The 56,353-nt window shown below is 40.9% G+C and overlaps 1 protein-coding gene across 1 annotated transcript; it reads left to right on the top strand.

Annotated features, from left to right (window-relative positions):
* The first annotated feature begins 568 nt into the window (after positions 1-568).
* Positions 569-26,765, top strand: TMEM212 (transmembrane protein 212). Its single transcript, XM_027111784.1, is given in 4 exon segments — positions 569-3,823; positions 11,174-11,233; positions 12,432-12,755; positions 20,304-26,765. Coding segments are annotated over 4 exon segments (564 nt in total). The 5' UTR covers positions 569-3,664; the 3' UTR covers positions 20,325-26,765.
* The last annotated feature ends 29,588 nt before the right edge of the window (positions 26,766-56,353 follow it).

The following is a 56,353-nucleotide window of genomic DNA, read 5'->3' as shown; positions in this document are numbered from 1 at the left end:
AATATAGTTCCCTGTGCTGTATAGTAGGACCTTGTTGTTTATCCATCCTATATATAATAGTTTGCATCTGCTAATCCCAAACCATGCCTCCCCCACCTCCTCTCCCCCTTGGCAACCACAAGTCTGTTCTCTATGTCTGTGTGTCTGTTTCTGTTTCATCCATATGTTCATTTGTGTTGTATTTTAGATTCCACATATAAATGATATCATATGGTATTTGTCTTTCTCTTTCTGGCTTACTTCACTTAGTATGATAATCTCTAGGTCCATCTATGTTGCTGCAAATGGCATTATTTTATTCTTTTTTTATAGCTGAGTAATATTTCATTGTATATATGTACCACATCTTCTTTATCCATTCCTCTGTCGATGGACACTTAGGTTGTTTCCGAGTCTTGGCTATTGTAAATAGTGCTGCTATGAACATAGGGGTGCATGTATCTTTTCAAACTATAGCTTTGCCTGGGTATATGTCCAGGAGTGGGATTGCTGGATCATATGGCAACTCTATTTTTAGTTTTTTGAGGAACCTCCACACTGTTTTGCAAAGTGGCTGCACCAGTTTACAGTCCCACTGACAGTGTAAGAGGCTGGAACCCAGGTCTCTCTGATGCCAAAGCCCATGCTCTTTCTGCTAGAGGAGCTCCCTCTCTAATGTGTAAACAAATGAAGGTAGTCACCTGAAGCTCCTGGGGAGATAAAGCATTTTCTTTCCATCTCTTGTCTAGAGCTCCATTTTCTTTTATCTTGGCAAAATGGAACCCCTTCTGTGGCTTTGAAACTTACTTTTAAAAACCCTAAGACTTGAGCACACACAGAGCTGTTATTCCTAGGGCTCACGTGTGAAGGAGTGTATCTAGAGAGGTGGAGAATGTCCAAATCAGCTTCTCCCTCTCAGCATCACTGACGTTATCCCATCTATCTGGGGGTCCAGATTACATTTCCTTTTCTTTCTTTTTTTGCAGGGAGTGGGTGGGTGAGTGTTGGAATCAAAATGTCAGTTTGTTGGGGACTTTTTGGGTTTTTTTTCCAGTGGCAAAGCTGGATTGAAGAGTTTGGTAGAACTTCTACCATTCTTCCCTGTGCCAAGATGGTGAGGGGGAAGGAGGGATCTGCAAAGCAGCCTGCAAAGACCTTGACAAACACCACCTCCACCAGGGATTACAGACTGGCCTGCCAGTAAGTTAGTGCCAAATGGGAGGGAGGGGCCCTGGAGGGGCAGGGACCCTGTGAGCCTCCCTGGCTGCCAGACACTGGGAACAGGAGATGTGGCCGAGCTGAGAGGAAGCCCGGGCCAGGGGCAGAATTACATTTTCTCTTCTTTGCCGGTAGCTGCCCTTCCTGAAAGTCTTCTTGCGTTAATGAAATCAGTGTGGAAAGATTTCCTACAGCAGGGAAAACACACAGAGAAATTCCTAGTTCTCCCTCTGTCCCTTCTTTTATTATAATAAGTGGCGACGACTTTCCTAATCACTAATAAATTCAGGTTTACAGGTCACAGTGACAGAGTCAGGGTTAGTGTTACAGTGTCACAAACACCAAAAAATCCCCCCCAGATTAAAACAAAACATATTCCCTTTGTTTGACATCTTTGTACTGTTTAACATGAGTATTTCAACAGTCTTTATTTTCCAAACATGCAAACGGGAGAGAGTGATCTGACCCGCAGTATATTGACATACCATGTAGCTATAACCTTGAGATAAAAAGTAAAGGAAAAAGTCAAAACAGCTCAAACCAAATACTAACACAAGCACGTCTTTCTTCAGTCCAGAAGGCTTGCCTCTGTAACAAGGGAACACACTGACATTAGTACACACTGACCGTGGTGCCCACGCACAGATCCAGATGGCTAACCCATGGGGCCCCAAATGCGAAGCTGGGAAGTTGAATGTATTCGTTAATTAATTTGACAAGTGTGTCCTAAGTATCTACTTTGGGCTAGACATGTTTCTAGGTGTTGGACGTGTCATACATCAAGGGGATTTATAAGACGTACAAGCCCTCTGCGCTTGTGGAACTTACCTAGTGGCATTGGGGGAAAAAAAATATCAGAGACTACACTCCCACAATGTTAAGAGGAGATGGAAAATAACAACTATAGCAGAAAGCCCGAGCTGGTTTCCTGAATTCTGTATATCCAGGAATGCAACTTCTTCAAAATCTGGGTCACACTGTGGAAAGGTGATTAAAGACAGTAAGACAGAGAGGAAATGGCGGAGAGTCAGAGAGAAGCTTCACTCCTCACCGTACATGGGAGGGTCCTTTGGAAGCTTTTACCAGCTTTTACCAAACCTAATGTCTATAAGACGACGGATAAGAGAAACAGTGAAGACTGTGCCTTTGTCCCATACTGAAAGAACTCCAAAGATGCAATGTCCCAGCGAAATAACAGGTAGCTTCCCAAGCATCTTTGCTATTCGGAGCCCAGCGCTAAGGATTTTACATGTATTGGCTCATTTAATGCTAACAGTCACCACCTGGTGACATAAACACTAACTTTATTCCCATCTCCCATATGAAGAAACAGCCCTAGAAAAGCTAAGCAACTTGCCTTTGCCCAAGGACACATACCTGGTAGAGAGTGGAACCAGAACAGGATCCTAGCTGTGTCTGACTCCAAAATCCATGTTCTAAACCACTACCTTTCCATCCATAAAATTATTTTTCTTAATTTTATTTAAGGGGAAAAAAGGTATTAATATTGCATAGAAATTTAATCAGATCGCTTCAGAAAGTTGTCTGTGTTTTCCAGATGTTATCTTGGAAGGACAGTCAAACATGTCCTCTGAGTCAAAAGCAAATACACACCACTTTCTCAAATGCATGAGAAACTAAGAGATGAACTTCTGCGATTGCTTCAGTGTACGTGAGCCCACCATCTAAATTTTGAATTACGATTCTAGAATGGAGATCAGTATTTTAGTCAACTAATGAATGATTCCTCAAAGTTTATTTTACAACTGCATACATTTCCATCTTTGCCCTTTACTCGATAATTGAATTAATAATAAATTAACTGAGCTGAAGCTGGTTTAGTGAAAACAATGCAGAAGTCCATAATGAAGCTTGTGCCTATTTGGGGATAAATCTGTATCAAAAATTTAAAAATAATTGTAGTAGAATTGAACTTTGAAGCGGGGAAGAGGTCTTGCTTTTGCTTTAAATCATTGAAATTAAATGTAACGAAAAGTGATCAGAGTGCTTATTTTTACTTTGTTTTGTGGGAAATTGTGCTGGGAATGTAGGTCTATTGTGCACAAAGGATGTTGGCTTTATGCTGGAACCACCAGGCAGGTTGAGTTGAGAAACAATTAGCTCAGTCAGCAAGCCTTTGAATCTGATTAAGCCAGGAAGTGGTCACTCCCCAAGACAGAGCAGAATGAAGGGAATGAAGGCGGTAGCCCAACACGAGGAATGATTTCTCTCTCTGAGAAAAACTAGTATTATAATTTATTATGTCAAATTTATGTCAAGGATTATATCACTACATTTTGTTATTATTTCACTGAAAACAAATATAATCTTGTTTCCGAGTAGATCAACAGTCCACATGTGTCATGGCTACTGTCTCTAAGAAACTTCTGTTTATTGAGGCTTGACATACTCTCATGTTTTGGTAACAAAACATCTTTGAGACCTAGGACCCAAGTCACAGAGGAAAATGCAAGACTTATACAAGACTGCTGGCCGGATTCTCATTACTCTGGGGGCTCTCAGTGTATTCTCTGGAGTTATTGCTTTCTTCCCAGTCTTTTCCTACAAGCTTTGGTTCACAGGATGGAGTGTCTGGATTGCTTGTCCCATCTGGAATGGAGCTTTGGTAAGAAAATATTTTTATTACATATGTTGAGAGAATAAAGGAAAGAGGGAGGGAAGGAGGGACCAGAATAACGTGTCCCTTTAAAGTTTTCCAACAATATGAAGACATCAAAATTCTACAGAAAATCAGATTTTACCTTAGAACATTGATTTCTATTAGTTATATTTTAAATATAAGGTTTTCTTAATATCATTTAATCATATCTACAACATATCAGGTATACCATAGTGAAAATGCTGTTCGAGAAATTCTTCAAAAATTATTTTATTTTAATCTTCTTTACCTGGACGTTCTGAGAAATCGGAATCTATCTTTCGAAATTTGAATGTAGAAAAAAATGTGAACCATGAAAAATAATTTTTAAATGAAGAACAAAGTAAAATAATTTTCAGACTAATGCATTTATTAGAAACACCGAGGCGTGTTTATGTGACCGAAAGGTTTACAAGCCCCAAATCTTAGTTCTCCCATCTTTTTCTTTGAACACAACTGCTTAAACTGAAAATAATTGAAGAAGTTGAGTGATGGGCTTTACTAACTTCACATGTTGCCAAATTTGCATGTGTCAAATACACGTGGGTACTAAGTAACTGCTCAATGTCTGCCCGTTGAATGGTCACCACAGGTGAATGATGACACTGGTACCTCAGCTCCCTGGGTCAAAGAAACCAACACATGTAGCCTTGGGAGTAGGTGGCTGCCACGGAGGCATGATCGAAGAGGGGTTACAAAGGCCCAAACATCCAACAAATCCTTCTGTCATTGTTTCCTGGGATGCCTGACATTCACTATTGGAGACTAGACAATTTGATTTTGAAGCTTTTTGATCGTGTGGAGTTTTCTCTTAAAATGTAGCCACTCTCAGGAGGGGCAATATTTTACGTTTTTAAAAAAATCAAACTTAACAGAGATGTCATCTAAATGCAAGACCCTAGGAAATATAATTTTAATTTACTTAATAAATAAATATGTATTGGTAGCCTACTACATGCTTGAGTTACAATGGAGAATAAAACAAGATCTCGATATTAAAGGAATTTGGTCTAGTGGGGTTTAATGATGGTGTGCAGATGGAGGAAAGTGGGATGGTGGGAGCATGGAACTGAACATGGAAACGATTTGATGGTATTTTTCTTTTTTTTATTTATGTTTTCTTTTACACCGCCACCCAAGTCTTGAACTTTTCCTCTTTCCCCCAACAACTACCCCAAACCACACATTCAAGGAAATGTTTATTAAACACCTACTAGAATGCAGGGATGGCATTTATATAAATGACTACCAAACTTTTTTGTTAGTGACCCAGAGTAAGAAAAATATTTTACATCAGGACCTGGAATGTATATAAATACATCTATATATTTCTCTCAAGGTAAAAAGAGAGATACTGAAATATACATGTAACTAGATTTATATAACATATGTTTCGCAAAACAATACTTAACCTTCTATGTGAAGTTAATTCTGATATTTTCTATTCTAGTTAACTTTGTAAAAATCCTGACTTTACAACTGGCCCAAACTTTAACAAAACCATGGTTATAGCTCAATCCTGTGTCCCTTTCTTATAATTCTTTGCCTATCCCTGCAGGGTCTATCATAATATAGTCAAGAGATATTGGTGATTTCATTAGGTTCACAGATTACTGAGTATATGCTTATTCTACACCAAACATCTGCTTGACCAATCAGACCCAGAGAAATGACATGACAAATCTCTAGCACATAGCTAATTGGTGGCTTTTTCATTTTTTGAGGGTGAAGCACGGGGAAGTAGAGTCAGAGAGTTAGGATTTGGAGAGGTGAGCCTCTGTTCAAATCCTGACTTGAACATTCTTGGTATGTAGTCAAGAGCAGGGCCCTCATTCAACCAATTCCTCATTGCCTTTACCTGTAGAATGGGGAATTTCACAGGTAAAGAGAGCCCATGTGAAACTGTCTAACCATAAGAGGCTCAAAGAGAATGAACACAATTTGCTCAAAGACTGCATAATAAAGAGCTTTGCCAATTTTAAAGCCCTACACAAATGCTAGTTAATACGATGCCTTTCATTTATGCCCTACTCTCTGTCCAAACCCTTTGTTCCTAATCCCTTGCCACCTGCCTCACTCTTCCATTCTGTTCCCTGATGACCTGCTGAGTTCCGTATCATATTACATCCTGACCTCATCTCCAACCACTCTACCCTTAGCTCTTTTCTTTCCCATCACACTGGCTCCTTGTTTTCAAACATGGCCAGGTATGTTTCTGTCTCAGGGCCTTTGCACTGCCAGTTCTCTGCCTGAAGCCTTTTCTCACATACAGCTTGTTCCCTAACTTTCTTCAATTCTTGGATCAAATGTCACTTTCTCACTGATGCCTTCCCTCATTACCCGATTTAAAATTGCAGACCTCCCCCGCAAATGGCATTCTCAATCTCTCATCCCCTACTCTACTTCCCCCCCACCCCCCGTAACACCATCTAATATACAACATAATTGACTGACTTATTATCTGTTTGTTTGTCCTTTCCCCCCAAATGTAGATTGTACAAAGGCAGGATTTTTTTTTTCTATTTTGTTCATTGCTATATCTCCAGCACTTGAAAGGGAGTAAGTGACATGCTAGGTATTCGTGCTAAATATTGCTTGATACAAATTGTCGAATGAGTGGTGAATGCCATGCTCTCCATTCTGACAGTACAGAATTCCTTATACAGTTGAGCTCTAATTAGGTGGCAAAGAATAAAGGTCAAGCTGGTATTTACACTAAAGCAGGAAAAAATCCTCACCAGAAGGAAAGCAATAAGAATGCTCCCTCTTTCAATAATGTCTAAATTTGGAACAACGTGATTTTTTTCCTAGTCAGTTTGGTAGTGAACCACAGCTCTGTCTGATTAGGGTCGACTTCAAAGGTCTCTGACCCATCCCACAACCTTCCCTGCCAATCACTTCTCAACTTGCCTGCAAAGTGTATCTTCCTCTGGTAGAAAGATAATATGTACATTTCAAACATATTTCCTTTTGAAAATGACTCGGTATCTCTTTTGAGATTGGAAGAGATAGATTTTAGAAGTGACCCATACTTTGTGTTTGTCCGGTGCCTTTCTTTCAAAGCTTTTTCTAAATTCTTCACAAATATTCCTCCTCAGACTCTCCTAGCTCAATTCTTACAGACACATGAGAAGCTGTTTTCCTAGAAATCTGAACCAGGTTATTGAAAGTCATCAGCTGCTAGAAAGTATGTAGCAAGGAGATCACTGAGACTTAAGGACTGAGCTCTACTTTAATCCTGGAAAACCTGGCCTGTAGATCAAGCTCTGATGAACAGACTGAAGTGCACTGAGTTAAAAAACGGGACTAGGATCCAGGGACTTGGCCAACGGTGAGCAGCAGTGCTGTACCCAGAACCCTGCCTGGAGACAGGAACTTAGGAGAAAGGTAGGGCTGGACTCACCCATGCAAGCTCCAGTTTCCTCGTTTATTAGAGAAGGGACATGATTGCACCAATGCTCAAGTCTCTTATAGCATCAACAGTCCTGCTATTTCCAATCAGCTGATGGTCCATTTTCCACTCAGATATCCTAAGCTTCTTGAAGCTTAACTGGTCCAAAAATGTAATCATCTTACCACCAAAAGCAATTATGACTTCTCCTGACTTCCCAGTCTTTGAACCCAATTTCAAACCCTGGAGTGACTTTTGGCTCAATCCTTTCCTCTAAACTAGTGTTTCTCAAACTGAAATGTGCATATAAATCACCTGGGCATCTTAAAATGCAGGCTCTGATTCAGTGAGTCTAGGGTGAAGCTGAGATTCTACATGTCTGACAGGTTCCCAAGGGAGGAGATGCTACTGGTCCTTAGGACAGTGCTTAGGGCAGCAATGCCCAAAACCAGCCCATTTCAGCCCCACTCCCGCCCCACCACATCCAATCCATTGCCAACTTTTATTTTTCCTACGAGGCAAATCCCTATGCATTTTTTCTTCTTCGTTCTCACTATGCAACCCCTGCCCACCTCCTTACCACTTCCTGCCCCACTCAGGTTTTATGCCTTGAAACTTTTAGAACCAACCTGTGGGGATCTATACATTAATGGGTTATAAAATCAACCTGTTGGGTAGCTAGCATTTAAACATATAGAATATGAATAGAATAGAACAGAATAGGATGGGACAGAATGGAACGGAGTATAATAGAGAATTCTACAGTGTATCACACATAATAAAGTTATTGTTATTTTGGTTAGATGTAAAAATATTCGTAACTTGGCCGTGTTACAAAATATATTTCTTACTATGGGTAAAGGTTAAAAAAAAAAAAGCTTGAAGACCAAGGTCCTACAGAGATCTCTAGGCCAATGCAGCAAGCATGCAATAACAGGCCCATCTTTCTAAACCTCTGCTGTACCGGTCTAGCCCCGTCTTCAAAAATCTTTAGTGTTGCTTCATTGTCCAAACCGAGTTCAGATATATTAGCCTGGATTTTGAGGCCCTCCACACCCTGACCTCACGTGGCTTTCAAGCCTGATTTCCTACTCCTCTCTTCCAGGAACCAACTCTCCCATGGCTGCCCAGACTGCCCTTCCCTCTGCATCTCTCACTGACGTCACATCCATCCTTCAAACCTGCTTTGAGTCATATTTCCCCCACAGTGCCTTCAGTCCTTTCACACCTGGACTATAGATTCCGTTGAGAGTTGGGGCCATTATTTGTATAATTATTGCTTGGTGAGCTTGCTTACCTTATTCGGCTTCTCTGTGCCTCATTTTAAAAATAGGAGATGATCTACATCCTAGGGTCATTCATTATGAAGATTAAATGAATTAACACATGTAAAGCATTTGCTAGAGTGCCCGGCATAGAATAAGTGCTCAATAAATGTTAAACATTATTATCATTATTCCATCGGCATCGTGCCTATCACATCCCTTGTTCCCAGTAGACCCAAAATAGATGTCCGTAAGTGAATAAATGAGCCCATGTTATAATGATTTCTCTAAAAGTTTCTATTTCTGTTGTGAAGCTCTCTGCTTCCTTCAATTCATCTGCTTCTGGGAACTGCATCCTTACTGGGGCCATTTAAAGATTTAGTGGGAGGGGTCACAATTAGCATGCAGAATGTTAGCAGCAACTTTTGCAAAACCCAAGTAATGTCCTTGGAACTGTCCCCACAGAGCAAGTCCACAGCCTGTCAAGAAGAGCTGAGGGTGGAGAGGGCAGGGCTGGGCCTCCAGCTGCACTCCCACCCTCCCCAGGCATGGCCTCCTTTCCGCCCTTCCTCACAACCTGACCGCCCCTTTCTACCCAGCTCTTCACCTCTCAGACCTTCCCACATTTCCTTTTCCCACCTGACTTCTCTTCCCTCAGATCTCTTCCCTTTTTTTAAAATCTTTTGGCTGCGTGGCACAGCATGTGGGATCTTAGTTCCCCGACCAGGGATCAAACCCATGCCCCCTGCACTGGAAGCGCAGAGCCTTAACCACTGGACCACCAGACAAGTCCCAAATCTCTTCCTTTTTTATTCTATTCCCCTTCCCTGTCTAAAAATAAATTTTTTAAAACAATGGAAAGAAGAAAAAGGAAAGCCTGTGACTCTTGGGGGAATACCCGCACTCCACCTCCCACGCACGGCCGGGCACCAGGAAAGATGGGTGTGCTTGGCTCCTGAGCCGCCGTCCTCAGGGTGGATTTAACAAGTTACTGAACGGCATGCATACACCAGCTTCCCCCATGAAAGATCTTTTTCAAAGTTTTGTGTAAACAAAGCAAAATTGAAGCTGGCAGCTACAACAGAAATAACAGGCAACTGCAATTCGGCAGGATTTGTCAACTTTTGAAAGGAAAGAAACCGTTTGTGCCAAAGTAGTTAAGGCAGCCTGGACTCTAAGCATCTGATAATGTCAGCTATCTACTTGGACTTCAACCAGCAGAGACATCTCCTTTGCTTTTTATCTCGTTTGCTATAGTGTTTCTCTCACACAGAGGAGTGACGTGTCAATTGAGCGCTTTGCCTCTGAAAGCAGACTAGCCCCAGGCTTAGCATCAGTGCTACAGTTGCTGTTAATAATTCTCCTGTTTTGTTGTACTGTTTATGCTGGCTCAACCTCCATAGGGTCCCTTGGAAACTTTCCTCTTGCAGAATCAAGGCAACCTCTTTCGATTGCAGATGGTTCTGTTTTTATCCATGGGAGTTTTATGGTATGGCGATGCCAAAGTCTGGAACGTCAGGCTTAGCTACACGAGTTTTGTGTGAGTGTACATGTACGTGCTTTTTTCCCCTCGCTCTCAGATTCTCTAAATCCAATATTCAAAATAGAATATGCCAGGAAAATGAAAAGCTAGGTCTCAAAACAATAAATATGCCAGACCTGGAGCTACAAAAAGCAACATCCCACAAAACCATATTGGTTAAAGCTCCGATTTTTTTCCCCTCTTGATACTATACATACAGTCATGTTTATTTCTCTGTCAAAACCCTAAATTGTAACTCTTTTTAAACCTGTCCTCATTCTATATCTTACTTCAGGCACATCTCTTCCTGGTTTTCTCTCCCAACCTCAAAACATTCCTTGACCAGGAACAAATGATTTATGGGCTGGGAATAAGCAATTTCCAGACACTGATTACATAGGTCTCCATCAGACCCGGTGCCAAAGCGAAGATGAGCCCAGAATTTTTTTCTCCTTATCTATTGCTCAGTTCTGGTGACACCATTCCCTCCTTTGTGGAACTATTTTCATTCTTCATTTGGGGGCTTTTTCTTCAACGGAGACTATGAAGAACTCTCTTTTGAAAAGCTGGACACCACTGCCCCCAGAACAATAAATGCCCCATCATGCATTCATTCTAATGATAATCTTTGTTATTTGAGAGACAGGGATCGCTGGCAGGCTAAGGCCGCAGAATCTCAAAAAAAGCAAAGAGTAAAAGATATACCGCCGCCGGGAGGGTTTGAGGGTGGGTGCGGTTCTGTGACACGTTTCCTTTTCAGTTCCTCCCATTTGTAAATTTAGCAATTTGGAAAAAGATGAACAATAGACAATTAACCAAAATAAAACAGACGGCAAGGGTTTTAAAGCCAAGCTTTCATTGCAGTGACATCTTAACAGTAGCAAAGGTTATAATTGTGATGGCAACGGCAACATAGAAAATCAAAAAAATGAGCTTGTGTGAATCATGTCTCTGTGACACTGATGGCTTCTTTTCCTCATTGTCATCACGGATGAGGAGGTGATCAGAGCCATAAATCCATTTAGCCATTTGCTATTCCTTCTGGTTTATGATAAAGTCGTCAAACCGTGAAGCAAACTGAACTCTTTCCAGAGGTACCTTCTCTCACAGGATGTTGTTTTTCCATTTTCCTTTCACAGGCCATCATGACTGGTATACTCCTACTGTTGGCTCACAAAGAGTGGACCGAGAGACACCTGGTAAATGTATAGACATCGAGTAGGTTGGCAGAGAAAGTTTGAAGGTCAAATCTCTACTAGTTCAGGATGGAACACAGAGAATGATTTCTGATTATAATTGAATCCTATCTAATAGATGCCTTACTATGGTGGATTTCAGTCATAAACGTTGTTTTAAATGCATAAGTTTTATCTGATACCTGCTCCAAACATTTTCTACCAGTTCCCGTGATTATTGTATTTAAGTAGTGTAGTTTGGGGAGGACAGAATCCGTGTTAGTCTTCCTGAATTTCATTCTGAAAAAGTGGATCTATAGGATCCTCTGTTTTTAATCATGTATTTTCAAGTCTCAATTTGGTATCTCCTTCCAATCTCCCTGTTACCTCTTCCCCTAAAAAAGGATGAAAAGGGGCTTCCCTGGTGGCGCAGTGGTTGAGAGTCCGCCTGCCGATGCAGGGGACACGGGTTCGTGCCCCGGTCCGGGAAGATTCCACATGCCGCGCAGCGGCTGGGCCCGTGAGCCATGGCCGCTGAGCCTGCGCGTCCGGAGCCTTGCTCCGCAACGGGAGAGGCCACAGCAGTGAGAGGCCCGCGTACCGCAAAAAAAAAAAAAAAAAAAGAATGAAAAGTCTGTGATATCTTGCATTTCAACAGTGTAGAGCCAAGTAAATCCCAAGGTACAGAAAGACTACCTTGATTTGATTATAGCTCCTCTTCCCGTGGCTACAGCAGGGCTGCTCAAACTTTAATATATGTGTGAATCACCCGGGGATCTGGTTAAAATGAAGATTTTGATTCAGTAGATCTGAGTGAAGCCTGAGATTCTACATCTCTAATAAGTTCCCAGGGGATATTTAGTGCTCCTGGACCATAGACCACACTCTGAATAACAAGGTCCTAGGGTAAGGCAGGGGTTCTGTTCACTCATCTTTGTCTTCCCACCCGGACTGGTTCTCAACACATGATAGGAGGTAAGTCAATAAATGTGTTGAGTGGAATTGATTTCATTTTTGCTCCAGTGGGTTGATATGTTATTCTCCCATAGTGAAAGTTCAAGAGGAAGGCAAAAGGGCCTAAAGAGACGGTTGTAACCCACTTCTCCTTCATTTCCCAGTAGGAAAGGTTAATAGCCAGCATCTCTTTCTTTCCACATATTGCTAAGAAGCTTCTGAAAAATCTAGTTCCCCAAGTAACAATTTGTTTCTGCTTTATTTTCAGTGAGAAGCTAGTTTCACCTTTGTGGTTCTGAGCATCCTGGGATGTCCACTTCATTTTACTGTAGCCTTGGCATCTGCTCTCCTTGGCCCGTATTGCTTCTACTCATTTTGGGGGATTGCAGGGACCAATTACCTTGGTTATGCAGTTGCCTTTCCTTTTCCATATGCAAAATTCCCATCAGTTTGTGTAGACCCACCACACTATGAAGAGTACCACCTGACACTTCAAGCCTTAGACCTGTGCCTGAGCTTTGCCATGCTCTGTGTGTCGCTGACAGTGTTCATCACACTTTCTGCAAGACTTATCCGGAATGGACATATAAATGTAAGTTTCCAGAGAGGGGGAGCCAGTTCCTGTTCCATCCTAAATGCTAAAACGGAAAGTTTGGTACATTAATACTTAATCTGTCTCTCTTTTTTACCCCTGTATCTTGTATAGCCAAAATTCTCCCACTCTTTCTACTTCTACTCCAGCTAAGAGGCTGATATATAATACATCAACATCAGATTTAGCTTTCTAACATTTTCCGAAAGGGCTGATAATAATTTTAATATGATAATAATAGAATTATGAACTGAATATTTAGTATGTGTCAGTGTACTTCCCATTTCACAGATAGTAAACAGAGGCTAAAGAGTTTGTATAACTTGCCCAAGGTCACACAGCTTAATGACTAGTAGGACCAGATTCAGAACCCAGAGCTATTTCTCTTCATCAGGCCAGATTTGTCCTGGGCTCCCTCATCCCCCTCCTTGCATCCTCTGCTCCTCTGCCAGACCATTAAGATGCAAGGCTCTGGCCTCCAGGAGGGTTAGAGCGGGGTCACTGGGAAAACAGCACAAGTGATTTCTGATTCCAAATTCCTACGGTTGATACTGGGTCCCTCCTCTGTGGGTTGAACAACCTCCCTCTGAAAAGAGGTATTTCTCACTGCAAACTCTTATACTGGCTTTATGATTCAAGTTAGGATTATATCAGGGTCAAGTGAATTTGGGTTATGTTAGCCAATTTTTTTCCAGTTTCATCCTATCAGCACCAACCAGTAAAGCTGGAAGACAGGAATTTGGCACTCTCAATGCTTTTTGTGGTCAGTCTTGTCCTCTTCAACTTCTTCATAAATCTGCAAAGGAAATCCTGTACATTCTTAGGAACGGAGTTGATTTTACAAGGAACTTGCCGAGAAACAAGGCAAGCAGACCAAAATCACTGCCCCCGCTGTACTGCCAGGACATGTAGAAGTTTAGTATTTGAGAATTCTCCCTTGTGGCAAATGTCCTGACTTTCTAGACTATTTACTAAGGAACATATGCATAGGAGAACCACACATTAAAAGTTGACAGTCATAACCCCTTAGCATGCATAGCTAATCAGACATCTGGCTGTCATTTTAAGCATGACCCTCACAACATTGAGGTTTAACGTAGGGTGGAGAATAGGGAGAAAAGAATGAAAAAAATATACGCCGAGCTTTGTAAGCCAACAGCGCCTTACCGTGGAAACCCAACAGTGAGACCACCTAAAGTGCCTGGAGAGAGAGAAAATTAATTGAAAGCAGAGCAAAGTTCTGTGACTTCAGGGTTTTGCTTTTGCCCATCTTGCTCAGAACAGTTTCTTGCTGTGTGGTTTCTGAGCTACGTATGGGACCCAATGCAACTACAACACGTTCCTCAAAGGGAATCAATGACATCAGAAGCGCCCGGGGTTTTTGTGAAACTAGATTTCTGCATCCCTTCCAGGTCCATTCCCACTATGTCAGAAATTCTGGGGTTGGAGGCAGGAAACATGCGGTTTTAACACATGCCCCCAAGAGATCCTGATGAAAATTCTCTTCCTAGCACACAATGCACTAAGTATCAATTCAGGACAGAATCTCAGTTTTCCCATTTACATAAAATGCAGCACTAGTTTGGGTGAGAGTTCTAGATAAATTTAATAAGCATGTCTTTGGTGAACATTCTTGGATGACTTGACCCCACTTAATCCATAGGGGGGGCAGATCACGTTTCGTTAGCGAGGATGAATGGCTGACTTAATGGGATATGATGTCCTGTATTAATAAATATACCACTGTTGCCCCAAGACCAAAAGGAGCTCATGAAGCCTGAACAAACCTTTGTTACCATGCAGAAATCTCAGCTACATTAGGCACAATTTCTAGCAGTGAAATAAATGCATTGTTTATCAAAATTCTAGAAAACACATAACTTTGTTAGAAAGAAAGGTGGATCGTTCGCTGGGATACAGAATTCTACATAGTGATTCTACTTTTAATGAACCTCTGTGTAGTTATGTTGTTAGATTCCCTACAGTGCTGAAAGAGATAAGTAATATTTTTAAATTTTTATTTAAAACTATTAATAAACACTGTGAAATATGCTGCTGATTCACACTTTTTTCATATAAACAGAACACTGAAAATGTTTTTAAAACCTGCCCACTTTTAAGTGTCTGCCTGAAAAGTAAAATTCTTTTATGTAAATATAGTACATAGCAGGAAACTCAAGAGCTATGAAAATTTGTAAAAAAGAAAAAAGCGATGGTTTGAAGGAGGATTTGGGGAAAATTGTGGTTGTACTGTAAAACGAAATCAATTTTTTCAGATCTATATGTAACAGTCAATATTATGATGAAAAATATTCCCTCGTAAGGGTTTGTTTGTGCAAGTTTAAAAACATGTTTTCAAAAATGAATCAAGCACCCCTTTAGGAATCACCACATTCATTATTTCTTCCTTCCTGTGCCTTTTCAGTTTAGTAGAATTGAAGTCATCTTGTGTCCCAGTCAGCTCAAGCTGCTATTAAAAAATGCCGTAGACTGGGTGGCTCGACCAACACACATTTATTTCTCACAGTTCCAGAGACTGGAAGTCCAAGATCAAAGTGCCACCATGGTTGGTTTTTGGCCTGTCTTCCTGGCTTGTGGATGGCTGCCTGCTCACTGTGTGCTCTCAAGGCCTTTCCTGGGCTTGCTCCTAGAGAGAGGAGCAATCTCTCTGTCCCCTATATTTTACAGACACTAATCTCATCATGGGGACCCCACACTTATGACCTCATCTAAACTTAATTACCTCCCAAATGACTTACTTTCAAATACCATCACAGTGGGGATTGGGATTTCAACATATGGATTTAGGAGGGGACATAAACAGTTGATTGCATCTTACTGAAGGTAACACAGTGACAGTGTATGAGCATGCAGTCAACTGGTACCCAACTAAAACCAGATGTCTAATGCTTGAAAGAGGCATGAAGGGTTTGATGATTTTGACAAACACTCACAAAAGCATGGTGTGAGTGCTACAGACTGAATGTTTGTGTCACCCCCAAAATCTACATTGAAGCACTAACCCCCACTGTGATGGCGGTAATTAGATTTGGATGAGGTCATGAGGGCAGAGCCCCCATGATGGGGTTAGTGCCCTTATAAGAAAATGAAGAGACCAGCGTGCTCTGTCTCTCTCCACCGTGATAGTATACAGCAAGAAGGGGACCGTTTACAAACTAGGAAGTGGGCTTCCACCAGACACTGAATCTTCTGACACCTTGATCTTGGACTTCCAGCCTCCAGAACCGTGAGAAATGTCTGTTGTTTAAGCCATCCAGTCTATGGTAGTGTGCTGTAGCAGCCCAGGCTGACTAAGACAGTGAGTCCTTCCAAATTTCAAGGGCCTCGTGGGAAGGGGTGGAGCTGGGAGAGGACTAAGAGACCCCTGTTTGTGTGGTTCCATGCAACACACTGAAGTGACCCTGTGGGCTTAGGACTCAGTGCAGAAGGCAAATGAGCACCACACAGAATTAAGTTGAAAAACTAAAATGCATAACAACCGTAGCTGAAATTGTCTACATTCTTGGTCCAGTAAGTAATAAAGTGATGAGAAAGGAAAGAATTGGGACGCCAGACGCGCTGCAGCTGTCCCCTGCAGCTACTCTGCCCCTCCTCCATGGAATGGAATGGCTTCGTTTGTTTTCCTTTCATTATTCATTGTTATGTTTGGGGTTGGTTTTTTTTTAATGAAAGGGGGAAAGAAAATATTTTCTCCTTCTCATGTGATACAATGGTTGTGTTTTTTTTTTCAATGAACTGAGAAATATTTGCCATAAAAGATGTAGGTAAACCCTCTAAATGCGGTTTAAAAGATGGGGACAGATTATTTATCAGTGGAGGACAAACAAAAGGCAAATTAACAGCAATATACTGGTTCCAAATCTTTCAGCAGACGTACTCTGCATCATTAGCAATAGAAATGTGTTTTGAAAGAAATTCTTCCATGACTCTTATCCTAAAATTCTGAGGTCCCACATTGGGCTATATAGCAAGGTGTTTCTGGTGCTTCTGGGAAATAACCCCCTCGGGTAGATCCAGTAAAACTCAAGCAGTACCGTGCAACTGTAAGAATCCACTGTATTTCTTCCTCACAAATTCTATTATGTGGTCACCTCAAAGTGGTCAGTCGAAAAATCAGAATCTAGAAAAATAATTGCAATTCAGGGCATTACTATTCCTTCTATCTCATAATTTTCTCTGGAATAATAATAATGGTGACATAAAACTGGGTGATAGGGCTTCCCTGGTGGCGCAGTGGTTGAGAGTCTGCCTGCCGCTGCAGCGGACGCGGGTTCGTGCCCGGGTCCGGGAAGATCCCACGTGCCGCGGAGCGGCTGGGCCCGTGAGCCATGGCCGCTGAGCCTGCGCGTCCGGAGCCTGTGCTCCGCAACGGGAGAGGCTGCAACAGTGAGAGGCCCGCGTACCGCAAAAAAAGAAAAAAGACAAATATGAGATCACTTATATGTGGGATCTAAACAATAATACAAATGAATCTATACACGAAACAGAAACAGACTCACATACATAGAAAACAAACTTATGGTTACCTAAGAGGAAAGGTGAGGGAGGGGTAAATTAGGAGTATGGGATTAATAGATACAAACTACTACACGTAAAATAGATAAGCAACAAGGATTTACTGTCTAACACAGGGAACAATATTGCATACCTTGTAATAATCTATAATGGAAAATAATCTGAAAAAATATATATACATATAACTGAATCACTTTTCTGTACACCTAAAACTAACACAATATTGTAAGTCAAGTACACTTAAATTTTAAAAATTAAAAAAAAAAAACAAAAAACTTAGCATTATATAATTGATTAAGTAAGAAGCTTATGACTCTACTTTATTTTATTTGCAAAAAGATGGTTCTTAAATTTTATTTATTCTCTTATATCATATGATTAACTTAGAGTCCTGGATGAAACAGAAAGCTCCTTGTTAAAGCAATAGAATTACTAGGTTCTGGACAGTAATTAGTACCTATTGGACAAGAGGAGTATCTTCTGTTCACCAGAAATGACTTCTCTCTTGTCACATATCAAGAATTATGAACCTAAAGCCCTAAATACAATATTCATTATTTATCCTTGCTCCTCAACATTTATTGAGCATGTACTATGAGCCAGATATCATGCTAAAGCACAGAAAAATGAGCAAAACACATTCTGGTGCTCCATTGACTTATAAGGACTGAGGGGAAATGAGACTTGGGCCAGGAGGATCAAGAGTCCAGATAAGGAATAACAAGACCTGAGTTAGGTAGTGATAGTGGGCATGAGAAGAGGTGGTACATTTGAGAGATATTTAGGAAGTAGAATCAATGGACTTCATAACAAGTAGCATGTGGGACAAAGGAGGAGTCCAGGAAGATGCAAAGGGGTTCTGGACCATGAGAGACAAGACAAAGTGATTGGATTTAATGTGTGAGTCCCACTCTTGTCACTTAAGGTAAATATTCAGTTTCACATCTCATCATTAAAAAAAAAAATTATTGTAAGAACTTAATAGAAGAAATCAGAGGACTTCTACCTGGGATTCTAGCCAATGAAGTACTAAAATTTGCCATTGGACACTCCATCAAGTTGTTTGCATACCAAAAATCAATTATGCCTTGCTTTGAGTTTATAATAAGCCTAGTGCAGAAGGGCATGGGCTATAAGACAGTTTCAATCTAGGCTGAATTAATTTAACAATGTATCTCTTCTTTTCTTCTACTGAATCTCCCATGGCAAAGATTGGCCGTGAATGACCTATAGATAGCCAAGCCCAATGGTCTCTTTTCAATCCACCTCTTCTTTGACTGCTTTCTTCATGAAATTATCTCCCTTGACTTCCACACACCATTCTCTTTGGTTCTCTTCCTTCTCCATGGCTTCTCCTCCTCAGTCTCCTCCGAAAGGTCCTCTGCTCTGCTCACCACTTAAAGACTGGTACCCTCACTTACCACTTTGGGGCTGGTGCCTCACACATCCACATCTGTAGCCCAGTCCCTTCTCCTGCTCTAATGAGCTCTACGTCTGACTGTTTTCTAGACACTCTTTTGGTGTCCCTCAGATACGTCAAACTCCAGGTGTTCATCGTGGAGTGCATCATCTCTTTGCCCTCAATACCTGCTCCTCTTCCTGTATCTGCAGCTCAGCTGCCAACACTCATGATACTCAGGACGAGCCTGAGACCTGGAGTCATCCTTGACTCCTTACACCTGAGTCCATCACCGTATCCTGACAACTGTACCTCTCAAGTATTTCTCTAATGTGTCCTCCATTCTCTGTACCAACGGTGACAACCCTGGTTTGGCTCCCATATTCTCTCACTCAGACTGCTTTGCTTCCAGTCTGTCTTTCTTAAAAAGTATCCTCCACACAGGCTCTAGAAGGAGCTCTCAGGTTCAAATTTGTGCTTATCATTCCCCTGCTTTAAATCCTTCTGCAGCTCTCCTTCACTCTCAGGATATAGCCAAGCTCCTTTGTTTGACATCATGTGTGCTCAGCTCCTCTCTGAGCATGTGAGTTCCTCGAGGACAGGGACTGTCTAAGGTAAGCAAGAAAGGTGGGACTGCGAGTGTGAGAATCAAAAGAGGAAAAGAGAAGCAGGTTGCGATACTAGATGTCATTTTTATGTCTTCCTAGCCATAGCTAAAATCTTACCTAAACCTACAGCAGGAATATTTTAAATTTAAAGACAGTTCACATGTCATGGGGAAATTTACTATGGTCATGGAATCCAAAAAGAATCTCCAGAAAGGGATACATAGAAAAAGTAGATTTGAATTTCCATACCAAGGAGCAGTGGTTTAATGAAGAATTGCTTTCAGCATTATAAAACATAGAGAAGCTGATATGGTACTTTTGAAATCAGACAGTTTGAGGGGTAATTGCTTCTTCTGTCGCTTACTATCTGAGTAGCCTCGAGCAAATGAATACTGAATCTCTCCGAGCCTAAGGTCCTTGTTGGTAAAATGGAGATAACACCTACCTCACATGTTGCAAAATGAAATGATAGAATTACTATTAAGAGCCTTTACACTGAGCATGGTACCTGATAGGCCTCAAGAAATGTTTGCTATCTTCCCCTCACTGCTAATCAAATTTAAATTCTTGACTCAGTCAAAGATTTCAGAAAGTGCCCTTTAGCCTTCTGTAAGTTTTGAAAAACCCCAAACCAGTCCAAACCAGACAAAACAAACAGCAAACCACCAAAAGAGATAGTCAACAGAGACTCCCTACTCTTTAGGCAGCCCCTGTCCACAAAAGTAATGGTTCTTCTGGACCGTTTCATGCTTATGCCAGATATTTTATTACACATATATTTCTTTTTCTATATCTCTCTGCCATCCCCCTCCACCAGTATCACCAATTTTGTTCTCTCTGGTGATTCCTCTTAAATCCTTAAGAGGTACCATGATGCTGTTACTTGAGTCATTCTTCATTGGGCTCCTGTGACATAAAAAAGGCTAAATTAAATGTCAGAAATGACACTCTATTTTCTTTGATAAATTGTAGAAATAAACACTATTGTATTTTTTTCCTTCCTAGGGTCAAAAGAATGGACAGTAAGTTTGAAGCAATGTTCCTCTTAAATGTGTCATCTCTGTGACCATTATTTTGAAATATTTCTAAAATAATTTTGATCTTTAAACATTTTTCCTCTATGTTCTTATAAAATAAAAAATTGAAGTAAAAAAAAATTGAAGTAGTTGTACACTTTAGCCCTTTTTGATGGTTAACCTTGTTCTTTCTGATTTACATGCTATGATACAAAAATTGAAATTATGTCATTGTTGTCATAGAATTTAAAAATCTGAAATATAAATTGGAAGTGAATGAATGTTTCCTTTAAATTCCTCTTGTTTCCTGTGTGATGTTTCATTGAACTGTAACTTCATATTACCCAAATTAAGGAAACCCTTTCACACGCTTTCTTCATTGCCATTACCAAAGTGACTCTAAATCTTCAAAACACAATTAAAACTTTGAATTGTGGGGATAATGAGAAGGCTCTCCTGCAGGGGGACTGTGGTCCTCCCTCCTGACCTCTCTATAGCTTGTCTTTGGCACTTAAGACAAACTACTTAATTAATTGGAAGAGACCTTATTAGAGGCACTTTAGGCTAATTTTTCATCAAATGTCCCAAGATTCACATGCCCCTGACAGCTCAGCCATTCCTAAGTGGCAACTCCAGTCAGCTGCTGAGTGGTTCTAAATGTAAAATGTCTTTCTCGTCTTGGCTAGAGACCTGCTTCTTATAACCACTGTGTCTTGGTCCTGCATCTGTAGTCCCTGAGAGCACAGTACAGTGGTTCTCAAATGTGGTTCCAAGGTCAGAAGCATCAGCATCATCTGGGAACTTGTAAGAACTCGACACTCTGGGGTTGGGCCCACCAATCTGCTTTCGGAAGCCCTCCTCCAGGTGAGGGCTAAAGTTTGAGACGCACTGGTGTTGTGTAGCACAAAGTGGGTGCAACTTTGGAATGAAAAATACCTGGATTCAGACTCACTGGTGTAGTGTAGCAGAAAGTGGGTGCAATTTTGGAATGAAAGATACCTGGATTCAGAACCTGGCCCTCTGTCATTTTAGGCAATAGCCTCCGTTTCCTCTCTGATCAAATGGAGCTGATGGGCATAGCTAATTCCCAGACTTGCTGAGAGAATTCACTGATACTATATGGGTCAAACACACAGCAGAAAGTCTAACACACCCTTAGCGCTCAAAGTTACTGTCTAGTGATATTGGCTCATTCAACACATTTATTAGATGCCTTTGATATGAGTCTATATAAAGCCCTCTCTTTTGAAAATGGAGAAGTACAGAAAATTTTAGACATGACAGCTTAGACATAATAGTATTTAATACCTTCATTTTACAAATGGAAAGTATAACATTCAGAGAGGCGAAGTGACATGTTCAAGGACACACAGCTCAATTGCTGGTGTATGGAAGCCCTTTAGGTGCCTCCCAGCGCTCAGCTCTTCAATCAACACATGTTTATCTGTCACTTAATACAGCAATAAGATATGTATTCCCGGGCCTGATGATTACACAAGTAGGGACTTCAAGTTTATCAGTATACTGTCTGAATTAATTTTAATATTGAGCATTCCCAGCTAGAATTGGGCACCATGGTTACTTACATTTTGCTTTCTTACGTATATCTTATTCTGTTCCAAAAGGATTTAAGGTGACTCTTGGGCATTTTATCAATGGTTGGAGTTCCAGCCACTACAGCACTAACTGTTGAACCAGTGAATTCCAATAGTTGCTTCCTGGAGCTTTTGCAAGAGGCTCTCAGCAAAATGTGCACAATTCTGAGGATCCCAAATGGATACATAAGAGAAGTAGACCAATACCAAGTGCTTTAGGTTAACTGGAATCCCTTGTATAAATTGTTAATCAGATATCAAGGAACATGTGTGGTTATGTCTTGGTCTCGCATGTACAAAGACACGGGCAGACATTTTGCTACGCCCTTGGCTGGGGAAACTAAATGGTTAATACTCACCATCACACGCCCAGAAAAAGTCCGATTTACCGACTGGAAGGAATAAGGCACTTTTACGTTATACAGCCTGTTCTCAGTTTTGTGGGGCTGTTGATATTACTGGGCTAATGACAGACGCCAAGGCGGCAAAATAGGCTGGGTTACTTATAATTCTTTGAATGTGGACACATCAGCTTGTGGGAAGGAAACTATTTAAAATGGGGCTTAGGGAAAGCAAAAAAAAATCCCCTTTCCCCATATGAGATTCTTCCACAGTGTTGTCATGGAATCTTGAAAACCTCTATACAGCGGATCACTCTCGTTGGATATATGCAAATTTTCTGAGAGCCAGCGGTTTCCTGCCAGGGAAAAACTTATAATAACAGAGCAAGAATGCAATCCGAGCCCTTGCTCTCTGAAACCCTGAAAGAACAGAGTCGTTCTTGACAGGGCAATTTCAACCCTTGACATTCCAGGAAATAGCTTAATAATGTCATTTAGTCTGGGGTTGTAACCAGTCCTAAGACATGGAGACACAAATGCAGTGTAAAATTTTAAATATCAGTTCGGGGACCATTACTCATTTTCACACAGAGCTTAACAGCAAAGACCACCACCACAAAGCAAAAACTAAGCAAGCCTTCCTAATTAAATTTAACATTGTCCCCACTAATTAAACACAATATAGGAAAGGTTTCTGCCAAGAAATTACAGACACATCCTGAAGACTATTTACTTTCCTGGGTCCTGGGCCCGTGCCATATCCAGGACGTGACCCCCAAACAAAACTGTGCTTTGATCATTAATATATATGCAGAAGTTACCCCCATCCTGGAGCCTCGGAGGCCTTCATGAGACACACTGGCCTTTACATTCAATGTGTTTCATTTTTTCTGGGTACGGTGCAGCTGAAAAAGGTTACAAGACTCAGGTTAAAAGTCAGGAAATGGATCAGGACCCCACGCTATGACATCATTTTCTTGCAATGCAATGAAGCAATGACATTTCCTGCAGGAAAACTGATTAGAGCTGACAAGCTGCCTTAGTTAGCTGCAGTGTTTGCCATGGAAGGTGTCAGGCCTGCCTCGTTCCAGCTCCTGCCACCCTCCCTCCTGTTCCTTGGCTGGAGCTTCCCAGGGGTCAGTGAGAGGGAGTGAAAGAGACCCAGTCCTGATATATTTAAGATAAAGATGTGCTAAAACATTGTTACAAAACTTGTGGAATTTTTTAGTTATTAGAGCATTTAGTACTTTAGACAAAATATATATATATATGTATATATATAAAATTTTGCCACTTGCAGAGTGATTTCCAGATTATTTTTAAAACTGACATATAGGCAGAGCCACCAGGGGTGATTGTGCAGGTTGGCCAAAGGCAGAGTGGGATTCAAAGCCAGCTCACTCTCCGATTATTAAACCATGGTTGCTGGTTCAGGACTAGATCTGCCTTTTTCGGATTCACACAGACGTCTCACAGCCAGTGAGAGATGGTCTTACAATGGGACACAGTTTGAAGGTGAATGATGAACCAGTCTTCTCCTTTCAATCCTGGGTGTCTCTGTAACTGTAGGCATAACATCTTGGGGCGTATCTCTAGAAGTGTGAATTCGAGGACCTGCCTAACTGTGAGTTCTGGGCCAAATCTGCCTCCTGGTTGGGTCACCTCAGCAATAGGGAGTCCTTTGGGGATTTATGAGCAGGTGCTTCCAATATGCCAACACAGGGGGTGTGAGGCACCTAGCTTGGCGAGTACGAGCTCTGGGCTAGGTTTCAGCCTGGCCAGGTGCTCTCGTGCGCAAATCGCATAACTATAGTGGCCCTACTCTTCCCCAGATGGTAGAACCTGCTCTGGACTCCACATGCAGACAGACCTGCTCCAGTCCTTCAGACCAATTTAGAGACACGACTGAGGCAAGAATTATTTAAGAGCTGGGGCCAACCCCCTGTGACGCCACATCAAATCGCCCTTGCTTGTCCATGTGTGGCCTTGTGACTTGGTTCAATAACTGGGTTTCTGCCTTGGACACGGGATCCAGTGGCTGAGTAGCTGGTGAGTACTGCCTGGGAACAAGTGTCTATTCCCTCGACTTATCGTTACCATGCCCCTTCTGGAAACGACAGGTGTGCTCGTAAACAGCGAAGGGAGGGCTCCAGCCTTATCATCTTCTGTCATTTTTCTTCTCTTTATCTTCCTTCTGGATCCTCCTGGGAGGTAGTGGAATCTACCAAGCAAAGACTGCAGATATGGCAGAAAAAAACAGCTTCCTGATGCTTCTTTTGTCCATTTCAAAACAGAATTTATACTAACTCACTTGTATGTCAGTGGAGGAGAGTGGTCAGGAGTGACAAGTTTCTACTACCAAAAAATCAAACACTTATCATCTCAGAAACGAAAAGTCCTAGAACCAGGATGGATTTCTACATTAGAAGCAATGTTTCTAGGTACTATGCTAGGTTTGCCAAACAGATTGAAGCTCTCTACAGCAGTTGAGTGGGTAGATGTCAGAGATGCTCTGAGACACAGTTTACACAGCATTTACATCTATAAATCATTACATAGTAACTGGATGGAACTTGTAGTGACAAATATGTTATCTCTGGAAAAATGTGCAAATATCTGAAGGGCTTATACATTTCCCCAGGATGAGTCAAAAGAAGCATAGTTGTCACACCTTTCTTTCATTATCCTGTGGGTGTTCTCTCAAATGTGTGGGTCTTCATAAATGAGTCACTGTTTCCAAGGTCTGTCAAAAGTACCAGTGGTCACAAGCCTAGGAAGCATACCAAGCCTAAAAAAAGGAAAGAACTTTCAATCATGGGCAATAATGTAAAATGTCTGAAATTACTGGGGTTTTATTGCTCTGCCAAATTTGCAGTCTTATACTATCTAATCACTCCCTTTTGAGGACTCACTATTTCCTATAGTTAAACCTATGAGGAATAAAAAGGAATTTATTTTACATTTGGTGTGTTTGTATAGTCACCAGGTCTAGAGCCGGTACTTTTTGCCATTTGAGTAACCCTTCTGCTTGCTTGCCCATACATGTTGAAACTGTCATTTAACTTAAATACACAGATCAGACTTGTTTAAGACTCTACCCTTTCACCTTGCTCTAGGCAGGGAAAAAGATCAAAGCTTCCTGTGTTTTTTAAGGATGACCCCTTCTCTGTTCTGAACACGTCTCACATCTCCTATTTGTAGAAGCTTATGCACAGGCTGAATTGTTTTTCTTTTCTCTAAATCTACTTATCATAAACAAGACCCTCATTGCCCACTTGGCACCCTCAGAAAGGGAATTTACTCATCCGATAGGTTGTTTACCTAATAATGATGGCTTTTTAAATTCATGGTATTAAAACAGATATTTTTAGTACAAAGTGTTGTCAGAATTGATAAGTGAAAAAAGGTGTTTGTAATTAATATGCTATAATGATGAGACTGATGTAGAACAGTGAAAAAACTCACCTGTTATCAGTTCTGCCTTGAAATAACCAAATGATAAAGCTTTTACATATTTTATTTTTACTTTAATGTGACCCTAATTTATTTATTAATGCATTAGTTCTTTTCAGGTTGAAGTAAAATATAAATAAATGATGATGATATCATTTCACTTAGTTCATGAATTTATTATCGATTAAGAATATGCAGGGTACTGGCCAGAGGACAAGGTGCAAAGAATTGGAAAATGAAATCTCTTAGTCCACAAAACAGAGAGGATACAGAAAATAAACACCACAAAGAAGTTTTCATGGGTTCAATACTTACCAGGCCAAGGACTGAAAAGAAAATCATTTCATCTTTTGGGGTCTCCTAAGTTTTCTCATCTATAAGACCAAGGAGGCAAAATTAATTGTTGGGTCCATTGAGCCCCTAAATTCTGGGACTGAAAGAAATATGTGCCGGGGCTAAAAATGAATTTAAAGTTGCAAACCCTCACATGCTTTGTTTGGCAAATATCATAAAGAGGATAAGCTCAAAGGTGAATTATGACTGCAGATAGCGAGGTGGACGCTATTATGGAGATAGTGAACAACACGAGGCAAAATATGGAGCTTGGCTGTACACAGGAGAAAATATCTAAGTGGAATGGACAGACTGAGTGGGAGGGAGCAGAGAGCTGTAAAGCAAAACTGGGCTGAGTGCACTGCAAGTCTCAGATCAATCAATCAACGAGGATTTTATTCTGCTCAGGTTACTTTATTTGTTAAGGGATTCTTAAGGGGGCGCCTGAGATAACATGGTCAAGGATTATAAGCCGTACTAAGTATAGTACTGTGAAAATACCCTAGCGTCCAGGTCCACAAGACTAGTGTAAGAAGGGCATCTGCAAGCAGAGAGGGCTTAGAAAGTATTTTAAGAATGCTCTGAGGTTCAGCTTCAAACAGTAGGTCCTGGCTGACGATTGTGAAGAACCAGCAGTTACAGGCAGCCAGGGGATGGTAACCAAAACGGAGTTACTCTCTCTTTTTTTTTTTCTATTTTTATTTATTTATTATTATTATTTTCTTTTGCGGTACGCGGGCCTGTCCCTGCTGTGGCCTCTCCCGTTGCGGAGCACAGGCTGCCGACGCGCAGGCTCAGCGGCCATGGCTCACGGGCCCAGCGGCTCCGCGGCATGCGGGATCTTCCCGGACCGGGGCACGAACCTGCGTCCCCCGCATCGGCAGGTGGACTCTCAACCACTGCGCCACCAGGGAAGCCCTGGAGTTACTCTCTTTAAGCAGAGACTTTGGACGACCACCACGTGGGAGGAGAATTACCAAACTGTTGCCAAAAAAATCACTTTGGCTGCAAACCAAAGAAGGATTTTCACATTTCCTCAAGACATAAATGACACTTCGGTGTAGTAGAAAGATTTCTCACACGACATTTTTCCCAAGAGATAGGGAAGTGAGGAAAACTTAATGCTCTGGAGTGACTTATTCTTTTCCACTATAAGAACTAGGTGAAGCCCACTGCATTGCCATTTTGCCTTGATTGTCAGTCAACTGGAAACAAAATTTAGATTTAATTTCAGGACTTACACTTAAATATCTGACCCCCTATTTAAAAAATTTTAACTTCTCACTTGATCTTTTGCTCATAATTTTGCCAAATTCATTTCTTTCATTACATGCCACCTCATTCATTCACTCATTTATTTTAGATATTTATTAAGCATTTACTATGTGCTGGGCACATCAAGTTCTTTGGAGGCAGGTAGAATGTGGCTCTGGCCTGGCAGGCAGGAGACTCTGTCTCTGGCTTGTGTTTTGTTTAGGTCTTAGGGCTTGATGTTTATATATGGGTTACAGTTCAAGCATTTTCCAGATGAACAAGGGTTCAGGGGTATATAGCTGGTTTTCCTAATAACTCATCCCATCTCCATCTCGGTTAGAGTGGATTTTTCCCTTGAGGGTCTTTGATCCTACAGCCGCAGACATTCTGGCACCAGGGAGGCTTAAAGGTCAAGGCTCCGAGACACACAGAGGTCGATGAAATCAGGGGACATCTTAGCAACTGCTGAGAAGCCGTGGGGGTGAGCACTATGGCTTCCAGGATGGATGGATGATGTCATTTGTGGTATAAATAAGTGTGTGCTTCCTAAGCTCTGACTGGGATCCAACAGGTGTGTTCTGGAACAGTGCTGTTTGGATGAGACCATCGAGAAAAAGCAGTCAGTAAACTTTTTGCTTCCTTTAATCTGTGAAGTCCCCTTTTTTAACTCCTGACTCCCCAAAGTTGAGCATCGTGGGATACAAAGGCAAGAGTGTGAACTTGAACCTCAGTTGCTTCTCCCATAGAATAAAGGAGCTGGACCCACTAGTCTTCTAGCCCCTTCTAGCTCTAATCATCTGTCACTTTATGACCATCAATTCTACTTCCAGCTTTTTGGCTTCACAACTCCACACAGATAGTTATCATTTTCATCCTCTTCAAATACAATGAAAAACAATATGTGAGCAAGTACAGCGGCAACATGTGTATAATGGCAATACTGAAGGACAAGATTGAGACCTAGTTAAGGATTATTGAGTTATTATAGCAAAGACTTACTAGAAGTGGTTATAACTTTTCAGGATAGATTACTTCCTTCATAGCATATCCAAATCCATGGCAAACTGTGTTTACCCAGAGTTCTAATATCTATGTATATATACACCCATATTCGCACATTGCTTAGCAGAGTGATGTGTATATAATAAACATGAAAACTATCTGAATAACTTGTGAACTTAAGAAATGGTTTATAAACTCTTATATTTCATATCAGTGATTTGTATATAAAACAATATCTTAGAGTATAAAATACACAGATATAGAGAAGACACAACTCCTATCTCAAAGAATTTATAATTTAGTGTTAAGTGCTTAAAGATGTATTCAGGTTTGTGTGCAAAACATTTTAATAGATTCAGTGGTTTTTAAAATATGTACATATGGAAGCTCTAAGTTTATTTACGTGAAATATCAATATTGGGTACCATCTACTATGCTAAATGCTGAATGTACAAAAAGGTAGCAAAAGTCCCTGCACATTGTATCCCTATAACCTGATCAAAATGACGCAGATTCGTTCATTCATTCTGCAATTATTGAATGCTTGCCTTGGGGAAAGTACTGTGATAGGCTTTTTCAAGGGCAGAGGCATGATTTCTTAATGGTTCCTGTCTTTAAGGATCTTAAAATTTAATGGAGTCAGAAAAGAGCTAATAAAGCAGAATGGAAAAGAAGTATTAGTAAAGAGCTATAGAGAACACTTAGAGGATAGAGTAACTATGCCCAGAGGTTAGGAAAGTCTTCATAATGGAGATGGCCCTAGAGCAAGACATGGCAAGATGAATAGTAGTTTAATGGTGGAGACAAGGGGGGAAGTTCACCTCAGAAAGAGACCAGTGAGAACAAAAGCACAGAGGCATGAAAATTAATGCATGCTCTGGGAATAGCAAGTAGGCTGGTATGGCTGGAGCACAGGATACAAAAACAGCAGGGGGAGATGAGGCCAGGAAGTTAGGTTGGAGCCAGCACGTGGAGGGCCTCCAATGCCATATTAAATCTACTAATTCTATCCAGCTAATAGTAGGGAGCCAGGAGAGGTTCTGGGGACAAGAACAAATAAGACCTTGGGTACATATTCAATTTCAAACATGTAACTTCTGAAATAAACTACTGCTAAGAAGCAGTCAAGTAGGGTAGAAAGAAAGGATCTTCTGAGTTAGGAGACCAAGATTAAGGGGCAACATGGCAACAAGAGGAAGTCTTGTGTGATGAGGTATTTATACCCGTCACATAGCCAACTCCCACACATTCTTTAGATCTCAAAGTGAACATTCTTTCCTCAGGGGAGCCTTCCAGCACCTTGACTGTACCAGTCTCTCTGTTGTGGAACCACAGAGATCCTTGTATCTTACCTTTGCAGCACGTAGCAGAGTTTGTAATTATGTACTTACCTGCATTCTATTAATGTGTGTGCCCCTCATTGGACTGTAAGCTCCGTAAGGGCAGAAATCACCTTTCTGTTTTGCTCTTCAATTTTACTGTAGGCTACCCAATATGTCTGACCCAGAGTAGGGACTAATATATGTGATGAATGAATTTTTAAAATATGGGAATGGAGACACTGTTGGAGGAGAATAATGAAAAATAATATTTGGGACTGTATAAGTAGGTGTGGTGGTTTTAAAATATAGCTGCCATATTCTTTGACCTTGCTCTCATCAAAAGGTAGGATCTATATCCTTTGCTCTTAAATCTGGGCAGCCTTGTGATAATTAGGATGCAGTGAAGATGAGGGTGTGTCATTTCCATGGCTAGTTGGAACTACGTGGTTCTCTTATTAAGCTCATTCTGGGAGAAGCCAGCTACCATGTAAGAAGTTTGACCACCCTGAGACCACCAGGCCAGAGAAGTGACCATGCTGGACAAGCCATGTGCAGCTGTTCCAGTCTACAGATTGAGCTCATCTCTACCAAGAAATGTGAGTGAGGTTGTCTTGAGTCTTCAAGACTATCTCATCTGGCAGCTGAGCACCTTTGAGTGACCTCAGTAATTGCCTTGAAAAGCAAAAGAATTGCCCACCTGAGCGTTGCCTGAATATCTGACCCAAACGGTCTGTTTGTACAATAAAATGGTTGTTGATTTAGGCCAGTCAGTTTGGGATAATTTGTTACATAGCAATAGTAACTAAGACATCAACCAATGTCTCAATAGAATACTCCCCAATAACCCCTTGTTAACAGCTGGGAAAACTGAGATCCAGAGAGATTAATGGATTTGTCCATGGTTCCAAATTGGTAACAGTAAAGCGGGGCCTAGGAATCAGTCTTCTGACCCACAGCCATTGTCATTTTCTTTCTCATATATAATAATGCATTAAGAAAATTTCTGTATAATTATATGCAGGGTTCAAACAACCACTCTTTGTCATGCCATAGTTTTATCCTCACTGATGCTTTATTCCCACTGATAATTAAATGGATTAGTCAAACTCCTTGACATATAAACAAAAAGAAAACTGTGGTCTTCAGTGTGTGGAGCTTACAAGTGCTGCAGATGATTTGGACATTTGAATGCAACTACCTCCCAATTAGAGGAAGAAGCATGTTCAAGTATATAAAACACAATAACATTTCTCCCTAAATTTATGGCATTCAAAATCTCAGCTGACTAGGTCTTCAATGCTGTCAGTTCCAAATTCACTGAAAGATCGTTTCTGCTGAAAGAAAAATGCCGCCTCTATTAATATCAACATTTTCCTCCTCAGAACACTTTCTTGCTGGTGATTTATTGTGGACAAGCTGCTTCCTGCTCCTTTTGAAAGTTAGATTTTTTTTTTTTTTTTAATTCTGCAGGTGGAGGAGGAATTCCTCATCTCTTGTCCCCAGGGCAATTTAGTTTAGGCTAATCTTCAGGAGAGAGTGTGGGTATTTGCAACTCACAAACTGATGCTGCCTGATGCCACACAAAAGAGAAAAGGGTCTTGCAGCTGTGTCTGATGTCACTTGGGAACTAATCCAAAAACAAATAAGGAAGACCAGCTCATGCAGTGTGTGTAGGGAAAGAGTCTTTTTAGATTTTTGAACCTTGAGGTTGCATCATAGAGATGGAAAGTTTTTCCTTAAAAATGATCAAAGATATTACCTTTTTGTTACTGGCAATGCCATTTTTTTTTAAAGATTTCATTTGAGGAAAACAACAACTTAGTAATCTAATGCATATGCATTCCATAACTATATCTCAAAGAAAACTATGTACACTGATGACTCAAAAGTTAATGTTTATCTCGTTACATTCTTCCTATTCCTACAGTGAAACTCATCAACAATCTAAGGAAAGACAAATGTTAAATTCAGTTCTATTCAGAAGTTCTCATAATCACAGCTGCACAGATTTTAACAGATGTTAATTTCTGTAATGTGGAAGTTACCTGTGGAGAGTGTGTGTACCTAGCTTTTGGTGATGTTGTACTATATTAGGACTTTCTCAGTTGCAATAGCAGAATACCCAATACAAATTAGTTTTAACAAAAAGTGAGGTTAAGTGGCTTACATACCAGAAAAGTACAGACATAGAACAGGCACAGCTAAAAGGGGGGCACACTGGGGCCAGGCTTCTATCTCTGACTCTGTCTCTCTGTCTTTCTCACTCTGTTTTCCTCAGTGTTGGCACTTTCTCAGGCAGGCTCAACCCATGTAATGGAAAAGATGGCCATTGGCCGTGCTCAGCTTACATTCGGCCAGCTTCCAAACCCAGCAGAAGAATTTCTGGATCACTCCAGACACAGTCCTTGGGTTCATTCTGTCTGGTCCCTCTTGAGTCACATGCCCACCCTTGTGGAATTCTCCTTGGCCACACCTATAAAGTACTGATGATGTATTTTAGAATTTACCAAGAATTATAGTTAGAGTTTTAGCATAACTTATTTTTAACTAAAACCTTTGCCCTAAAGAAAGTATATAGGATGGCATGCCAAGATATACAGTTAAGCTTTCCAGAAACTCTGCCTTTCTCCTAAGCTTTCCCACACATAACTCACCTTCTTTTTAGTTCCAAAGTTACACAAAGTATAATCTATATTTGCTTATTCCCCCTTCTTGCTCTAACCCTCCTGCCATCTAATCCCACTTCTCTATAAATGGCTTTCCCAGCGTCACTCATCACCTCTCAACAGCCACATCCAATGGCATCTTTGTTGGTGCTCCTCTTGTGTGTCCTCTGGGCAGTATCAGACACTGTGAGTCATTCCCCTTTTGCTCAGCTCTCTCTATTCCCGCAGCTTGTGCTCCTTCTTTGTGTGATAGGTTCTTCTTGGCTTTCTTTACTAACGTCTGTTATATTCATCATACTCCCTGAATGTAGACGTGCCTCCAAGTTCAGTCTTCTCTTCTAACTTCACAGTCTCTCTTTGGGCAACCTCATCCAGTGCCCTGGCCTCAACATCTCCTATCTGATGTTGACTTTAGAATTTATAAGTCCCGTCTTCTTTCTTTTTTTATGTGCTAGACAATAGTTTTTGAGTGTTTCTCTGCATGTGGATGTCTGTCTTAATCCATTCAGGCTGCTATAACAGAATACCATAGATTTGGTGGCTTAGAAACAACAGTTCTGGACGATGGACTGGTACATGGTACCGAAAAACCCAAACGAACTTTTCAGCCCACCCAATATGATGTATGTACCTAGGAGTGAAATAATTTGGCATAGGATATACATACTTTCTACTTTAGGAGATACTGCCAAGCTGTGGTCTAGAGTGATTGTACCAACTTACATTCCCACCAGCAGTGTGTTACTCTATGTCTTTGCCAGCTCTTAGTATTTTCAGTCCTTCTAATTTTAGTCATTCTGGTAAATGCATAGTGGAATTACATTTGTAGTTCCCTGAAGGTTAATAATATTTATAGGCCATTTGAGTATCTTCTTTTGTGACATCTCTGTTTCAGACTTTTGCACATTTTTCTACTTGATTGTCTGGTTTACTTCTTATTGATTAATAGTTGCTCTTTAAATATGTTGGCTATGAGTCATTTGTGAGTTCTATGCGTTGCAGATATATTCTTCTATTTTGTGGTGTGCCTTTTTGTTCACTTAATGGTGTCTTTTGATAACAGAAGCTCTTAATTTTATCCACGTCCAATATGCCAATCTTTTCTTTTATTGTTAGTATTTTCTGCCTTGTTTAAGAAACATTTTTCTACTCCAAAGTCACAAAGGTATTTTCCTATGTTATTTCCTAGAATCTTTACTGTTTTTCCTTTCACATTTAGTTCTATAATCCATCTGGAATTTCTTTTTTAGTATGGTGTGAGGTAAGGGGGTTAAGATTCCTTTTTCACACGTATATATCCAATATATGTATGTCCATTGATTCTCAGTGTAATTTGATCCATTAAACACATGAATTATTTCTCCAATCCCAACTTCCCTAAGATTATTATATTATTCTTGAGGTTCCTAAATCACTGACTATCAGATGGCAGGCTTTGTTAAAAACTCTTCCTGGTTTCCTGAAATCATTTTACTGGTAGTGGGTGAGGAGAGACCATCACACCCCCTTATCGCTAATCCTGGAGATTGGCAGGCTGGCACTTCCTCCCTAACCAGCAATTTCAAGGCTTTGAGGAAATAACAATAATTTTTGTCCACCAAAATAAAGTACCTCTGTCCTTCTCTTTTGGTCCTTTCAGCCCATCAGCATACATATATTCTTTATCATAAATTAAGTTTCATTCTCTTCCACAGTATTGTGTGGACATAATACTTTCTTAAGTTCATGTGTTTTGGTACTCAACATAGAGCAACAGAGAGCCTATTAGCTACGGGAAGATGTTCCTCTACTTCTCCAGGTGCCGACCCACAAAAAGCAGCTAGATGCAGCTCTTGGAAGGGCCAAGGACATGGCTGTGAATAAAACTGCCCAGATTCTTGTTCCATTTTTATTTCCCATGAGCAGTGTGACCACATGCAATTCCCTTAACCATCCTAAGCTCAGTCTCATCCATCTTCTCACTCAGGATAATAATACCCTAGTATTACTTTGTATTAGTTATTATCATAGGATTGTTGTGTAAAGTGTTACACACAAAGTGGTTGTCTCACTGCCTCTCACATAGCACCTAATAAACATCATCTATTATTATTTTCTGCTATTAATGCAGAAGCTCAACTAAGGCTTATCCTAGGAGTTCTCCATAAAAAGGGAGTTTTAAAAAACTGATACAAGGAGGTGAAAATGCTGACTTTATTAGGGTACACATACCCAAATACTCCACCATAAGTTCCCATGTTTCTTCTTCACAGTCCAAAGACATACTTAGAAAAAAGGAAAAATATCTTTAATGTCAAGCTTTTTTCCAGAGATAGATAGAATGAAATAAATTGGTAATAAACATGCCAACAGTGAAATGGAAAAGATATATATTCTATGGTTAAATTCTCCTTGGATTATCATAGCGACATTGCTTCAGAGTGTTTACTGCCAAAATGACTTATTCATTTAACTCCAAATCTCCTGGGGCAGGAAAGCCCTGCCCTTAATGATATGTAGGGAGGTGGGGGGCGGGGGAGGAAAGAATAATTATGGTCATCAAAAAATAAGTCAATATTAACACTATAAAGACTTTCAGACTTTAACTGATATATTAACAGGGGCTGAAGGCCATATTTCTAAAGACTTGGCTTTATGTAGGCATAAGACGATTGTAGCTATCAGAGGGGCTGAAGATGACTCCTTTTACTTCTCCTTCCATGAAAATTCTAAGAATTACTGTGAACTAAGGTAGCCAAGAAGTTTTCTCTCAGAGAATGAAGGAGATTGGCTACTTCAAATAAGAGCACTTTTCTCTTCCTTAGAAGTAACTTTTGAATGACTTTGTGGTTTGCTTGCTTTGATCTTTTTTTTCTCCGAATATATCAGGGTTCCTCATCTCTATTTGATGAGCAGTTTCAAAGATGAGGCCAAGTCGGCTTCCCTGGTGGCGCAGTGGTTGGGAGTCCGCCTGCCAATGCAGGGGACACGCGTTCATGCCACGGTCCAGGAGGATCCCGCATGCCGCGGAGCGGCTGGGCCCGTGAGCCATGGCTGCTGAGCCTGCGCGTCCGGAGCCTGTGCTCCGCAACGGGAGAGGCCACAGCCGTGAGAGGCCCGCGTACTGCAAAAAAAAAAAAAAAGATGAGGCCAAGAATATCTGAGCTGTGGAGACCTTCCTAGGTATGCAAATCTCTCTTCCTTCTAAAGCATTTCTTGAGACACAGAGAAGCAGAGGGAGGATACGAGTTACTCTCCATTGAGATTTTTCAGAGCCCCACCAAAGAGGGCATTCTTTTGAAGCCTGGTCAAGGTGATTCCCAGCTAGTGGGCCTAAAAAGAGGTGGATTCCTTAGCTCTGTACTTAAATACCGACAGAAGCTTGATATATCGCTTCATCAATGATGTTTGAGTTAGAAGCATATAGCTCTGCTCCACATGCAGGTGAGCAACAAACTGAAAAACATGCATATATGAGCAGACGTAGCAATTAACTCGGGTAAAAATATATATTATTAACAGTTGCACCTCTGCATTTGCAGTCCATCTCCCAAGAGGAAAACTAATCACAACCCAAGAGGCCTACTCAGAACAAAACAGCATCCCCAAATGGCGTTCTTTGGTTGTATGCAAAGAAGTGTCTATGATTCACCTAGATGGATCTAGCGAAGAAAAAAAGTCTAAGGCGCCAGGTCATTCCAGGTCACTCACTGAATTCAGGAATGATAAGTCAATAGGATGGGGTCTTGGTGTAGGCCTCTAGAAACTGATGTCAAGGGAGAGCCAGCCACCATCAACAATTACCTCCACGCCATGACAGCAGTCTGACCTCATCCTCCTTCTCTCAATGCAAAAAATTATCTCAAATAAAATAGAAAGAAAATTTTAAATGTTTAGTAAAGGAGAATTTTACTGTTAGCATTTAGCTTGAGCTTTTAACTATTTGGCTACCAAAGTAAAAAAAAAAAAGTCCTATATAGCTTTTTTCTTTTCTTTTTTTTTTTTCAGTACGCGGGCCTCTCACTGTTGTGGCCTCTCCCGTTGCGGAGCACAGGCTCCGGACGCGCAGGCTCAGCGGCCATGGCTCACGGGCCCAGCCGCTCCGCGGCATGTGGGATCTTCCCGGACCGGGGCACGACCCCGGGTCCCCTGCATCGGCAGGCGGACTCTCAACCACTGCGCCACCAGGGAAGCCCTATATAGCTTTATATACACCTCTACACCACAAAATTATTTTCTTCATTACTAAGTTACTTTAAAGTTCTTTAATCAGTCTTATTTTGTTAAAGCTCCTTCTAATCTCTTAGCAAATAAAAACCAGGAAACAAATACTTCTACCATCCTACAAATCAGTGTCTAAGGGATAGCTCTAGGATTCTATTTCCGTTCAAAATTAGAAAGGAAACATGGATAACATTTTTCACTCAGGAATTGTGAAGCATTAATACTGCAGCACTACTAGTAACTTACTATTAAATTTCAGGCAAACCACTTAACCTCTCTGCCCTTTCTCCATCTGGAAATTCAGAAGATAAGTAGCCTACATCAACAATACTATTTCAAAGGCAAACTGGTAAAAGATTGGAAAACACTTTACAAATATTAAGTGCTCTGTAATTGCTGCTTGTTGCGACAAAGTCTATTTTCAGAACTGTCCAGGACACAATAAATAAATAAATACCCCCCTGACTTCTAATCTAAGCTGAGAAGTTTGATCTGGACAAAAATACAGTAAGAAGGAAAATTAGTCCTACGTAGGTCTTTGGCCACCATGAAAAATGGTGCTTCTGGAGAGAAATATGAAGAAGGAAATTTTTATATATTGAGAGGGGGTTGTGGAAACACAAATAATGCTCCTCCAGCAACTGATTCCTTTCTTTCCTTCTAACCAGTTCAACACAGATCTCGTCAAAATTTCTCTTTTGTTAAAATATATGACTTGAAATGGATACTACAGCTGGGTAGATATTTCGTCTGTTGAATGTGAGGCATTACTACAAGAGCAGGAATGGAATTATCCTCAACCTGAAGTCACTCGACTTTGAAACTTGAAAGAGCTCAGTTCTCCATAAAGAAAAATTTCCTGCTCATGAAGATTATTAAACCTTTGTTGTTCTTTTAGCCAACAAGGTGGTCTTGAAAAATATGTTATTTTCTCAACTGTTTAATTGCTCAATCAACACATATTTGTTGGCCACCTACTACAATGTGTAAAGCACTGTGCTAAGCTCCTGTAGGATACAATTAAAAAAACAAGACAGTAGCTCTTGTACCTGAGAACCCTGAATCTAATTGGACAGATAAGACATACACATGGATCGAGATAAGTGGCACCACCAGCCTGTCATTGATATGGGCCAAATGGCTAGTTCAGATAGTAAGTGAGAGACCAAGGCAGCAGACTGCCCTGGGCTGGGTGGTCAGGGAAGGCTTCTGAGGACAAGCAGGATGAGTGCTGGATCTTAGTGTATTGGGGCAGGCGGCAGGGGCGGGGGTGAGCGGGGGGGGGGGGTTGGCACACGGGTAAGGGGTTGGGGATGGGTTGAGAAGAACTAATTTAAAGATGGCTAGTGAAGTAAGTGAAATGAAGATTAAAATAGAAGCCAATCATACCCATTCTCTTTGTCTTTCCTCTCCTCTCCTCTCCTCTCCTCTCTCTCACATACAGGCACATAAAATATAACAGGAGAAAGTGCTCAGAGGTAAGTACACCATATTTGTTGGCGTTTAAATATTAAACAAATTTCTGCTGTCCTTGTTTTTCCTCCCTCTTCTCTTCCTCCCTCCCCTTTCTTTCTCTCTTCTTCTGTTCCTTCCTTCTTTCCTTTAGCCATGTCTCCTTAAGAATTGGAGTCCTGGTCCCTTTCAATAGTCCTGAGACACTATGAAAAAATGTAGAGGTTTTTGTGCCTGCTTCGGAGGAATTCCAAGGCTTCCGGGTCTCAGAACCACAGAATCCTATCAACAAAGGAGCTCACACCCCTCTGACACAATCCCAACACCGGACCCTTACAACAACTAGCATGACTTTCGGGCCCACTCCTGTGTGACTTCGGTGTTGTTAGGAGAAAACACCTGGGGACACTTCAACTTACTCTGTTCAGAAATTAGATCTAAGTCTCTCTGATTGTGATTGATTTTTCTTTTCTTTTTTTTTTTTTTGCCATTCATTGTTTGTATTGAATGAGTTATTACACATCAGTGAAGCATTTTGGTAAAATGCAGATAGCACCAGTTTGAAGATCTAATTTCATATTCAAGAGCAGGCTGCAGGTCAGCAGAAACTAGCTGCACACATTGTACTGTCTCGCTCATCATCTCCATTGGACATCACAGAAGAACAGGAAGGGAAGGGGAAGACGAAAGAGGGAAATGCCTTTAATCAAGGTCTCCCCTAGAAAACTCCCCAAGAAGTGAGTTAAGGTGCCAAAGAGTCCACGTGCATTATTTTAGATTCATGCTATCTTATGCTTACAAATACAAGCATACTTCATTTGACTGCACTTTGCTTAACTGTGCTGCACAGATATAGTGTTTTATACAAATTGAGGGTTTGTGGCAACCCTGGGCCCAGCAAGTCTATGGGCACCATTTTTCCAACATTTGCTCACTTTGTGTCTGGGTCGTATTTTGGTAATTCTCGCAATATTTCAAACCTTCTCATTATTGTTATATATGTGTTACAGTGATCTGTGATCAGTGATCTTTTTTTTTTTTTTTTTTTTTTTTTGCGGTACGCGGGCCTCTCACTGTTGTGGCCTCTCCCGTTGCGGAGCACAGGCTCCGGACGCGCAGGCTCAGCGGCCATGGCTCACGGGCCCAGCCGCTCCGCGGCATGTGGGATCTTCCCGGACCGGGGCACAAACCCGTGTCCCCTGCATCGGCAGACGGACTCTCAACCACTGCGCCACCAGGGAAGCCCTGATCTTTGATGTTACTATTGTCATTGTTTTGCAACTGCACTCATATGACAGTGAACTTAATCCATAAATGTGTGCGCTCTGAGTGTTCCACCCATCAGGAGTTCCCCTGTCTCTCTCCCTCTCCTTGGGCTTCCCTATACCCTGCAGACACAATAATATTTAAATTAGGCCAATTAATAACCTCACCCTTATCAGTCAGCAGCCATCAGCATAGAGGCAATCTCCTCTACCAGCAACACTGAAGTCTCAGATGATGGTTAGCATTTTTAGCAATAAAGAATTTTTTAATTAAGCTATGTACATTTTTTTTTAGACATAACGTTATTGCACAGTTAATAGACTACAGTATAGTGTAAACATAACTTTTATATGCACTGGGAAACCAAGAAATTTGTGGGACTCGCTTTATTGTGATATCTGCTTTATTGAGGAGGTCTGGAACTGAACCTCCAATGTCTCCAAGGTATGCCTGTAATAGCCAAGTCAATTTGCTGGACATTTAAGTAAGAGGGTAGTAGTTTGGCTTTTCCCGTTTTGACTGTCTCATGAGTTGTAGTGTGCTCTTTTCATTTCAAATAATAAAAACAAATTGCATAAACTTGACTGACCGTATCACATTCTCTCTAACCATCTCCCCCGCTAAACACACACACACACACACACACACACACACACACACGCACCACACCACCACCAACTCTATCACCATCACACATTATATGTATGGGAGATTCTAATTTAGAAAATGAAGAAACTGAGACTCATTCCTAGAATAACAGAAAACTAGAATTCACCAAACAATAGATAAGTCACTTTTTGTAATCATTCTGTTGTAATAATGGTGTTCTTTAATCTAAGAGTTTTTTCACAAAGTATATCCTTTGCTCCTTAAGCAAACCATTTCAATCCTCAGAGTAGGTCACTGTGGTTTTGAGGACAATTTTCAAACTGGCATAACCCTCGAGAAGAGTTTTGAACAAAACTCAGTGATGTATAGAAGCCTTTCAAATAGAATTTTAGGCATTTGGATCTGTGACATTGGGAAAAATGGCCTATTAAAATCTATAAGTAGGTCTGGTCATTTCCATAGCCTTTGGCAAAACTAAGGACATTATTATAAATTAACATTTCTTTCTAACTATTAATTTACTGGAATGAATTAGTTTTTATTCTTTTAGAAAAATTCAACACATGAAACTAAAATAGAAAAACCAAGAAATTGCTGCATTAGATCAAGTAAGATTAAGCAATACTTTTTATTTCAAAAACCTGGTCAAAAATAACCTATTTTGAAGAATTTTTATTGTTATGTTACTGCTGAAGAATAAAAACCGTCAACATGTTCATTTCTGTGTCAATCTTTTCTTCATATCGCTTATTTGCCCAAGAGTATATTCATTATCTTACTACAAGAGATTGAGACCCACTATACATCCAAAGAGTTTGTAAAACAGTCTTTTCTTTTTCTTTGTTTTGTTTTTTGTTTTGGTGATAAAACACTCCTAAAATGCCTAGAGCTAAAGGGGGTTATTGATGTCTTCCAGAACTTTAATTGCAAGAACAGCTTTATCTCCTAGGCAGACAGACACTACACAAACGTTTGGTTTACTCCATATCACATAGTTAACAAGGTTCTTATAGGTTCAAGGAAAACAGATTGTAAGACTTTGCCAGGAGGACTTCACATTCTAGAAAAAAAAAAAAAACTAACAGATAATTCTGAAGAGACGGAAATTTTAAAATAACCTCAACTTAGACATAATTCGACAGGAAAAGGCAGAGTGGGAGTTTTTAGAAAAGATGAGAATAAATGTAAAAGGCAAGAAAATACATTTTGTTTTTTAATTCCTATTCAATAAGTATAACTATCCTTAGAAGATGGCCTAGGTATTGTAATTGCCCTCATTTCTGACCAAATGGTCCAATCCAATTATTCCAAATTGTTCAACCTATAGGGACACCTGATGAAAGTAGCCCTTTCATCTGACTTGCATGTTTCAGTTGAATGCTAAGTATATCTTTCAACTAAGCTTTAGAAACACAGTTCATCTGTAAGCTGTGCAGGCTCTTTTCCGTGCTCTGTTCTTGCACCACCGTCAGGAAGAGAAGGTAATGAAGTGTCTTAACATGCTCGTCATGACCACACATCCCGCCTGCTTTTACTGACTTACCAACGGGCTTTGTTTGTGAGGAAGTTACAAAACTGACATTTACGGCTCTCCAGGCAAATGAGAGCCAAGAGAAGAGATTCTGAATCTTAAAGCTGTTTACCAGCTGCTGGAAAAGTTCGGCTTTGGGCACCAACAATTCATACAAAATCCGAAGGCATTAGGGCCGTGTCTTCTCCTTTTCCCATGGCAAGCTGTAAAACACGAAGGCTGCACAAGAACTGCAGTATGTTGCCAACCTAAATTAAGGCATGAGGAAGAAATTACATGTACTTCTGTAAGAAATGGAGTCTTGAAAGACTAGTTCTTTGCTCAGATCCCATGAATTAAATTGCTTAAAAGCAGACATTGTGGTTATGGTTCCTCGCCATGTGGTGTTTGCTGAGTTCTCACTGGATATCCTAAAACACTTAAGCCTAAAGGGTTTAGGATGTCTTTGGAGGCCGTAATTTGGAGAGAACAACTTTATCTCTGTGGGAGACAGGACACAATGCAAATATTTGTTGGCTTCCTTCTCTCTTCCTTGACAAGAAGTTTATCAAACAGTTCTCAAGCAAATTGTATGGGAAAGTAAACGATTTCATAGAGAAGACAGATTGTGGTTTAGAATTCTAAGGCTAGAGACCTCAGTCAGGTGACTGTCTTGGGTTACAGGGAATTGAAGGCAAGTTGGAACGTACTTCATCAAAAGTCAACAAGGTACAGGTGATATTCCTTGTCATGGGATTTGTAGGGAGATGCCGAGAAATTTCAGCTATGGGGATCTGTTACAATGGTAGAGGGGTAAACATTCCAGGCAAATGCCAGAGAAGTGGGAGGAAAGTTCAGCGGGTACCTAGAAAGGGATATTCTAATCCAAGGACTATTCTTTAGGTTGGAGAATTTTCTCATATTAAAGGGACTACTTGGGCCATAACTACTTGGAGGGGATAGTCAGAAAGTACAATTTTCAAACTGACAGGAATATAGAAATGTTCATAAACCATACATGGATCATCTCATCTCTGCTAAAACCATCAGGGGCTTCCCACTGCTTTTCAAGTGAAACCCATGGCCTGGCCTTCCCATGCCGACGTGTCCCTACAGCATTGTCCCACAGGGCAGTCTCTCCATCCTCGCCTCCCGGGCTCTCCCCAGCACTAGCTCTGCAATCAGTCCTCATGGGCACCTATCTCACCAGCCTCAGCATCTTTGTCTTCCATGCTGCTTTGGCCTGAATGCTCCTTCCTTACCTCTTTGATGGACCAACTATCATTTGTAATTATTTCTAGTTGTTTGTTTGGTTTTGGTCTACATCCACTACACAACAAGCATCAGAAAGTCAAAGACCATGTCTCTCATGTTCTCTGTTTCATCATCAGGATTTATCACAATATCTGGCTGGTAGATGCTACACAAAAATTTATTAAACAAAAGAATACAAATGAAGGTGCTGAAGTCCAAAGAGGTCATTTCCTGGAGCTCTCCCAAAACATTAATAGCAGACCTGGGCCAAGCACTCAGGTTTCCTGAGAAATCCTGGTTTCCAAGGGTAGTGGGAACATTTTCAAATAAGGCTTATCACTGGCATTTATATAGAAGCTGGCATTTATGTTTTTAGAGAGATTATTTGAGAGGAGAAGTTTTGAGGAGGAGACTGAGTGAAGCCAACTGCCCTAAGGGTGTCCGGTGGGTGCGCTGGGTAATAATATATTCAGTTACCCTTGGTTGTGTCCCATCACCTCCCGCACCCACAACAGGGTTTCCCTCCTGTCTCTTCTCCCAGAGATACTCCTGAAATGCTATGGTTACTGGCCCCCACTCTCTGGTTTTCCTTCTTTTCTTTTTCTAGCATATGCTCTGCTCTGCCCTTTGGAATGTCCTGTCTGTGCACGAGGACCATTGCTTTGAAGTGGAATTGCAGCTTTTATTTTCCAGTGCTTCTTTGTGGAGGGTGGGGAGGAAGCATGATGGAAGGAAGGGACAGGTTGGTTAAACAGCATCCTGTTGTCAGCCTAGGTATGAAGCCAGCCATTTATTAAATGGTGTCTTATGTTAGGAAGACAATGATCCTCTCTATGTTAGGAAGAGAAAGATACTTTATTTGTTTACTTTTCTGTTAATATTTTAAAGGAAATCTCAATCCTGGTTTTGTAACTCCCCAGAGAACCTTCAGTAGCACAGAGGGTGTTACAAAATCTAAAGTCTCAAGAAGCTAAATCACTTAAACTAACAAACATGTCACATAATACTTTGTGGGGCCTGAGGAGGGGTAATATCATGAAATCAAGCAATGATCAGCTTTTAAAACTCCCCAAAGGACAGTCATCACAGGCTAAGTGATTTGTTACTGGTGTTAATTTTTTTAACCTCGTCTTTCCTCCATAATCGTCCTGTTTATGCTCATAGACCCTTTCAAAGGCTATAATAATAATATTAATAGCTACCCTTTACTGAGGTGCCTACTGTGTGCCAGGTACTTTGTAATCCTTATGACAACCTCAATAGGTAGGCATGGTTATCAGTATTTCAAATGAGAAAATTAACCCTTAGAGAAGTTTAGTATGTTGCTCAAGATCATGCAGCAAGTAAGGTCTGTCAGCTTACGTTCCATGGTACATTCCATGCCTGTACCTAACACCAGTGGCTGTGCCCTAAGGTAGCAGTGGGTAGAACTTTCGTCCTGGCCCGCACACCCAACCTTCATCAGCCCAAATATACAGTCTAAAGAAAGAAAAATCTTGTGTTGGCTATGCAGGCCCTGCTTCAGGATAATTTGCTTAATCCCACCATCCCCCTTCCAACCAGTTTGCCACATCTGAGGTCATTCTACATAGAAATTCTAGAAGTAACATTGCTTTGCATTATGTCCTATAACATGCAAACAAAATAAAATGCCATGGAAGTTTAAATGTGAACCACTGGATTTGAAGTCTAGTGTACTAGATATTGCATCACAGCCAGAAAACTATGTTTTTTTAAACAGCAGAGCATTTTTACTTATTTTCTCCAGTTCTCTGTGTAACCAAAAGGCTTTTTTTTTGATGCCGTCTATGCAATTGTTAACTGCATTAGGACATGGGGTACAAAATTAATCTTTCACAAAGCATCAGACTCTTGGGAAGCCTGCAAATATAGAACTTCTTTGTTCAATATAAATAAGGATAGAAACCCAAATAAAATGTGTCTAATTTAAGTCCATATCTCTAACGTCTTATTGCTAGCAGCAGTAAGAATCTGCTGAGGGTCCCAAAATCATTTTTGATACAAAGCCTCTCTCCAGTCACCCTCTCTGTGAAGCCTGCCCTATTATAGCTAACTTAACTGTCCCTCATGACCAAAAGAACACAACAAATTCCCACACCCTCATGAAATTTAAGCAATATATTATTACCCAGGTATTAAAAGTTATAATTTTTAAAACTATGTGATAATATTTGGTATGCTTATGGTCAATTTAAAAAGCAGAAAACAAAATTTTATCTATGCTATTGTGTCAGAAGAGTATGTTTTAAATATTAATAATTTTCCCCAGTATTTCCTTTTCTGCCTTTTCTGCCTTCCCTCTGTTTAAACACCAGATGAGACCTACTTCATCTCAGGAAAAGGTCGAGATAACATCAAGCAGAGAAAAGGAATCATTTCAGATTTCTGATTCTAGTTCCTTCAGAGCACTGAAAAGACCCAGATTAGAAAAAGATTACGAAAGGAGAGTGGGAGGAGAAGCAGAGAGCAGAGACACTGCTAGGGAGTGTCTTTACTCCACAGGCTGAGCTCTGGAAAGGAGGCAAGACCCCAGAGAAGAAATGGTGCCACGGTAAATGGCTGAGAGCCCTGCAGAGCTCCCCAGCCCTGCCATGGCGTGAGGTGAACAATGATCCACCACACCCAAAAATGGCACAGAGGGAGCCCTGAAATCAGATGGGTCCACATGGGTTGTTACAGTAGAGGTCTCTTCAGTGGCTGGCATTAAACGGTGCTCAAGGAACAAGCAAGGTGATGTACACCTCGGCAGATGCTAGGTGGCTAGATGACATTAAGGATTCGTAGCAAGCCCCTTAGAACATACATACGACCCAGGGAACAGGGAAGAGGTACAGCAAATTGACTGAAGATATATTTCCATAGCACCCAGAAGAATGGGCTTAGAAACCGAAATTAATATATTGAGTCAGAGAAAAGTGAAGCAAGTTATGTGTCTTCTGCATTTAAGGACTAAGTTTCATACCTTCTAACCTGTGATTAAAACTGTAAATGAGATCTATGAAAGGAGCATAAAAAATGAGAAAACTTGTTATGATTTTTCTAAACCTTTGCTTCTTCATCTTCAAAGGGGGTAATAAAAACATATATACCTTAAAATTAGTATGCACATAAAGAAAAAATAATTCACTATCAAATGATACAAACTAATTATGTTTGGGGGTTGTTAGATGGCAGCTTTTTTCGTTTCTTTCATTTTTATTTTCCATGTTTTTGAGGTTTGTTGTTCTTCTTGTTGCTTTAAGAAATAGAGATTAAAAAAAAGAGAAAGTATATGTGAATGTATATGCAAAACAGAAACAGACTGACAGGGACAGAAACAAGCTAGTGGTCACCAAAGGGGAGAGGAGCAAATTAGGGTTATGGGATTAAGAGACACAAGCTACTGTGTATAAAATAGATAAGCAACAAGGATATATTGTACAACACAGGGAATTATAACCATTATCTTGCAATAACTTTTAATGAAGTATAATTGTAAAAATACTGAATCACTATGCTGTACACCTGAAACTAATATTGTGAATCAACTGTACTTCAATTAAAAAGAGAAGAAGAAGAAAATAAAGAGGAGGAAGAGAGAGAGAAAAGGAAGGAAAGAAAAAAAGAACTAAGGAAAGAAGGACCTTTAAGTAATCTTGTGTAGCTAGAACGTGGGGCTAGTGGTAAAAGATGAAGTGGGAAATGTGGATGGGGAGAACTTTTAGAGGGTCTTAAATCTCAGATCAAGACATTTAGATTGTGTCTTGTAATCAATGAAGAGCCACGAAAGTTTTAAAATATGGGAGTAACATGGCCAAATCTGTTAAAAAAAAACATCCTGGTAGTTTTGGGGTAGGGTTCCTAAGAACAGAGGCAGGGAAACCAATTTCCAGTCTATTGCAATAATCTAGATAAAATCATGGAGCAACTCAGGCAGTGGTGGCAGGAATGGAGATTTGGAGGTAGCTGAAAGAGCTAGTTAGGAAGTAACAATTTAGTGAACAACTGGTTCTGGAGGTGAAAAAAGTCATCTCTGAGAATGCCACTGAGATATGACCTCTTCTACCTTGCCTTGAAGAAGTGGGGCTTTGAAGAAGTTGAACCGTTTGGGTGTTATTTTGAAAGTGGCCAGAACTGAAGCCTGCTAAGGAACACTGGTCACTTAACAGCTACAGTTAGCAACCTCAGACCACAGCAACAGGTACACTATCCTGGGGCTCTTGGCCTCCTACTCCTCTCCCACTTCCCACCCCGCCTCCAAGCTGCCTGACTGCTGATGGGAAACGCCTGCAACCAGAGCAAAAATAAAGCACTGAAGCTTCCTGATGGTGGGGGACACTTTCCCAACTCAGAAAGGAAAGACTGAGTCAAGAGCTCCTGCCTCCACTTGCTGCACTTCCAGGAGATTCATCTTCTTGCAGTTTCTCTTTGCATTACATTCTAGCCCGTGGAGCATCGCTGTCCCCAAGAATCGCCACAGAGATCTTTTCTGCTCAAGAGGAAAGAGGCCAGTGTGTTTGAACCAGATCTTATTAAAAGTCTTGGGGATTACAAAAAGTAAATACATTAGGAGAACAGCATGAGCCCCCCACCTTCATAAGATATAGCCCACTCTCCTAGATCATGCAGCCCATCTCATCCTTGTGGGCCCCAAGAAAGAAGCAGGAAGCCCCTGCACCCTCCATCCTCGGCCTCAGACTCCCTCCTCTTGGTCGACACCTCCCCTAGCTCCCACCTCTCCTGCGTCACAGCACTCCGGATGAACGATTCGTACTCTGGATTTACACGTTTGTTCATAGCTGTCCTCAGTGCCCAGGAATACTGAAAAAAAAAAAAGTATTTTTTTGTATTCCTTTGTATTATATTTAAGTTTTAAAGTAATGAAACAACATTGAAGAATGCTTAAAATTTAGAAAAAAAATCTAAATTGCTCATACTTTTAAAAACCTTCCGAAAACATTACTGAACTTTCCTGACTGGGTCCCCAACAAGGGTCCTTCTGCCCAGTGTTTTGTGGGGTTTTTTTGCGGTACGCGGGCCTCTCACTACTGTGGCCTCTCCCGTTGCGGAACAAAAGCTCCGAACGCGCAGGCTCAGCGGCCATGGCTCAGGGGCCTAAACGCTTCCACGGCATGTGGGATTTCCCGAACCAGAGCAGGAACCCGTGCCCCCTGCATCGGCAAGCGGACTCCCAACCACTACGCCAACAGGGAAGCCCCTGCCCGATGTTGTTTGAGCCAATAGAATGAGACCGCGTTTGGTTCAGAAACAAAGTAAGCTTTATTTTTTGAACCCAGAATGGAGAGGTGGGAGCTCTCACTCTAGTGGGCGGGGCTGCTTTATAAGGATCTCATTGGAGGCGGGGGAGTTCTCGCGGGAGGGGCGCAGCTGTGCTGCTCCTGCCGTTCACTGGATCCTACGTAGTGCAGCGTCTCTGCACACGGCCTGCCGCCACCATCTTGGATTAAGGTGTCCTGCTCAGCGCTTCTGCGCACGCCTCCCCGTCCACCCTCCCAGCTGAGGTGTTGCCCGCAGCCATTTTGCACAAGGAACTCTGGTCTGAAGTGCCAAGTGTGAGGCCTCTGTGCGTGACACCGTATGAGCAAGTGAAACTAAACGAAGCCCAGAGGAAAAGAAAAAAGGTTAGACTTTATTACCCACGTTCTGTTTTTACCTTGGGAATTATTAATGGGCTTTGCTGATGACTAAAAACTTTCATATTTTTGAATATTCCCTTCTAGTGCTTATATTTTTAAATAGTTTTAATTATACTGTACGTGCTTTTTGTTATATCTGTTGTAGAATAGTCAAGTTTTCTTATTGATTTTTATATCCTTTATTTTATCTTTTTAAATGTTTCTTAAAGTACCATAATTACATTAGCATTTCTATATTTGGGGCTATTAGATTACTTCCATTATAAAATGATTTTAACTCATTTTTCCTGATTATATAGTTGAATATACTAATTATAGAAAATTTGGAATATAGGAAAAATAATAAAAATAATAAAAATCCCCTATACATGAAATTGTGATCATAGATGTACAGTTTTGATTTCAAATCTTTTCATTTAGCCTTACAAGGTTAGGTGACTTATGCAGTTATAAGGATTTGACCTTACATGGATATTCCTCATACAGGAAATGTGTTCTAAGGTTACTGCAAGTCATTTGATCCTGTTGAGGCTCTTGTCTCAGCCCAAAGCCCCAGGCTCTCCTTTCCCACATTGAGGACAGCCCAGCTCTCAGTTTATTTATTTATTTATTTATTTTGAGGTACGCGGGCCTCTCACTGCTGCGGCCTCTCCTGTCACGGAGCACAGGCTCCGGACGCGCAGGCTCAGCGGCCATGGCTCACGGGCCCAGCCTCTCCGCGGCGTGTGGGATCCTCCCGGACCGGGGCACGAACCCGTGTCGCCTGCATCGGCAGGCGGACTCTCAACCATTGCGCCACCAGGGAAGCCCTCAGTTTTTAAATAGAACTGCTGCCACCCTGTCCTCTTGGTGGTCTGCTCCTCCAAGCCACAGCTCTTAGTCCCTCTTTTCCTTTTCTTTCTTTCTTGGAAGAAACAGTTTCTTGTAGACTTCCACCCTTATCGTGAGACCAGCAGAGTCTCCAAAATGTGTCTTCTCCAGGGCTAGTTCTGCATTGAGATCTTTCCTAGGAGTCCCCAGTCTGCAGCACGCGTAATGCTCGAAGCAGGAATCGGTAGTTTTCTTTACAGCAAAGGTCTGAAGTGCAGAGAACAGACTGATGAACAAACCTGTATATATTATTTTTTACATTGCTGAGTGTTTTATAATTGCTTTACTCAGGAAGACTGGGAAATATGTAAGTACTCATCAATTTCACAGATGTGGGAATTAAGGTTCAGAGAGGTTAAATGACTTGCCTTAAATAGTCACAAAATTATATCATTTGACAGTCAAATGAGAACACTCTTTCCTATCAAAATTACACTCTTCATAGGGTAAAAATAAATAATACTGTAATAAAGTACAAATGTTGGCCTAATAGGGGGGTGGGGGGCAAAACAGCAGGGAGAACAAGGTGAAAGGAGGGTGGAAGAGCACAGAGAGATCCAAGAAAAACCGCAGATTGTAGGGGAAGAAAAAAATATTTCGTACGCTTATGGCTTAAAAATGTTTGTTTGTGTGTGTGTGGCGGACGCGGGGGGAGAGGAGAGCAGCTCCTGATTTGATCCACACGTTTGTCGATTGGCTCTCCTCCATTCTTGTAAGAACAGGATGAGGTTTTCCCTCCTGCCCCTCTCCTTCAGGGACATTTTCAGTTGTCCATTTGGAGACACAGAGTTTGAGCCTCACATCAGATTAGTGTCCATGAGCACTGCAGCCTTCGTCTTCACTGTGCTCTTCAGCGTTCCTCCAAACCATGCCGTGGTCTTCTGCTCGCTCTGGTGCTCGGCACCATCTCAGATGGACAGCCATCTCCCCCAGCCTGGCCCAAATCATGCCGCCACTGCCATCGCCACGCAGGCTTCAGAGGAGGGGGTGGGCTGGAAGGCTACCTTTTCCTTCACTGCCTCAACCCTCAGTTCCTCATCGCACCATTGAACGAGGCTGGGGGGTATAACATGCTCTATTAAAGGTTTTAGGTTGATCAGAGCAAATGTCTCTTGGTGACCGAAGGGGCAGTGGGGAAGACCTCCTTTCCCTGTATAGGCTTTGTGTAGCTTTTCAATTTTGTACTCGTTGTTTATTACCTATTCAAAAATTAAAACTAAGTTAAAGCCATGCGTACTACACATAACTGTTTTCAGAGTCCAAATTGAAAAAGGAAACCTCTTGTGGAGCTCTGCTCATGGGCATGGCATACCTCAGTTCTGGACCTGGCTTTGTTGTCTTGGGATCACAACTCTACTCCCTCCATTTCCTAGTTAAGAGTCAAATTTCAGTTCTTCACAAAAAAGAATCTTCATTCATTTAAAGAAACCCCAATCCCCTGGCCACATAGTATGTCTTGACCAACAACCAGAACAATCTGTGGGGCACTATAATTGGCAGGAGTCTAATTCTCAAAATCTGAATAATTTCACCTAGAATAATCATTATAGAATTGTTGTCTAGAACAACAGTAATCCAGATGACCTTTGCCAATCTATTTCCCAATATTTTCAAGGGTCCCTCTGGCAGGGTCAAGTGAAGGCAAGACTCCTCATTCTCTTTGTGGTGTTCTGATCTTGACTCTGGTGCCCTGTGGGTAAAACACTCACCCACACACTTCTGAAAGACAAGTAATAATTCTTAGAGATAATTCTGTCTAATCTAAATCATATTAAATGGAAAAAAATCTTTCTAAATGCTCTGTGAATCTACAAAGATTGTCCTGAAATAAACCCTGAAAATAGACCTTTACATTATTATCCAATGCCATTTTTCTTTTCTTTTCTTCAGTCTCCAACTTCTGGGCTGTGGCTGAAGGGTTTAAAGGTGACATAGACACTGCCTGCTACCAGTATTGCTCAGACAGAAGACCCATTCACCCCTGATCTTTATTCCTAACTACATTAAAAAAAAAAACCAGACAAATAGAAAACTGACAGGCACTTTGAATTCACAGATTTATACTTAGGTCAATTTTAATTTTTAGGCAGAGATTTCTATCAGACCAACTGTTTCTGTAAGTGGAATGGGGTCTGTAAAACAATTACCTCTACCCTGCCTACCACTCAGAGAAAGCTCCTAGCAACCATGTTTTGGGATTTTTTTGTTTTCATTTTTATTTTTCCATTTCTTTACATAATGTAATGTAAGCTTGGGCCTATTATCAAGAATAAGTATGAAAAAGATAATTTAAAAGATGAACAGTCCAGAGGTTAGCGTTGCTGAATATATCCTTCTGGTTTTTATTTTTTCTATACTTTTTTTTTTTTACATGCACACAGAATCATTTATAATCTGATTTATTCTGTTGAAAGAAACCTTATGAGAACACTGGAGGATAAAGAACTTTAAAAAAGGAACATTTGAGTTAACATGAAGTTCAAGGAAAGTAGAAATTTAGTCACAAAGATTTGAAGTCGAATGGGTGACCTTAATTTTAATTATGAATTACTTTTTCTATCTTAATGCCTCAAAGGTCTCAAAGTCAAAACCACATTTACACTCATGCAATGGGGGAGTCACTGTATCAGGTAATGGAGCTAACTATCTCCAAATTGACTCTAATTTTCTTCTTTTATTAAGGTGGGATTTCAACACAAAATACTACCTGAAGGAATCCAAATGAATATCCTATACCATTTTGAAACAAAATTGGAATTCTATTGCATGGGTTATTACAGGATAGCTTCTTTTTTTTTTTTTTTTTTTTAAATTTTTATTATTATTTCTTTTTGCGGTACGCGGGCCTCTCACTGTTGTGGCCTCTCCCGTTGCGGAGCACAGGCTCCGGACGCGCAGGCTCTGCGGCCATGGCTCACGGGCCCAGCCGCTCCGCGGCATGTGGGATCTTCCCGGACAAGGGCACGAACCCGTGTCCCCTGCATCGGCAGGCGGACTCTCAACCACTGCGCCACCAGGGAAGCCCAGGATAGCTTCTTATGGAGAGAAAGTTCCTGAATGCCTTTCTACAACATCGTTCTAGGTGCTCACTTTTATTTTAATTCAGATATAATTCACATACCATAAAATTAACCTTCTTAAAGTGTAAAATTCAGTGGGTTTTAGTAAATTCACAAAGTTGTACAGCCATCACCACTGTCTAATTCTAGAACATGTTTATTCTCCAAAGAGAAATCCCAGACCCATCAGCAGTCACTCCCCATTCCCTCCACCCTCAGCCACTGGCAACAGTTAAGCTACTTTCAGTCTCTTTGGATTCGTCTATTTTGAACATTTTATATAAGTGGAATTATATACTATGTGGCCTTTTATGACTGGCTTATTTCACTTGCCATAATATTTTCAAGGTCCAATCATATTGTGGCATTTATCAGTACTTCATTACTTTTTTTTTTTTTTTTTTTTCTGTAGGCACGGGCCTCTCACTGTTGTGGCCTCTCCCGTTGCAGGGCACAGGCTCCGGACGCGCAGGCGCAGCGGCCATGGCTCACGGGCCCAGCTGCTCCGCGGCATGTGGGATCTTCCCAGACCGCGGCACGAACCCGTGTCCCCTGCATCGGCAGGCGGACTGTCAACCACTGCACCACCAGGGAAGCCCTGTACTTATTTTTTAATTGGGTTATTTGTTCCTTTTAATTGTTGAGCTGTAAGAGTCCTTTATATATTCTGGACACTAAACTTTTATCTGATATATCATTTGCAAATAATTTCTCCCCTTCTGTGTGTTGTCTTTTCACTATCTTGATAATGCTCTTTCACCCACAAAATTTCCACTTTTGATGAAGTTCAATTTATCTATTTTTTTAGGTAGTTTGTACCTTTTGGTGTCATATCTAAGACACCATTGCCTAATCAAAGGTCACAAAGATTTACACCTATGATTTCTACTAAATTTTATAGCATTATTCTCACATTTGGGTTTTCAATCCATTTTTTAAAAACATCTTTAATGGGGCTTCCCTGGTGGCGCAGTGGTTGGGAGTCCGCCTGCCGATGCAGGGGACACGGGTTCGTGCCCCGGTCCGGGAAGATCCCACATGCCGCGGAGCGGCTGGACCCGTGAGCCATGGCCACTGAGCCTGCGTGTCCGGAGCCTGTGCTCCGCAATGGGAGAGGCCACAACAGTGAGAGGCCCGCGTACTGCCAAAAAAAAAAAAAAATCTTTAATGAGGTGTAATTGATACACAAAAAAACTGCTCATATTTAATATATACAATTTTATGAGTTTGGACATAAGCATACACGCATGAAACCGTTACCACAATCAAGGTAATAGACATGTCCATCACCTCCAGAAGTTTCCTTGAGTCCCTTTGTTTGTTTTTTCTTTAATCCATTTTGAGTTAATTTTTGTATTTGCTACAATTTTTGTATTTGTATTTCCTATCCAGCTTCATTCTTTTACATGTGAATTTTTAATTATCCCATCACCGTTTTTGGAAAAGATTTTTCCTTCCCTGTTGAATTATCTTGGCATCCTAGTCAAAAAATCAACTGACCATAAATACAAAGGTTTATTTCTCAATTTTCAGTTCTGTTTCATTGATCTATATGTATCTACCTTATGCTAGTACCACACAGCTTTTTCTGAAAATAAATAAAAACAAAAACAAAAAATACAGCTGGGAATTTGATAAGGACTGCATTGAATCTGTAGATCAATTTGGACATTATTACCATAACAACATTAAGTTTTCTAATCCAAGAACACAAGATATTTTTCCATTTATTTTTATCTTCTTTAATTTCTTCCAATGATGTTTTGAAAGATGGCTTCATTGGTGAATTCTTTGTTGCTATAAGTCTATTTAAATGTTCATTTTCTTCTTGAGTCAGCTTTAGTAGTTTGTGTCTTTCTATGAATTTGTCAATTGCACTTAGGCTATTTAATTTGTTGGCATATGAGTATTCATTGTTTTCCCTTTTAATCCTTTTTAACTTACATAAGGTCAGTAGTAATGGTCCCTCTTTCATTTATAATTTTAGTAATTTGAGCTTTTTTTTTTCTTGGTCATAAACCCTTGCTTTTTAACAAATACGGAATGGTTCATGCTTCCCCACTACTCACCTCACTCCAACTTCTCTTGGTCTGAGGTTGAGGAGAGGAATCATTGTGGAAGAGGTTGGGTATGATTTGTTCATTGACCTCTAAAGTGATTTTTTTTCTTTTTTTAAAAATTTATTTATTTATTTTTGGCTGTGTTGGGTCTTCGTTGCTGTGCGCGGGCTTTCTCTAGTTGTGGCGAGTGGGAGCTACTCTTTGTTGCGGTGCGTGGGCTCCTCATTGCAGTGGCTTCTCTTGTTGCAGAGCACGGGCTCTAGGCACACGGGCTTCAGTAATTGTGGCTCGCAGGCTCAGTAGTTGTGGTACACGGGCTTAGTTGCTCCGTGGAATGTGGGATCTTCCCAGACCAGGGCTTATACCCGTGTCCCCTGCAATGGCAGGTGGATTCTTAACCACTGTGCCACCAGGGAAGCCCTCTAAAGTGATTTCTTTCACTCTCTTTGGTGCTTCTACCAAGTGAAAATTTTTCAGAATTTTCTAATAGAGTCAGGGATGTGGATAACAATGAGAATTGAGGGACTTCCTTGGCCATCCAGTGGTTAAGACTCCGTGCTTCCACTGCAGGGTGCATGGGTTCAATACCTGGTCGGGGAATTAAGATCCCACATGCAGCACAGCACGGCCAAAAACACCCCAAAAACAAAAAACAATGAGAATTGAATCAACAAATGTAGCTCCATGAAGAAATACTTTTCTATTATAATTTGCAAGAAAATTTAGATGTAATATTCATAAATATAATGTTCTGTTTATTTTGAAACTTCATTAATAATATTAAATTATTTATTAAAATGTTAATAATCTATTAAGTTGTAAAAGTTAGTCATTGGCTACATATCTGTGCTAAAAGTATAAAAACATGCATGGGAGATATACAAACAGGACAATTAGTTATTTCTGGAGAGAGAAGATGGGAAGGGACTGGAGGTGGGACTTTTTAGTTGTGTAGATAAAGATTTGTTTCCTTTTTAAAAAGAGAGACAGAAATTTGAAGCAAATGTGGCATTTATCTTAACATGTGTAAAATCTAGATAGGCAGTTCTTGAGTGTTTTGATACGCAGATCAAAACGGAATATTTAACCGAAAGGAACATTGAAGTTTTATATGTTGCTTTTTAAATTTAATGTTAGGTTATGATAATGAGCAAAGGAAATGAAAAGACAAGTTACAAAAGAGGAAATGAAATTGCCCCACCCAAATTACCCTTCTGGACTAAGGGACTTACTCTCTCAGCTTTAGGAATTACCTTGGCTGAAAAAAGCTGCCTCACCCATGGGCATGCTCCCTTTACTCAGTCACCCTTCATTCAATGACTGGTCGATGTAGAGTATAAAAGCCTGTTCCCATCACCCCAACTTGGAACAATTCTGAAGAGATGTCCCAGCTTCAGAATTCTCTCTGGCTTATCTGAAACATTTGTTGAGACTGCCTCTCAGCCCAGTTTCTCCCCCTGTCCAGTCCTGCTTTCTTCCCTTCCCCCACAGGTATTGACCCCACTTTTCTGTTCACAAATTTCCATTTCAGGATCTGCATCCTGGAGAACTTTATGTGCAACATATATGTATGTATATAAATATAAAACCTCACTAATAACAACAAAAAGCTCAAATTTAAGCCAGAAAACATTTAATTATAATGAGAGTAGAATGGTAGATACAGTGGTTCAGCAGAGCTTGCCAGTTTTCTGTATATTGTCCATCTCCCCTTTTTACCTAGTAACAGAATCCTGGCTTTATTTGAGGCAGTAATGTGCTCTAACAGAAGGATATATTTTCCAGCCTCCCTTGTAGTTAAGTATGACCTTATGGCTAAGATAAAGCCATTGAAATGTCAAAGCATTGCTGGACTTCGAAATAGGTCCCTTAGGAAAATAGACTCAGATAGCAATTATTCCTCTTTTGGTGTCCCTCTTCCTCTTTCCTGCTGTCTGGAATGGGGATGCAATGGCTGGAGCTCCAGCAATCATTGTGACCTTGAGGATGGCAGCCACGGTGAAACATACAGAGAAGCTGGATGCCTAATGATTTCATGAAACACCATGTCATCCTACCTCTGGACTTAACAAAATACAAGGGCTTTTGGGTCTTATATAAAAAATATTGTTTGGGCTTCCCTGGTGGCGCAGT

The sequence above is a fragment of the Aethalodelphis obliquidens genome, unplaced genomic scaffold, assembly GCF_003676395.1.
Source record: "Aethalodelphis obliquidens isolate GAN/ISIS:26980383/991018 unplaced genomic scaffold, ASM367639v1 scaffold1, whole genome shotgun sequence".
Taxonomy (NCBI): domain Eukaryota; kingdom Metazoa; phylum Chordata; class Mammalia; order Artiodactyla; family Delphinidae; genus Aethalodelphis; species Aethalodelphis obliquidens.
The sequence above is the reverse complement of the archived record's forward strand: the minus strand, read 5'-3'. Positions and strand labels throughout refer to the sequence as shown.